This window comes from Hylobates moloch, unplaced genomic scaffold, assembly GCF_009828535.3.
Source record: "Hylobates moloch isolate HMO894 unplaced genomic scaffold, HMol_V3 SCAFFOLD_12, whole genome shotgun sequence".
NCBI classification, from domain to species: domain Eukaryota; kingdom Metazoa; phylum Chordata; class Mammalia; order Primates; family Hylobatidae; genus Hylobates; species Hylobates moloch.
This window is the reverse complement of record NW_026652287.1, coordinates 97,185,559-97,257,647: the sequence shown is the minus strand read 5'-3', so window position 1 is coordinate 97,257,647 and position 72,089 is coordinate 97,185,559. Positions and strand designations below refer to the sequence as shown.

General features: G+C 40.3%; 1 long non-coding RNA gene across 1 annotated transcript; it reads left to right on the top strand.

The window, feature by feature from the left end:
* The first annotated feature begins 22,043 nt into the window (after positions 1–22,043).
* Positions 22,044–53,085, top strand: LOC131380698 (uncharacterized). The gene is made up of 5 exons (XR_009208794.1): positions 22,044–22,091; positions 23,222–23,284; positions 42,172–42,229; positions 49,308–49,464; positions 52,998–53,085. It is a non-coding gene; the product is annotated as an uncharacterized LOC131380698 (long non-coding RNA).
* Positions 53,086–72,089: the final 19,004 nt, after the last annotated feature.

The following is a 72,089-nucleotide window of genomic DNA, read 5'->3' as shown; positions in this document are numbered from 1 at the left end:
TCAAACTAGAGATCATGGAAATGGTGAGCTGTGTGCAGAGCCTTTGCATACAGCAGTGACAAAAGCAAAATCTCTTCACTGATTTCAGGAAATGGAGTCTAGTGCAGCTGCAGCCACAGCTGGCTGAATGACCTTGGCTGAGTCATCCCTAATAAGGCCTTTGTCCTTTTCTCCACAAAATGAACCGGACAACATCAAAGGGTTTTTGTTTGGTTTGGTTTGGTTTGGTTTGGTTTGGTTTGAGGTTGTAATTCTATTATCTATGGCTTATAAGGAATGGACTCAATGGAGAGCCTCAGGAGCTAAGGGCCAATTAAAGCAACAGAAGGAGAAATTTCATCCAAAGCACAAAGTTCTTTCTACCCCTTGATACATTATCACAGAATCAGACCTGCTCAATAGACACCAGCAAAAGGCCAGGGAACCCGTCCTCCTCTTTCCCTTTTATCCTGCCATTAGGTCTACCACTAATCTCTTTCTCTTTTGTTCCTTTACCCCTTTCTCTCTTTCCCACTCTTTCTCTCTCTCTTTCCTACCATCCTTCCTTCCTTCATATACCCAGGAAGACCTGGCTATAGGTGGAGGGGGAGAAAGCTAAGCATACAGAGGAATTATTGAAAAGAAAACAGCCTTCATCGTTTCATGAGCCTCTGGTTTTCTTTCTGCCAGGTGTACACAGACACCACTGTCACTGTCAATTCTACTTTTCTGTAGAGAAGAGGAAGAGAGGGACAAGAAGAAGGATGGTAAGGATGCTGACATGCTCTGTTAGGAAAATTTTAAAATTCATCTGGAACAGAATCTGTTGGAATAGGGACATCCTCTATAAAGGAATCACATTCTCAGATACTTTCCAAACTGTGACTTTTATAAAAAAATCAAGCCATGTAAGAGGTTTTCCCATTTTATAGCCATTTACAATTGATTTATACTAAGCATTATCTCTTTTTTGGAGTGAGGTGTCAAACTGAAAAACATTATGTATTTGAGACTTCAAGCAGCCATGGAATTACCAGCAGAGATTTAACACTTGATTCCAAATCCTTCCTTCACAAAGGCAAACTAAGCTTTGGTGTTTTAAGTCAGCCAAGTCCTTTTAATTAAGAGGAAAAAAAAAGTCTGTGCTTTATCCATTCCCAATCCTGCATTTCTCTGTACAATTTATTCGTTTATTTACAAACATTATTAGTGACCATGTGTTCTGTTCTGCTTGGGAGGGCTGCATGGATGTCATCTGCTTACTGTCTCTCTAGAATTCACTGTTTTGATAAAACAGGATATTCTGCATTTATGAGCATCAAAAGGGACTTCAGCAAGGACTTAAAATTAGACTTGCCAGCTGTGTGCTCCAGGCAATAGGAACTTATAGGCCTGTCTCACTGTCCCCTGACTCTGACTGTCCTTGCCTAAGCCAGACAAATAATTTCAATATCTCAATCTCTTGCTTTTTAAACATTTGGAAAGCAGCCCTTGTGGTCATCCAGATCAGCCAAGGTTTCTAAGTGGAATCTACAATTAAGCCAAGAAAGGAAGAATATTTGCAATTAAGAACACGCTAACGGACTATTTCTAAAGGGAATACTAGGTTGTAGATCAGAAAAATGTACCACATCATCACCCTGACTACCATTTCCACTACTGTGTGCCAGACACTAGGCCTGCCAGGGATTTCATACACGTTAACTCATTTGATCTAAATCTCAGAACCAGGTACATACACCCATTTTACAGATGAGGAAAATTGGTTTCATAGAAATGAATGACTTTGCCCAAGGTCATATAGCTACTAAGAAGCTGAGTCAGAATTAGAAGCTAGATGTGAGACCAAAACTTGCCTATGCTAAGGCTTTGTGCAAATTAGACAAATGTGGCCGAGTGTACGTGGCTTGGTGCATAGACTATGCCTATGGACTAATTTAAACAAAGTGTCCCTTTCCTGCAAGTAGATGTTGCCCTAGTCCAAAGTGCATGGCTGGGTACATGGCACACTGACTATTGTACAGTGCCCACCCACTCCTCAGCATAGTGCCTTTGTGAAGAGTACAGCCTGAACAATTCTTCATGGCAGGCCAGATGTGTCTAACATCAGTGCAATGATTAATGCTATGTGTCAACTTAGCTGGGTCGCTATCTTAGTTAGCCTGGGCCACCATAACAAAATACCATACACTGAGAGGCTTAAACAACAGAAATTTATTTCTCGCAGTTCTACAGGTTGGGAAGTCCAAGATCAGAGTCCTCCCATGCTTCCCTCTGGTGAGGGCTCTCATCCTGGCTTGCAGATAGCTGCATTCTCATTGTGTCCTCATACAGTGAGGTGAGGAAGGACAGCTTTTGTCACTTCAATCTTCTTATATGGACACTAATTCCATCATAGGGCCTTATCTCATGACCGTATCTAAACCTGATTATTTCCCAAAGGCCCTACCTCCAAATACCATTAGCTTGGGGGTTAGAATTTTAACATATGAATTTTGAGGTGGACACATACATTCAGTCCATAGCAGCCATGGTGCCCAGATATTCTACCAAACACTCTTCTGGATGTTTATGGGGTTTCTTTGGGGCGGAGGTATGTGTTAAACATATAAATCAGTGGACTTTCAGTAAAGCAGATTATCCTGCATAATGGGGGAGGTGGTTAGTTGGGGGGCTCAGTCATCCAGTGAGTTGAAAGCCTGAATAGAATAAAGACTGACCTCCCCCAAGCAAGAAGGAATTCTGCCAGTAGGTGGCCTTTGCACTCAACCTGCAACTCTTTCCTGCATCTCAAGCCTGCCCATCTACCCCAGATTTTGGACTTACCAAGCCTACGCAATCACATAAACCAATAAAAATAAAACAAAACAAAACTCTCTCTCTCTCTCTCTCTCTCTCTCTCTACACACAAACACATACAAAACACCTGTTGCTTCTGTTTCTCTGGAGAACCCTGACTAATACATCTAGAATCTAGGCTCTTCTTATAACTTCAGAGTATTTCTTGACAGCCACGTGAGAAGATGACCAGAGTGCAAATAAGAAAATTTTTAGCTGGTTGAAACCTTTTACTGAAAGAGGACCAATTAGTGAAACGAGGTCAATGCAGAAGGAAGTCTTCATGACATGTTTCAGGGCTCCATACCTGGTTCTGTCCTATTCAACACTTCTGTCAGTGGCTTATAATGTAGGATCATGCAAATGCAATTTGGGGATGAAATGAAGCCAGGAGGGATAACTAAAATGACAGAGGACAGGATCAAGATTTTGACAGGTTAGGTTACTGTGCTAAAACTAATAAGAAGGATAATGGTAAAACCCTACATTTTAGATTTTAAAAAATCAATAGGTATAGCACGGCTATAGGTATATTTTAAAGGGTGTAGCTGAATTTTGTTTTCTCTCAAGTTCAAAATGAGTTAAGAATGTCACATTGCTCCTTTAATATGTTCATAGTATTGAAAACAAAAGATGAAAATATTACTGCATCCCAGGTGTCAGTCCTTCTGTAATGTGCATAGGTCTAAAAAAACATCAGAAATATCACTACCAATTCTAAGAGGGACGTGGTACAATAAAGCACTGAAGGTAATATGGTTTGGCTGTGTCCCCACCCAAATCTCATCTTGAATTGTAGCTCCCATAATTCCCACATGTTGTGGGAGGGACCCAGTGGGAGGTAATTGAATCATGGGGGTGGGTCTATCCCATGCTGTTCTCATTATAGTGAGTAAGTCTCACCAGATCTGATGGTTTTATAAATGGAAATTCCCCTGCACAGGCTCTCTCTTTGCCTACCACCATGTAAGATATCCCACCCTTTGTTCTTCCTTCGTCTTTCACCATGATTGTGAGGCCTCCCAAGCCATGTGGAACTGTAAGTCAATTAAACCTTTTTCCTTTATAAATTACCCAGTCTGGGGTATGCCTTTATTAGCAGCATGAGAACAGACTAATACAGAAGGGAAGACATTAGACATGTTTAGAAATCATTTTAAATGAACAGCAATGTGAGGAACTAAGGATTGAGATAACAGAGGAGAAAATATCTGAAGGAAGACGAAGAGGAAACTTAATCTTCAACTACTAAAGGAAAGAACCTTTTTTTGTGTACTTCCAAACCAACCTTTTTTTGTGCACTTCCAAACAGTAGAACTAAAACACCAGTATAGAAATTTCAGGTCCGGATAAGGAAAGGCTTTCTAAACATTGGATGTAGCTGATAAGAAACCTGGGATACTCTGTAAAAGGGGGAGATTCTCCTGGCTCAAAAGTATCCAAGTCAGGCTATACGATCTCTTTATCCTGTGCCTTTCTAAAACCAACAGACCATGTCAACAGCGTCCCCCTATTCCCTCTGTTTTATAAAACTAACAAAAGGGATAGAAAGTGAATTTGGCATGACCTGTTCTTGGTGAGCCCTTACTGATCTCAGGAATCACCTACTTCTTTTCTAAGTGATTGCAGTTTGGTTAAGAATTTTCCTAGGGCATTGAGGTCAATTTTACCAATTATTATTTTGTAATTAAATATTTGTGTTTTTAAAGTATTATTTCCCAATCATCAAAAGCATGAATAAGTACCACTATTATTTTCACCATCATTTTTATTACTACGCTAGTCATTTTGATGGTTTAAATACTTAATCTCATTTAAACCTTGCAACAACCATCTGACACCCAGAGACCTTGGGTTGTCTCTAATCACCAGGATGCTGGTTTGCAAAAAAGCAAAGCTAAGAGTTAAACCCAAATCCATCTGATTTCAAAGTCCCTGCTCTGAACTGCTATATTCTGCCTAACCCCACAAATGCCAAATTTATCCTTATTCTCCACTGTGCTTTCTTAACATTGTTACCTGTGGGGCCTTTCTGCCTTTGCTCTGTGCACCCTATAAAATCCAGCTCTGAAATAAAGTCTGCTCACCTTAATTAGCTTAGCCTACAATGACCTTTTCTTTCTGTATTAGATATTTTTAGTTTCTGTTACAAGCAACGGAAACTTGAATTGAGCTAGTTTATGCAAAAAGAGAATGTATTAGCACAGAAGAACAAATAGCAGAAAAGAAAGGGGTAAATCCACTCTTGGAATACAAAAGGAACCAGAGACCAGAGCCCACAAACTTGCCCTCATCTTTACCTCTGTGTATCTCAGCTTCCTTCTCTCAGCCTGGCCTTCCCCACGAGGCTGGCTGCCCCAGGCAGTTTGTATCCTTAGTTTCAATTCCAGAGCACAAGGTTTTGTTTTGTTTTTAAAGTAACTATATTGAGATATAGGGCGCTTAACATGCACCCATTATAAGTGTACATTTCAGTCAGCATTGACAAATTTATACATCCATGCATAACCACTATTGCAACCTTTTTTTTTTTTTTTTTTTTGCAACCTTAATATAGAATGTTTCCATCACCCCAGCTCAAGTTTCAAAAAAAAAAAAAAAAAAAAAAAAAAAAAAAAACCAGACAGCTCTGGGCTGATGCTTTCTCTATGAACAAATCCCGAGGAGGTTGGGAACCACAGTGAATGGCCCCCACTAAAATCAAGTGGTTAGATTGAAGGAAAGGGAAAGGAGTGCAGTCTGTAGCTCAGCCATGGCCTCTGGGGAAATCACTATGAATCTGGGGGGTTTTGGGGGACACCACATGAGTCTTGGTCCAATCAGGAGACCAAAGTTATACAGTAATTTTAACAGGAAAATATTAACAAAAAGAAGTATTAACCATAGCAGGGGATTGTAGTAAGAAGTGATTGGCTAATAAGAAGTAGAGAACTCAAGGCCAGGTGCAGTGGCTCATGAGCTTACAATCCCTGCATTTTGGGAGGCTGAGGTGGGCGGATCACCTGAGGTCAGGAGTTCAAGACCAGCCTGACCAACATGGTGAAACCCCGTCTCTATTAAATACAAAAAATTAGTCAGGCATGCATGCCTGTAATCCCAGCTACTTGGGAGGCTGAGGAAGTAGAATCAGTTGAACCTGGGAGGTGGAGGTTGCAGTGAACTGAGATTGCACCATTGCACTCCAGCCTGGGCAATAGAGTGGGACTCCATCAAAAAGAAAGAAAGAGAGGGAGGAAGGAAGGAAGGAAGGAAGGAAGGAAGGAAGGAAGGAAGGAAGGAAGGAAAAGAAAGAAAGAAAGAAAGAAAGAAAGAAAGAAAGAAAGAAAGAAAGAACTCTAAAGAATGTCAAAGTAGCTATAGACCTTTCAGAGTGTGACTATTAATGGGGTGAGGTTACTTAATTACTTATCACACATGCAGATGTGTAAAGAAAATGTAGCCCCATTGTTTATTTATTTAATTTTATTTTTTTCGATATATCATCCTTTCCTCTGAGCTCCCTCTTGCTAGGTGGAAACTTTAATCAGACAGGTAAAGCTAATCTAATAGAATAATTTAAGCCGTCCCTTTCACTAAACACTGGGTTTTGGTATTTCAGCTTTTCAGCATTGTCATGCTCCTTCCAAGGGGTGACTGGATGTGGAGAACTGAGAGAGGGAGTATTTTACATGAACTGTCCTGGATACACACTGTGTCCCCCAGGATGGATGCTTCTTGATCTGTTGCAGAGTGGCTGGACAAGGCTGCACTCTGCTCCCTGGACCATCGACAGCATTTGACATGATTGATGACCCTCTCGTCCTTTGAGAACTTCCCTTATGTGGCATCTAGCCATCCTTTGCAGTTCTCCTCACTTGCCTACCCTCCTCAGTCTCTTTGCCCGGCTGCTGCTAATCTCACATGCTCCCTAGCTGGTCTTACCAACTTCTACATGCAATCACTCTCAAACTTATATCTACAGACCAGACCTCTCCTTTGAATTCCAGACACATTTGTTCAATATCCTACTAGACAATTTTAATTAGATGACTAAGTCTCATCTCAGACTCAACATGTCCAATCCTAAATTATTGATCGTCCACCCAAATTCCTATATCCTTGCCATAGCATTTATCTTTCATTCTGGGAGCCCAGGCCATAAACCTTGACATCATTCTCAATCCCTTTCTTTCTCTCTGATCCCACCTCTACTGGTAAGTAAATCCTATTGGCTCTGCCTTCAAATGTACTGAGAACCCCACTAATTCCTATCTGCTCTTCCACCTGGTCCAAACCCCCATTCTTCCTTATCTGGATTAACCAAAGGCTCATACTTGGCCTTCCTGCCTTGACTCTTGCCCTTCAGTCTATTTACAATTTTTTAAAATTGCAAATAACGTTATTTCTGATGTTCATGCCTCTGCTCAAATGCTCCAATGGCTTTCCATCTTACTCAAAGTAAAAGTCTTTAAGTCCTTATCATCTCTGGTCCCCTACAATCTCTCTGATCTCCTATTACTTTCTTTATGTTGATTCAGGTCAAACTAATCTCCTAACTCTTCTACAAAAATGACAAGCAAAATTCTGTCCCAAGGACTTTGCACTTGCTGCTTTAGCCCTAAAGTAAGATAGCTCCTTAACACAGCTATAAGAAATACTCCTTTATATTTTTCAGGTCTTTGCTTAAGTATCACCTCATGTGTGAGTTCTTCCCAGACCACTCTGCATATAATACTAATTCTTCTATTCTGATACTCCCTTTTACCTTTCCTTGCTTTATTTTCTCTATAGTATCTATCATCATCTGACATATTTCCTATGTACTTATTTATTTGTTTGTCATTTCTTCTCTCCCTCATCAGGACTTTTTGTGGGTTTTTTTTTCTTTTTCTTTTTTCTTTTTTTTTTTTTTTTTTTTTTGAGACAGAGTTTTGCTCTTGTCACCCAGGCTGGAGTGCAGCAGCCTGATCTCGGCTCACTGCAACCTCCGCCTCCCAGGTTTAAGCAATTCTCCTCCGTCAGCCTCCCCAGTAGCTGGGATTACAGGTGTGCACCATCAAGCCTGGCTAATTTTTGTATGTTTAGTAGAGACGGGGTTTCACCGTGTTGGCCAGGCTGGTCTCAAACTCCTGACTTCAGTTGATCTGCCCACCTCGGCCTCCCAAAGTGCTGGGATTATAGGTGTGAGCCACCATGCCCAGGCAAGACTTTTTGAATATCTATTTTGTTGACTACTGTATCCTTAGAACCTAGAGCACTGTTTAGCACATAGTAGCTGCTCAAGAAATAGTTATTGAATGAATGAGTGAATGGACAAGTGATCCCTGAGAACTGCTTGATCCTTAGCTCTTGAACATCATGCTAACACCCACTGCTGGGGCCTTTCATTCTAAGCCTTAGCCTTTTGCTCCCAGTTTCATTGACACTCCTGATGGCCTCTTCAGCCTGACCCCAGATCTCTGTCACTCACAGGCAACTTCAGCACCTCCTTGTCTCCATCCTGGGGCACTGAAAAATTCTGTATAACAAGCACATCACACTCAAAGCATGATGCTCCAGGAGCACTGCCTTACAGCACTCTATCTACCCATTTCCTGGGGCTAGGAACACCCACAACTTATATCATGCTGAAACCACTGTGCAAGTCTCTTGTCCTAATGACCCGCAGCCTTCCCCCGGTAACAGGGGAAAGCATGCTCTTAGAATGAGTGCTCTGTAGCACCCCATACCTAACTGAGCATTTAAAAAAGATGTTCTCTTATGAAAATTTTAAATACGTATCAAAGTTGGAAGAATTTTACATTGAATATCTATATACCCACCAGTCAGTTACTGCCATCGACATTTAAGAATACTTTCATTTTATCATATAATCTATCCTATTCAACTCATTGTCTATCCATCAATCTCTTATTTTGATGTATTTCAAAAAGTAAATTGCAGATACCTGTATACCACTTCCTGAATGCTTCAGCATACTTTTCATTAACTAGCTATATTTGTTTACATTTTTATGTAAGAAATTATATGCAATTAAATATTCAAATCTAAAGCATACATTTATGGTTGCTGACAAATGCTCACATGTACATACCTTTCTGTTACCCAAATTTCTATCAATCAAGATACCAGAACATTATGACCACCCCAGGAAGTTCCCTCACGTCCCCTCCTACTCAATCCCCAGCTCCAGCTCCCCAGAGGCAACCAATGTTTTCATTTTTATCCAACCTAGATTAGTTGTGCCTTCTCTAGAACTTCATTTGAAATAATACTCTATGTGTTCTTTTTTTTGAGATGAAGATTCGCTCTTGTTGCCCAGGCTGGAGTGCAATGGCGCGATCTTGGCTCACTGCAACCTCCGCCTCCTGGGTTCAAGTGATTCTCCTGCCTCAGCCTCCCGAGTAGCTGGGATTACAGGCACACGTCACCATGCCCAGCTAATTTTTGTATTTTTAGTAGAGACGGGGTTTCTCCATGTTAGTCAGGATGGTCTCGAACTCCCGACCTCAGGTGATCGGCCCGCCTTGGCCTCCCAAAGTGCTGGGATTACAATTACAGGCGTGAGCCACCGTGCCTGGCTCTATGTGTTCTTTTTCATAAGCTTTCTTTCACATAATGAAGAATAAATCGGACTAATCATGAGTATGCCAAACTATTCAGGGGGAAGTATACTTAAATCTGTAATTTACTTTGAAATACATCAAAAACAAGATGAGAGAACGGAGGGGGGATGGGTAGATGTGTGTGAGATTTCTCCATGTTGTTGCATGTATTAAGAATCTATCCCCTTTTATTACTAAAGAGCGTTTAAGTGTATGAACATCCCACCTTTTGTTAATATTCCTACTGATGGCCACCTGGGCTATTTCTCGGTTAGGCTGATTATGAAAAAGCTCCTCCAAACGTTCCTAGACAAACCTTTTTGTGGACATGTTTTCATTTCTCTCTGGGTGAATTCCTGGGTCATAGAATATTCGTATTTGTAGTTTCATTAAAAAAAAAAAAAAAAAAATGCCAGACTTTTGTCCAGGAGTTTTTGCCATGACACACTCGACGATATTGTATGAGAGTTCCAATTATTCATATTGACCAAGCAGATTGATGGCCCAAACCTGTCCCCCGGTTTTTGCCCTGGGAGAAAGGAGAAAAGAAATGATCACCTCCCTTTACCTCCATTTCCCTTCTTCCTCCCTTGCCTTTCTATGTATCTGATTTACCCACTTGTTCACCAGGAGGAGGGAAGGCAGTCTCCAGCTTGTCCGTTTTCTCTCTTTAAAAAAAAAAATTATTTTTAATTTGTGTGGGTACATAGTAGGTGTATATGTTTATAGGGTACCTCAGTTATTTTGGTACATACATGCATGCAAGGCTTAATAATTACATCATGAAAAATTGGGTATCTAACCATCCCCTCAAGCATTTATCCTTTATGTTACAAACAATCCAATTATACTCTTCCAGTCATTTTTAAATGTACAATTATTATTACTATAGTCCTCCCAGTGTGCTATCAAATACTGGTCGTATTCATTTTTTCTAACTATTTTTTTGGTACCCATTAACCATCCCCACCTCCCCACCATCGCTTCCGCCTTACTACCCTTCTGAGCCTCTGGTAACCATCCTTCTATTTTCTATCTGCATGACTTCAATTGTTTCAATTTTTAGATCCCAGAAATAAATGAGAACATGTGATGTTTGTCTTTCTGTGTCAAGGCCTAAATTTATAATCACTCATGTAATTTTAAAAATCCAAGAGTACTTCTTGGCTTTGGCTATAGTTTGAGGCAGGGGATGAAATGATGTCACAAGAACCCTGTTTTTTTCCCTGGGTTTAAGAGCACTGCTTCTTCTGGGTTGGTTCCATTCTCAGACAGGCTTTCTCCCATCATGGCAAGGAGGTTGCACTCATTAGCCTCACAACCCTAGATCCGACCACAAGAGATTCTTTTTTTTTTTTTTAACAGTTTTCATAAAGGACCTGAGATTCACTAAGAATCACTAAGAGGATATGCATTTCACCTTCTCCTCCTGTGTCTTGCTAGAATGTGGATATGATGGCTGATGTCTAAGCAGCAATTTTAAGGTAAAAGCCACTTGTAGAACACAGCAGAGCAACCATATAGACAGAGCCTAGCAACACAGAGCTGCCCTATTAGTCCTGGAGGGATCAACTTTATACTTCTTTTTATATGAAAGGGAAAAAATTTTCATCTTGTTTAAACCAGTTATTTTTGTTTGTTCTGTAACTCACAGCCTCATCGAATCATTTTTAAAAAATTATTTCCATAGATTATTGGAGGAACAGGTAGTGTTTGGTTACATGAGTAATTTCTTTAGCGGTGATTTGTGAGACCTTGCTGTACCCATCACCCGAGCAGTATACACTGCACCCCATTTGTGGTCATTTATCTCTCACCCATTTCCCATCCTTTCCCCCTGAGTCCCCAGAATCCATTGTGTCATTCTTACTGTTTTCTCTATATCATGTCCGTAGCAATCTGGTTCAATCAGGAGATGGAAACCACACAGTAGGTTAAGCAGGAAATTAAATGTAAGAATTCGTATCTATGATTAAATAACTATAAAAGAAAACTCTGTATGATACCCTAGTGCTGAGGGAGACTACCCAAGGAATGACAAACTTGGAAGGGGTTCAGATTTCATTGGAGAACGTGTGCTTCTGTGCCTGCCTAGCAGAGAAGCTTGCTGGCTTAGCCAGGCCAGAGCTGGTCTGGAGCCGCTGGGCAAACACCAGGCAATGCTGTAGAAAGCGGAGCAGACGATCAGCAACCAGAAACATGGATGCGCAGTGGGAGTCCGGGTGCTGGAGGGACAGGGGCAGAGGCTTTCAGGGTGTATTGGCTGCACAGGGTGGTGACAGGAGTGGTTGCTTGCAGAAGGAATAACAGCTCAGTCTGTGACTCTCCAGGCCCCCTATGCAGTTTTTTGCGGATTGTGTTAAGTTTCTGGTTTCCATATAAAGAGGGCTGAGGAAAAATTATTACCAGGCCAAGAAGGCAAAGTAACAGAGCAAGTGTGTTCTAGACCTGTGGTTAGTACAGGATCTATGGAGTGTCCTTATACACACACTGCTGACCTCCGGGCTCGGTAGAAATTGCAGGAAGCCTCTGTCCCATGCAGCGTCCCTCCAGTGCCCTCTGCTGAGAAAGCTTACCATCCTGCTCACTTTCAGAAGAAATGCTTAAAGGAATTTCACTGGTTATCACAGAACATATATACAGAAGAGTGCATTTACAGGCGAGAGGCAACAAGTTGATAGTTCACACAATGTCCTTCTCTACTCCAGGCCTAGGCTCAGCCTTAATGATCAATGGAGCATGCTGAAGAAAAGATTGTTTCCCAATCTTCCCAATTATGGCAGATTGTTTGCAAAACTAGCCACAATAATTCTTCTCCTCTCTCCATTCATGTCCCTTTGTAATGTGACTTTGCAATGCTTGCCATCAAGAGGGACAATGTCTTTCTCCATTCCTTGAATCTGGGTTGGCCATGTGCCTTACTTTGGCCAAGAGGACATTGGCAAATATGATATAAGCAGAGACTTGGAAAGTGCTTGCTTATTGGAGTTTGCTCTCTCTTGCTACCCAGAACCTTCCTGCCACCATGTGAAGGAGCCTGGATTAGCCTTCTGGAGGATGACAGAGCATGCAGACATAGGGTCCACTACTTTCAGAATTCCCAGTGAGACCATCCTAGACCATCCAGCCCCAGCCAAACCAGCGCAGACCAAAAGAACCTCCCAGCCAATCCATGGAATAGAGAGAAATAATAAGTGTTTGTTATTTTAAGTCACCACGCTTGGGTTTTGTGATAGAACAAAAGTAACACACACACACACAAAATAAAGTTATTTCAAAAAAAGTGTACTAATATAGTAACATTATATTATACTAATATAAACAACTGAATTAGCAGGAAACAAAGCTTTGTTTGCCCCGAAGAACAGATATGTTTGTTCCTCGTAGATCATTTGTCTTAAAGAACTAATCTTGCTTCCCTTTTTCATTGGGACACCAAGACAGGTAGGGCCAATTTGTGGCTTATCTTTGGCCACTGTGTACCCTTCTTTATGTTCAAACTCTTGCCTAAGTTTTAAATTTCTATTTCTATGGTTCCCTGTTTCTGAAAAAATTACTCATTTGTCATTTGCCTGTTTTGGTTTATTATTCATATAAGCTGTCTTAGTGATTTTTTTGGAATGAGGTTAGAGATAAGCATATGAAACAAATGTCACTATTTATGAATATAATTCTCAAGCCATAAAATACACAGCATTTGCTTTTGTAATAAAGCTACTATGCTCCATTGTATGAAGCTGGCTTTTTGCAAAAGATCAAAATAAAATTTGTGAGCTCTGTATTAGACAATAATTATCTTAAACTAAAAAGCAAACAAAAAATTTCCATCTTTATAAAACTTCAAATTTTTATACAATTGAGAAAAATGTCTCTTTTTATGTAATTGGCATAAGTTAACTTATTAGTTCAAAACAAAACAAAAAGTAGTTTTATTGTCTTTAGGCACAAAGTAAGACAACCCTGTAGTTTCCAAATATTGCCAGTGTTCCTCATAACTGTGAATTTAAACTTTAAAGAACTTATTTGCTTCTGTTTTTCTTTTAAATAGATAATTTTTAACTAGACCTTTGGATAATGTTAGACCATTTTGCTGTGTTGATCCATTCCTCTACCAATCAAATGGCTCTTGAAAGAACTGTGATAAAGTTAATAGACCAAAACAAGTTACAGATCTCGAATTAACCAGAAATGATGTTTTTAAAATGACAAGATTGCCCCTTTTTTGGAGACAGAGTCTCACTGTTACGCAGGCTGGATTGCAGTGGCACAATCTCTGCTCACTGCAACCTCCGCCTCCCGGATTTAAGTGATTCTCCTGCCTCAGCCTTCTCAGTAGCTCGGATTACAGGCGCACGCCACCATGCCCAGCTAATTTTTGTATTTTTGGTAGAGACAGGGTTTCACCGTGTTGGCCAGGCTGGTCTTGAACTCCTGACTTCAAGCAGTCAGTCCACCTCGGCCTCCCAAAGTGCTGGGATTACAGACGGGAGCCACTGCATCTGGCCAAGATTGCCCTTTTATGACAACAAATGTGGATCTACTATTTGAAAGTGGGCCAGAATCCCAGATAGGGAGGGGGAGGCCACTCAACTGTGAAATAGGTTGTCAAAAATATATGTCTAAAATATGATTCAACCTTCTTTTTAAAATCCCAGTTGTGTTGAAAAATCTAGGATGTTCATTAACTTAACAGAAAAAAATTAACTGAGCTTCCATTCCCTGCAGAGGATGTTGGAATTCCATAAATAAATAAAAAAATGTTTTCTGCAGTGACAAATCTCCCTGTAATACTTCAAAATATTAAACATATAATCCAAGAGTAATTGGAAGGCAGTCCACATTTCCATAATTAGTCCATCACTTTTATTTACCTCATGTATAATACATGACAGCCCATATCGTAAAATGAATTAACAGCTAAATGTCAAATCTCCCCTCTTATTTAGGCCATCTGCTTAGGTGTTCAGATTGACACCCACTGCCATGGGAAATTATAGAGACCAGGGAAATCTGACTATCAGAGGAGAGCTATTGCCAAATGGATCAAACATCAGAACTTGTTCTTGCTGGCTTCTTCCTCCACTACCACCACATCACGACCACCAAAACCAGCAAATTCCAGTCTCAAAGTTGCAAGTCTTGACCGCATTTCAGGGCACAGGAAACGGAATCAGATATTTTCCTACAATAATTTGATCCTCAAACTACCTTCAATTATGTCACTGAAAAGAGAATGCCTGGGGGTTCAGAGCCCATCCCTGCCTGAGTTCCATCCATGGACTCTTTGGGAAGGAGAATTCTGGAGAATCCTGACCAAGCTCCTTTTCTTCATTATAACCAGATTTTCTAGTATTCTCCCCTTTCTAAAATCAGTTCTGGAGACTCTGATTGGCATCCCCAAGATCCAGGGAAGTTGTGCAATCTCTATTAGCTCTAGGGAAGCTAGGACAAGAGCAAATTTCAAGGCCAGTACTTTTGGGTTCTGTGCTTCCTGCCCTCCCTCTCCATTCTAGGGTCCCTAATGGTAAAACTCATGAAAGCCAAGCCAAGGGATTTTTACCCCTTCTACTTTCCCATCTTCCCAAGCAAGGGTGATATTTTCATTTTACCAATTAGAAACACTCTTAGATTTCAAAAGCAAATTATAATCCAACCATATTTGCCCTCTCGAGGGGTAGAGCCTCCTTCTCCCTCATAAATTTGGAGACTTCTCTGAAATATTTTCAAACTTCTCATCAGGTTCATCCCAATAAGTGCCATCATTCCAAAAGGAAAGAAGAAAGGGGCTCAAGTGCCAGTAATGTTGCTCCCTGTGCAGAGGAGAAAGGAAAGCCAGCCGGTTAGTTCCCCTCCCATAATACCATCTTTGTGAGCAAGCTGATCGAACCCATAAGGGGGCCTGTGATACGACTAACTTCATCAGGCTAGGCTTGAATTTCAACTCTGATATAAATGCCTTTTGTGATTTGGGACAAATTACATAACCATCTCTTCCTCCTCCAAAGAATAATAAAAAATAATTTATTGTACTTGTAACACAACTTTCATCGCCATAGCTCAAATGCTTAGATTAGCTTCCTACCTACCTATCATGCTGTGATGTGAAAATTAATTAGCTAATGTCTGTAAAGTGCTTTCAAGATGAAAAGTGCCATATGAGTGCTAAGTGCCACCTATGAGTACCAATAAAGACAGTCTCATAGAGAACATAATAGATCAGCAGGGGAATGAGTGAATAGCCAACTTGAAAAAACAAGGTGACAAAAAAACAAATAAATACAATAACCATACAGAATAGACTTTCCAAGTTCCAGACTTTCTTGTCCAAGAAAAGAAACTGGCACACAAGTTTGGAAGTGCACTTTAGCAGCAGGACTAGAGCCAGTGCCATACTAACTGGAGTGTCATCAAATCCACAGTGCACTTTTGAGGGATGTGAGTATAATCTAACATTCTCAAAAGAGGCGTAATTCAATGGGATTTGGCGGACTATTTACCTGAAGACCACTGACTCCGCTTAGCACAAGTGATAAATGAATGACTATTTTGTCGTCACCTTATAATTTTCAAAGTCCTTTCCCCATAGACCATCTCTCTTTACCTGCATAATAATTCTTTGAAGTAGATAGAGTGAATAGTATTAGTCCCATTTTACAGGTGAGGCTAGAGATGGTCAGGAAAATTGATTTGATCAAAATTCTATAATCAAAGAGCAGCTTCAGCCCATCTTTCCACCACAAAACGACGGTCTTTCCACAACGCCATATTAGTTAATGGGCATTATACAATTGGAAGGCATCACCAATATATTTCAAAAGATTTCAATATGTATGCTTACTCCGCCCTAACAGTTTCACACCTAGAAGCTTATCCTAAGTAACTAAGAATATGCTAAAAAATCTAGCTACATAGATGTTCCCTGAAGCATTTTTTACAACAGTGAGAAATGGAAACAACCTAAGTGTTCAGCAAAAATAATTGAAGAAATACCAGTATATTCATAAGATCAAATATTAGAAGCCAGCCATGTAAAAATAATGTCATGGAAATATCTTTATCAAGTAAGGCTTTTTAAAATGCTTAGGCAAACTGAAACATCATCAAAATGTAAGTAAATCTGTGTAATAGGGTGAGAATATACATGCTTTTTTCTTTCTTTTCCTATGTTTAAAATGTTTGTTTTACTGTATTACTGTTATAATAAACTGTTTGTAACTTTTAAAAAAGAAATATCTCCATCAACATGAGAAGTTTTCACAATAAATTGTCAGTGTTGCACAATATCATTTTAAAACTTAATTTGTGCACATGCCATGGAATGATATCTAGAAAGATACACAAGCCAATATTAATGGTGTTTTCCCCTGGATTATGAGATTGAGGTCATTTTTATTTTCATCTACTGATTTTCGGATTTTATTTCATTTATTTTTGGATTTTATTTCATTTATTTATATAATAAAAATCATCATAAAAAGTATTTTCAGACCCATCTAAGTCACTTGAAATCCCCACAAAGGGGTTGGACTCAGGAAAGGCCAATCTCATTTAAAATGGCTCCTTACAAATGCCCTCAACAGAAGAAAGGCTGATACTAAGCATGAAGGCAGGATTGCACCATCCCTGTGCCTTTCATCTGTGGCCCACTGTTAAGTGCATGAGAAGATGTCATTGCCCCTTCTTAGACAGCAGTTCATCTAAGCATCTACCAGTTTAAACCACTGCTCGCCATCCTGCCAGGTCAGCCTCTTTTGTCTATGTCACTGAGAAAGCACTGGTTCTCTGCCACGATGAGCAACAGGCTCTAGAAATGTCCCACTGTCTCCTGGCACTAAGGAGTGCACTAAGGTAAAACTTGACTTCGGAAAATTTCAAAAGATCAGAAGAATACAGGCAGGACTGACAGCAGTGAGTTTAAATCGCAGCAAGAAAAACTAACATTCGTTACCAGGAAAGGATTGCCAGATGGAAGAGAGAGAAGCAAAGAACTTTATAGAAAAGCATTCTCTGCAGGCCTGGAAATGTAGAATGCAAGATTTTTAGAGTTAATGTGGTAGGCAAAATTCCAGAATTGTTCCCTAAGATATTCCTAATTCCTTCAGCAGCGACTGTGATGAGACATCATGCCCCTGATTGTGTTACATGACGTGGCAGAAGGCATTTCACAGATGTCATTAAGGTTACTAATCAATTGACTTTTATTTAATCAGGAAGGAAATTATCTGGGTGAGCCCAGCCTAATTACATGAGTCCTTTTAAAACACTGTGTTTTCTTGGGCTACTAACAGGATAAAAAGCTAGAGAGGTTAGAAGCATGAGAAGGATTTCACCTGCTGTGGCTGGCTTGAAGATGGAGAAGACCACAAGATAAAGGGTGTCAGTGGCCTCTAGAAGCTAAGAGTGTCCCCTAACTCGCAGCCAGCAAGATGTTAGCAACCTCAGGCCTACAACAATGAGGAACCTAATCCTTAATGGAAACAAATTATTCTCCAGAGTCTTCAGGTAAGAGGCCAACCCAGCCAACACCTTGATTTTGGTCTTAAAGGACCCTATGCAGGGAACCCAACTGGAGCCTCATGGGAATTGTTTCAAGCCATTAATCTGTGGTAATTTATAATACATAAATTATATGGAGCAGTAGAAAATGGACAGAGTTAGAAAGTGCCATGAAACTATGTTTTCCAGTTCCCTCATTTTATCAATAAAGAAACTGAGACCTAGGGACCTTGAAGGATTTGGGGGAAAGCTGTGGCAAAGCTGGGATGAGAGCACAGGTCATAGGGTCCATAATCAGTGGTCTTTCCACCATCCCACCTTCCTGCTCACAGCAAGCTTCCCAGGACTTTTTTTTTTTTTTCTGAGACGGGGTCTTGCTCTGCTGTCCAGGCTGGAGTACAGTGGCACAATCACAGCTCACAGCAGCCTTGACCTTCCAGGCTCAAGTCTCAAGCAATCTTCCCACTTCAGCCTCCCCAAGTCACTGAGACTACAGGCACATGCCACCACACCTAGCTAATTTTTGTATTTTTTGTAGATACGGGGTTTCACCATGTTGCCCAGGCTGGTCTTGAACTTTTGAGCTCAAGCAATCTACCCACCTCAGCCTCCTAAAATGCTGGGATTACAGGCAAGAGACACTGCACCCAGCCTCCAGGATCATTTTTATCTAGCATGACTTAGAGTCTAAGAGGAAAGATAAGATTGTCATTTGAGGTCCCTGTCAGCATTATGATTCTAATATATTTCTTGATTTCTAAAAATTGAGCTAGAATTGATATTGAATGTGCAGACACTTCTCTAATTTAAAAACAATCAATAATATTTATAACGTTCACCCAAGATTTAATATGCTGACAATACCATACAATCTACTGCATTCTCCAATAAGTGACAATTTCAGTTTTCAATTTAGTGAAATTCAGCAAAGTTTACTATATTTAAATTCCCTGGGAGGTTACACATGAAGGAATCTTTCAAGGCAAGAATGCCACAATGTTCCCTAACTGAAGTGACTTAAATTGTTTGAAAAAATAAGAAATTAAGAAACTTTTAGGGAGGAAAACTATCTTTAAAAGCCACCTATATTTTCACACTGGTTCCGTGACAGAATGTCAACATACTATCACACGTATTGAATTCTTGTGACTTATTCTGAAGGCAATGCCATTAGTTGCATCTTTAGCCATTGTGAAGACTCAGACGCCACCTCTTGCCACTCTTGAGATTAATTGAGTATCATTAATAAATGTGACAAATTCATGATGATGATGATATGATGGATAACTAGGAACTTACTCATAAGAAGGAGTAACCAGGAATGAGTTTGCTCACCTTCTAAGCATGATTAAATTCGGAAGCATTAAAGAAACCCCCAAATCACATTGTGTTTGAAAAGGACAGTTTTTAAAGATAAAACATATAGTTCCAGATTCATTCTGCCACAAACTACTTTTCTCTTGGATGATCCCCTGTTTTTGTTTTTGTTTTTCCTTCCATTTCAGCTTCCTGGGACCCATGGCTTTCTCTGCGAGATGCTGAGAGCAATGCTGAATGGTAATGGATAAAGCTCCCAGTTAGCCTGCCCATTTCTACCAACCATGGGATTCACTCAAGAGAAGCCAAGGACTTTAAAATGCATTTACAGGGCTCAATTTGTTCTTCTTCAATTCCTTGCTAATTGTTTTCCACCAACAGCTCTGGTACTTACTTGATTGCATAGTTGCTTTTTTTTTCCTACATTTTGCAGACCTCAGGTTCCAAATTCTAGGTTCTTTGCAAGGTTTACCCTAGAGCGGCACTGCCCAGTACAACTCTTTCTCATAGAAATGTTCTCCGTGTGTCCAACCTGGTAGCCACTACCCACATGTGGCTACTGAGCACTTGGAATGTGGCTCATGCAACTGAGAAAATGAATTTTTAATTTTATTAAATTTTCATTAAATGTAAATACCGTATGTGGCTAGTAGCTACTGCACTGGATAGTATAGTCCTGGAGATTTGGGTCAGGCTTAACAAAAGCTATTTAAGAGCCAAGCCAGGGAAGCTCTGGAAGGAGTCCACTGGTGCCATATGTGTGGGATTCTCTGGGGACACTCATTTACTCTGGTGGTCTTGTTCTGGCCCGTATTTGCCAGATAAATGTGCATATTATAACTATATTCATTTTTGCCTATAATAATAATAACAGTAATAACAACAATAACTCCTATTTATGGAGTGCCTGTTGTGGGCTGGGTATTGTGCCAGACACAATTGTATGGGATCTTCTAAGGAAGGGGTTCTGAATACAATGCTTTATTCATTTAACAAGTATTAGAATTGAAGCTAAATAAATGAATCCATTTAGCTCTGTTATTTGCAGCATTTGACATTTCCCTTCTATCCATAAATTTTACCTCACAATATACCCTAGCAATCAAAGTACAGGTAAATTACTAGCATTACATTCCCTTGCACAAAGGTAGAACATATTAGGTGTAAGATTTCATCATACAAATATCCCCCACAGCCTTTCTGCCAATACTTGCCTCTACTACTCTGTCCATTTTTCCTAGTTTCTTCAGAGCAAGGAACCAAATACAATTGGTAGTAAGAGAAAAAAAAATTATTTTAATCTGAAAGAAGGTCAGTAGTAAGTAAATTCATTCCCCTAGACATTTTGGACCAACATGCCTCCAGAAACAAATGTCTTAGTAGCTGTGAGAAAGGGCAAGTTTCTTGGCAGAAAGATGCAGGGCAGAGTGTTTGACAATCTGATGATACAGTGGCCAGGTCTAGAAAATCAGGATTACAGCATGGGGAAGACACCCAAGTCTTACATGCAAAGTCTCCTGCTAACCCCAGGGCTGTATTTTGAGAAGACCCAGAACTGAGAATTCCAAGTTCAACATCATTTTCCCTGTAGTGATGAAGAGCAACACCAGCAATCCACCAATCCTTACTACAGAGCTGTTTTCCTATTTTGTTCTGAACCTTTTATACCCAGTAAAACATTAAGGTGTTTATGATCAAGTGTAATTCAAACAAGTTAGTCAAGTACTATCTTAAAGCTGAAGACTTAATAACAATTCGGTTCAGAGACTGGCTGTCACCGGCAGGAGGAGAGCGATAGTACACAAAAACACCAGTTTGTGCGATAAAAGCTTGACAGTCTTGCCTACACACAAACCAAAGAAAATAAGATGCCTGTGACAGCTACAACAGCAGCAATTTTAAACTTCTCACTGATGAAATGCACTTTGCAGTCATAACGCTTGCATAAATCTGGATGTCACTTTTTTCATGTTATAATTTTGCGATCCAATGGATCATTGTGTAGCCCCTAAACCTGCAAATGAGCTCTATAATGCAGAATGTGCACAAATCATTGCGCTATCAGTGACATCAGGGGTTTGGCTGCTGGGGTTATTAACAGATATTTCTTCACCTACAAGTACAGACTAAAATCAATCATTCTGATAACTAGGCATGCGTGAGCTGTCTGCACTTTCATTTCAATCTGATTAATCACATATACACAGACCTTTACCTTAAAGGAGCAATTGTTCACATTTAATCACAAAGAAACATTCAAGCATACCATCAGACATTAGGAAATTTAACCACAATTTATGCTTCCTGTTTTAGCAAATATATTTATGGTAATATGACTTTCTGCATATAAACACATTGTTTCATTCATTTTACCAGCATTAAAATCGAAGCTAAGTACAATAATCTACCTTTATATCATTTATCATCTATTTGTCGCTTTTGAAGTTTCCATTATACCCATATATTTTATTGCGCAATTTATCCTGATAATCAAAATACAGCTAAATTATGAGCATTGTGTTTTCTTTAGTAAAGTAGAACATGCTAGATATCAGATTTCATCATGTTCCATGTCCTGCTTCTTGTCAAGATTTGGTTCTACCACTCTGTCAATTTCTCCTGGCTTCTGTAAGGCAGGAAAACAAATACAGTTGTGGGTGCAGAATTTTTTTTTTTTTTTTAATTTGAAATAGAACTGGGATCAAGTAAATCTCTCTTTTGATCCTCCCAACAGTGTTCCCAGGAAACATAACATTCCAGAAGGCACATCTGCCGTTACCATAACAACAGAAAGGCAGTGTCTACAGAGAATTATCTGCACTAGAGGGAAGACTGCAAACCAGCAGGATTCCTGGGTTCCTCTTCAAGGAGACAAGGGTAAATTTTGGTGAAAAGAAGCAAAGCCTGAACAGGGTTTTGGTGTATGGATAGGGCATAGAGTGCTCAGAATCTGAGGAAGGTGAAGGGCAGCCCAAGGTTTATAAACTGATTCTAGACCAAAGGTACAAAACTGCTGTCAAGGAAATCAGCTAGCAAGGCTATAGGAAAACATCTTATTGTTGGGGTATAGGCACAGAGTTAAGAACTGGTTGGGGTACTACTAGACAGACGAAAGAATCACCTTCCAGCTGTTTGACCCAAAGACAAATCACATCGCCTCCCAAGGGAGGTGAAGTCACTTGCCCAGAGGAACAACCTCCACTACGATCGCCCTGAGAGATACTGAGAATAGTCTTGGGCATGGCTATCCAGGCAAGTGCTGAGATGCTCGCTAAAGAGTTGGACATAGACATGAGTCTCCGTCAGTCTGTCTGAGATTTTGCCGCTTTCCTTGCCTTCACTTTTACTTTACTAGCTTCTTCTCAGGTTCTGGATCTCTTTGGTCTTCTTTTCCAACCTTGCTACTAAACTGATCTATATCTGGGAGTCCACCTCAGCCTGTCTGCCATTCCAAACAAAAAAACCCTGTTCATGTCACTAATCCCACTCTGCATTCCTAGTCTCTCAGTTTCAATTTCTCCTTACCTAACCTCTGGCTTTGCTTCAACATAGAGTTTTCAGACCATCCTGGATTAAACTTTGCCCCTTTTATGGTCGAAATGGCTTAATTAGCCAATTAAGTCACCATTCAGAGGAAGAGATTAATGCTAGCATAAAATAAATAAGCAGACACATAAATTAATTTCTATAAATGGTTTGAAGGAAATAAGCTAAAGTGTAGGAAAAACAGAGTGAGCTTCCTTTTGTAGGTGGTCAAGAAAGATATCTCTAAGGGAGGTGATATTTAAGTTGAGACCTAAGAAGAGAAGAAGTAGCTGGCTGCATGAAAAGCATGTGCAAAGCCCTGCAGCATGAAAGAGGTTGTGGTTGTAGAACAGAAAGACTGCTGGGATGAGGCATCTCAGTAGCAAGCTGAGGATAAGACGGTCTTGAGATGAGGGTGGGTACAGACCAGATCATGGAGAGATTTACAAGTCACGGTTAAAGAGTTTGGATTTCATTCCAAGTTTCTTAAATGGCATATTGTCACAAGACCAGAAGAGACCTTTGGGACTCATTCCATCTGTCAGGTAGGAGGTAATTCTTTTGCTTTTTATCCGTGCACCAACTTTTGTAAGTAAACTTGACTAATGTTTGTTTATAATCAGTGAGTAAGCTGCTACATTAATACCGCTACCCTGGAAGAGGCCCTTCAAGGCATGTTAAATTAACTGATGTGAATAAAAACAATGAATAAAAATACCTCTCTCCTTTAATGAGAACAGCAACTTCTGTTTCCCTGGGTTTTTTCAGTCCCATAAGACCTTTTAAAACAGAGTGAGCGTGTTCAGGTTCAAATGCTAAAAACATAATCTTGTCTCTCTCTTCTTGGATTATGTTTTGAGAAGCCATTTTAGATCAATCTTTTTGAGCACACAAGCTTCAGAAACTGTGACTAAAACATACCCAGCACTGCTGCTAGGTTGGTCATTTTTCCCTGAGGCTGTTCTCACACAGAACCAAAGGGATGTGCCCCTTCATCTGATACATGGACCCTCCAGCTCAGGGACTGCTGAAAAAGAAGCCCCAAAGTTTGTGTTCTATAAGGGCCTGCTTATCCACTCTAATCGCAGTGTAAAATGTTGGGTAAGAGTCTATGTGCTTCTCTAATTTGCCATTCCTACAGGAGTTACAAAAAGTTTACAGAGGCACTTTTGGAATCTATTCATATGTCCTGCATATACCATCTCGTAGGGATTAGATTCCATGTTTATCACGCACTCTACAAAGAGACAATGTTGTGTAATGAAAATTAGATTTTATTCCAATTGTGTAATTAATTTGTTTTATGGCCAAGTAAAAGTTATTTTCTCTCCAAGCATTTTTGTTTGTTTGTTTGTTTGTTTGTTTGCAAGATGACCCCTAGGGCTCCTTCCAGTTCTATGACTGTGAATCTCTATCAACATGGACTCAAGAACAATGCTGGTATTAGCTATGGTAAGCTAAACTGCTCTTACAAGTAGACTTCAAAGTGCAAAGGCCCAAACAAAATAGAAATCTTTTTTTTTCCGCCCAATGGCTCAGGACAGGTGTTCTAGATCAGCTGACGGCTCTGCTCCACAATTCAATTCATAGAACTCGTCTAAAGATACTTGGCCTTCAAAGTCACTCTAATAATAGCCCTTCCAGTCAGTCCATCAGAAGGAAGGCAAGCTGAAGTCCTGGATAAGAGATATCTCACAAGGTGAATGAAAGTAAATTACTCCTCTGGCAAGAGCCTAAACACAAGGTCACATCTAGCTGCAAGAGAGGCCACAAAATATAGTCCCAGTCTGGATCCAGACAGAACTCCATTACTAGGGAAGAAGATGAGAGAGAATTGGGGTGGACATAGAGCAGCCTCTGCTACGTGCCTAATTCCTATATTAGGTTTCAGACTATTAAACTTTTCAATTACTGAATTATCATCACAGTTCTAAGAGACAATTACTAGAATGTTCATTCTACAGATGTGAAAACTATGTCCCAGAGAGCTGAAGTAAAACACATGAAGTCTCACAGTTAAGAGCTGAGCTAAGCTTCAGTTTCAGGTCTGCTGGTCAGTGCTTTCTCTACCATAAGTACTAAATTGAAATAGTTGCATAGCAAATAATCATTAGCATAAATCTGCATGAATTAAAAAGAACAAGGAGGCATTATTGTGAAAGGTAAGGGGAACAGCTAAAGCATGCAGCAGATCTAGGACTGGCTCCAAGTGTTAAGAGGTCTCCAAACTGTATAGAATGTAAGAAGTGAAATTTTTCTTAAAAAAGGAAGCCGATGAACAGTTTGCGATCAAGACATTTACTCATTTTGCTCTCACTCTCTATTGGTTTACAAAGCACATGTAAAGACAGAAGGATTGCAAGAAACACTCTCATTGGAGACAAAAGTGAATTAATAAAGGGGGCCAAAATCTAAAAATACTAAAAAATATAGATATATGCAGTCATCCCGCACAGAGAGAAGTGGTTTTGCACAGGCAGACGGATCTGCAAATTGCTAGAGAGAACAATATATCCCTCCCCACTCTCACCCATCACACACACTCACACATTTGCAGTGCCGACTATTTTATACTTGCTAAGAAAATCCAAACATAAACTGCCAATAAACCAATCTTGTGCCCTTTGAAGAATAGCCAAGCAACCTCTAAACACAACTTGGAAAATCCTATCTGGGATCTTAATGTAAGCAAAATTTCTATGAAAATAAAGAATCCCTAAAGAATGTGTTAGGTATAATTATTCCTAGTTTTGTCTTCAAACAGTATTGAGATAGTAATATTTCAGCATGGTTTCCCTTCCAACCTTCTCCCTAATCACATTAATACGATTTCGCAAAAGTAAAGATTCCCTTTATTACAAATCTGTTCAAAATTGGTCATTTTTTAAAGGAATGGTAGTTTTATGGGTTACCAACTTCATATAAGAAAGGTTGTGAGGAGTCTCAGAGCTCAACCATCATTCATAAAGCATTCACGTTGAGCTCTCAGGGAAGGGACGTTGCTAAAACCCACCAACGCAGTTATAATGTGCCAGATGGGACAAGGTAATTTATTATTTCACACAGCAAGTTAATACAGTCCTACCTGTGCCCTTTTTGAGGAGGGTATGATAGCTTATCAATGGATGATTCCTCATGGAGAATTTTCAGAATTATTCCACCCTGCATCCTGCCAGAACAAAGCTCTCTGCTAGGTCTCCTGGCCCCTTTCTCCTAATTCATTTTTATATTAGACACTCAGAGGCATAACAGAGACAGCACTGGCTACCTTTCATCATCATTTAAAGAAAGCTGGGGATTCTACCAAAGTATACCACCATGGCCTTTAAAAAATCTAACTATAACCAACTTACTTGAGCAATTTTAAGTACCATTTTGCTTTTATATCCAAGTCTGTCATCACCAGAGTATATTTATGGAGCACTTTTGTGTTTACAGCATTGAATTCAGCAGATAACAGAGCCAAAAAAAGGCAGAAGTGGAGGATTTTTACAATTTAGAGAATAGGATCTAAATCTACTTCAAAAGCTAATCGCGTTTTATAAATGCTGTTCGTCCTAATGCTAATTTCTCTGGTCTTTTGTTTACACAAGAAAGCTCCAGGCTGGTTTATGGTGTCACATTTATCACCGGGTAGAATATAAGCAAATCTCATTACACCCAAATTAAACCACCCAAATGAACCAAAATGTGGATTATGGTATCACTTTATGCTACAATTTCTACTTAAAAACAGAAACGTTATTCTAATGCTCAGCAAATACAAAAGAAAAGCAACCTGGTTTTTTCATGATTCCTATTTTGATTTTCTCATCACTGTCTGAGCCCTAAGGCTCATCAGTAACTACACAGAAAGAGAAAAAACAAACAAACAAAAAACCCTTAAATCGTCATTAAGCAACCCAAAGGGATTTGAGCTGTAATCCCGAAAGACACAATCCCAAATTCTGTAATCCCAAATGTTGAAATCCTGAAAGATCAAAGTTCCTAAAGTCTAAAAATTCCAAAAATAACAATCCCAAAAGACCCAAATCCCAACTATATAATTCTGGAAAAAAATAACAACAATAATTACTTAAAAGGATTTGCTGACATTTCTAAAGAGGAGTTTATTTGAGAAATGTATAAAAACATGACTGAGGCTGGGCACGGTGGCTCATGCCTGTAATCCCAGCACTTTGGGAAGCCAAGGTGGGTGGATCACCTGAGGTCAGGAGTTCGAGACCAGCCTGACTAACATGGTAAAACACCACCTCTGCTAAATACAAAAAATTAGCTGGGCATGGTGGCACCTGCCTGTAATCCCAGCTACTCGAGAGGCTGAGGCAGGATAATCGCTTGAACCCAGGAGGCGGAGGTTGCAGTGTACCGAGATCACACCACTGCACTCCAGCCTGGGCAACAAGAGCGAAACTCCATCTCGAAAACAAACGAACAAACAAAAAAACCATGACTGAACACTTTATAGGCCACTTTACACAATAAAATAGGCAATAATAACACACACATTTTGGGAAGCACAAACACACAAACACTAAAGTATACGAACAACAGTTGCACAGTTATAACGGTTATGGGCAAGTGAGCCATACTCGAAGTAAATAGGTCAAAAAGCAAAAGTATAAACCATATCGCTATGGCCCATGATTGTGTGCATAACTTCAGTTGTCTGAAATACGGTGATGAACAACCTAGGTCTTGATGAGATAGAGCAAAAGCCATTGTGGGTCACCACCACATATGCATTTGCCCAAAGAGCTGAGATCTTGGGAACTTTTATCTTTCACAGATGCCAGTGTAGAAAAAAGACAGCTCTTCACTTACTGAAGAAGTTTCAGTGTTTTAACGTACATGCACGGTGCTCACACACATTGCCACCAAGTCAACATTGTAATAATGCACCTTTGTGGAATCGAACTTACAAAAAAATGTATAAAACAAATGAGAACTCTCTAACAGTTTTTACACAATTTGTATCTCCAGTATTGGAAATAATGTGAAAATGAAGTACACAGCACAGTGAATTGGTGCTAATGTGTGAAGTGACAGAAGTCATTCACAATTAAATAATTTTACAGGGGAGAGTTCTTATATCTTTTGCCTGCATTTCCAGTTCTATGATCTTTGAAACACTCGCTGCACTTGTATTTGGAGAGCTGTTATGGTCTACAAATTTTGTAAGTATATGCTGCTCATTTGAAAGTCTAGTTATTGCCTGGCTCTTGCAATTAAGCAATTTTCTGCTTTCGAAGCACCAATAATAATTAGCCTTTAAACTTTTATCTTTCACCATTAAGTACACTTGTACACTTAACTTATCACAGTCTTTTTGCAAGGGAACAATTTCACAGATCTCTTCCACTGTATTGTAAGAAATACAGTAAAAATGAATGATATTTGCCTTCCCCAATAGCAAATAGTATAGTCAGGATTCTCTAGAGATACAAAACCTATAGGATATGTATATAGATACATGAGAGGGGAATTGGCTCATGGGATTATGGTGGCTGAGAAGTCCCACAACAGGCTGTCTGCAAGCTGGAGACCCTGAGATGCTGATAGAGTGGCTCAGGACAAGCCTGAGGGCCCCAGAACCAGGGAAGCCAATGGTGTAGCCCTCAGTTTGAAGTGGAAAGCCTTAGAACCCAGGGGAGTGGACTCTTAGTCCTGGAATCCAAAGGCCCATGAGCCTGGAGTTCTGATGTTCAAGGTAATGAAAGAAAAATCTGTGTCCGCTCTCAGAGAGAAACTAATTGGCTCCCTGTATTTGTTCTCTCCGTGCCCCTGCTGATCAGAGGGTGCCTGCCAACATTTAGGGCAGATCTTCCTCAACTAGTCTACTCAGACTCACACACTAATCTCTGGAAACACTCTCACAGACACACCCAAAACAATACTTTACTAGGTTTCTAGGTATTCCTTGATCCAGTCAAGTTGACAACTAAAGTCCACAAATCCATCCCTTGTCAACTTAGCACTCAAATGCATCTCCTTAAGCCATACTTAATTTCCAAATAAAAATAATAAGATAATAGTTCCTCCTAACATGATGCAACTCACATGAAATAACTCACATGAAGCAACTATCCTGCACACAGCAAAAATTCACTCATCACTTTCTCAGAGTTCAGCTTTAGACAATTTCAAGGTTCTGTATTTTAATCTTTCAGGAATGTGATTTGGGGGATTTTAGACGTTAGGAATATTTGACTAGGGATTTTGATCTTTTGGGATGTCAACATTGAAGATTATGGCATTTGAAATTGTGTCTTTTGGGATGATGATTGGCACCAGACTCAAAAGTGAAAAAGCCCAGGGATGGTGTTAAGGTAACACATGGATATGGTTATCTCTGACTGTCTTTACAGCAACACCCTTCCTCAGACATTCAGACCTTTCAGCACTCTCTCAAAACTCTGCAGTTTCACAAATGTTCTCATTGTTATCTAGCTTAGAAAATGCCTCTTACTAATCGTAACATCCACTGTTTTTCACAATATGCAGGTTCTTGCTCCCTCTCTCCCTCCCAGGGATATAACTAAGGTACAAGCAAAGCCTCATCTCTGGTTTTAGGACAGACTGAGTTCTGAAGTGATGGTGTCAGGCAGAAACAGTGACCACTTTTATTATTCTCATTTTTGTTGTTGTTGTTTTTTGAGACGCAGTCTCACTCTGTCGCCCAGGTTGGAATGCAGTGGCACAATCTCGGCTCATTGCAAACTCTGCCTCCTGGGTTCAAGCAATTCTCTGCCTCAGACTCCCAAGCAGCTGGGATTACAGGTGCCTGCCACCACACTCAGCTAAGTTTTTTTTGTTTTTTGCATTTTTAGTAGAGACAGGGTTTCACCATCTTGGCCAGGCTGGTCTTGAACTCCTGACCTCGTGATCCACCTGCCTCGGCCTCCCAAAGTGCTGGGATTACAGGTGTGAGCCACCACGCTGGCCTATTATTCTCATTTTAAGAGCACTGGTCTGACAGAATGAAGCTTTCAAAGACATCGAAGACCAAGGATGTGATTTTTCCGCCTAGGAGAATCTAGGCAGTTATGTAAAAAAATATATTCACAGCAATTTCAATCAGATCTATCCTTTCAAACTTAAATGCCACCAAGTGACTATACTGGTGAATATAAAGCCTCACCCTTTATAATAAAAAAAAAATCTGGCTCTATACTACTATGCCTTTGGTGTCTTTTTCTTAATGTGTCTATCAGTTTGAGCTTTGCCTATTTGTATCTAAAATATATTACCCTTTTTGGCCGGGCACGGTGGCTCATGCTTGTAATCCCAGCACTTTGGGAGGCCGAGGCGGGCGGATCACGAGGTCAGGAGATCGAGACCAGCCTGTAGTCCCAGCTACTCGGAGAGGCTGAGGCAGGAGAATGGCGTGAACCCGGGAGGCGGAGCTTGCAGTGAGCCGAGATTGTGCCACTGCACTCCAGCCTGGGCGACAGAGCGAGACTCCGTCTCAAAAAAATAAAAAAAATAAAAATAAAAAAAATAAAATAAAATATATTACCCTTTTTATCAAATGAATGAGTTCCAAAAGTTATCAAGGTCAATCATAAGAGCACGAACCCACTTTAACATTGTCACCCAGCTACCCATTCATTCACGATTCATTACGTGAATAACAGATTAGATAGATAGATAGATAGATAGATAGATAGATAGATAGATAGATAGATAGATAGATATACAATCTTGGGGTTTGAGAGTTCTCAATCCATAGCACTTCCCATCCTTACCAAAATTCTGACCCAATTGAGAAATAAGACAAAAGTAATAATAGGCTGGGCACGGTGGCTCACACCTGTAATCCCAGCACTTTGGGAGGCCGAGGCAGGCAGATCACTTGAGGTCAAGAGTTCGAGACCAGCCTGGCCAATACAGTGAAACCCCTTCTCTATTAAAAATATAAAAATTAGCCAGGCGAGGTGGCAGGCACCTGTAATCCCAGCTACTTGGGAAGTTAAGGCAGGAGAATCACTTGAATCCAGGAGGCAGAGGTTGCAGTGAACTGAGATTGTGCCATTTGCACTCCAGCCTGGGCCTGGGTGACGGAGCGAGACACTACCTCAAAAAAAAAAAAAAAAAAAAAATAAGAGAGAGAGACACAAAGTAATAATAAATAAAGATCAAGTTATTATTTTTTTCTGTTAAAGCTGATAAAGAAAACTATGTTCTATATGTGCAAACAAGAGGACTTCTTAAAGCATAACACAAAACATAAGGAGTGCTATCATCCAGCCACAGGGGGCTCTAAACCACTATGGCCCTCTCCTGTGAGTTGCAAGGCTCACCATATGGCCAAAGACAATCAAGAACATAAACTCACAGACCAGATTCTAAGAGACAGTAAGGAAAAAGGGGCAGAACTATGCACACACACCCAGTTTCTTATGCCCAAGTCCAAAATCGAACAAATCACTCCTTTCCCCAAAGTGAGTGAGGATCTGGAACGAGGTCGCCAGTATCACACTCAGCAGCGCCTCTTCACGTGGATGGAAATATTTGGGGGGGTCGGTGTGCCGAGCATAAGTGCCTCTTTCCCTCACAACATCTCCCAGGGGTTTATTCTCTTAACCCAGTTGGCTTCACTGCTAACTGGGGATGTTAGCAGTGAAGGAAGTGATCATCACTGCCAGGACATGGGACCCTGCATGCATGGAGACCCTCCCTGTACCCAGCACACACTGCTCCTTTGCAGATACTCCTAGGACCACTTACCCCAGAAGGTTCCAAAATGGGGCACAGCCACGTAGCAGTTGAGCCCACACTTGTTGTTGCCTCAGATTTTGACATGGCTCAACCCCCTCCTCTGCTTCAGGTGTTTGCTCAAATATCACCTTTTCAGTGATGCTTTTCCTGACCACACTGTTTAAGCTGCAAAGCCCCCATCCACCTCAGCACCCCTTATTCTCTTTCCCTGCTTTATTCTTTACAAAGCACAGATTTCCACTTGACATGTCATTTGGCAATTTTAAAAAAGATAAACATACTTCTGTATTGACTGTCTCCCCAGCCGCAATATAAGTTGTAGGAGGGCCGGGCTTTTTCGTTGCTCCGTTCACTACTACATCTCCAGTGCCTGAAACAGCATTTAATAACTAGCAGACAATCACTAAATATTGGCATGGTGAAAGAACAAATAGAAGCAGTCCTGGGTGCAAAGTACCATAGGCTGCTGGGATCCTCCTCACCAAGGCCTCAATCTGTCTGTCTCAGCCACTCCACATACATATATTCTTCCCCCAAACTTAATCTTTTTGGTTTTTCCTTCAATATTATCTGCCTTTGCAACATATGTTGATTAATTCTCTGAACTTTAAAACTTTTGTCTAAAGGAGGAAGGCAGTGGCCAGGCGCGGTGGCTCACACCTGTAATTACAGCACTGTGGGAGGCCGAAGCAAGTGGATTACTGGAGCTCAGGAGTTTGAGACCAGCCTGGGCAACATGGCAAAACCCCATCTCTACAAAAAATCCAAAAACAGAAAAAAAATAGCTGGTCATGGTAGCATGTGCCTGTAGTCCCAGCTACTTGGGAGGCTGAGGTGGGAGAATCGCTTAAGCCTGGGAGGCAGAGGTTGCAGTGAGCTGAGATCATGCCACTGTACCCCAGGCCTGGGTGACAGAGCGAGTCCCTGCCTCAAAATAAATAAATAATGATATAAATAAAGGAGGAGCGCAGAATACACGGTATTTGGGGACAGGCCTTCTCAAAGAGAGAGGAGAGAGGAAGGCGTATGGCTGCACATGCTGAGTTTCTCATCCCAAATTCTCTCTGCTAAGCCATTCATTTCCCCAGCCCCCGCTTTATCCCAAGGGGTAGAGATTTCAGAATTATTACACTGACGGATTTCTCTCCACATGGAAGGAAACATTACACAGTGGAATCAGTTTCCCCACCAAAAACATTATTTATAATCTAGAAAATTTATGGTCTAGAAAAACAAAGACATAAAATATTAATAGAAAAATGTTATATAACAATATTGATATAAGGGGTTATAGGAACATAAATGATGAAGTAAGCAATTCTATTTAGTTTGTATGTATAAGTCAATGTATTATAAACCTGGGCTGGTTTTTTAACATTAAATATGTAACCACTAAAATATCTATTTGTCCTAGAATAATTCCTTAATTTTATAACATGCCTTATCCATTTGCAATATAACTTTTCACAACAATGTAACTTCTGATTAGGTATCTTTTCATTCCATCTGTGCTGCTTAACCTTGCCTCTGAAACATGGGCACAGCCACATACACATGCCTGGGCACAAATGCATATACACGCATGCACACACCACATACTCTCAGACACCAGAAGTGTCTCCCAGAGATCATTCTCCTTGCTTCAGTCAGAGCTATCACCACATGTATCTGGGTACATGGCTGCCCAGAATAAAGACTATATTTCTAGATCTTGCTTTCATCTAGAAGTGATCCCAGAATATAAGTGATATAAGTAAATACCATATGGATTAGGAAGAGTGACTTCCTTCCTTTGCTCCTTCCTACTTATGGGAATGTGGCTTTTGTGGCTGGGGTTAAAGCTGCTATCTTGGACTTTAAGGGAACTTTGAGAATGAGGCCACACGTGGCACAACAAAATGAAAGAAACACGTGCTCCTTATACCGTGAAGTGCCAAAGTAGCCCTGGGCCCAACGTTTACATGAGAAAGAAAAGAACCTCCATCTTGTTAGGCCTCTGCTATTCTGGGTCTTCCGTCCTCTCTCTCACTTTCTCTCTTTCTTTCTCCTATGTCATTGTCATCATAGAACTCTTGTGCTTCCCTTTATTTCTTGCTGATGTACTGAAGATGCCTTTCTCCTACTTACTTCTAATCTCTCTTATCTCAGCTTTAAACACTCATCTCAAATGTTACCCATCCCAAGAGTTTTCTTATTCCCATCCCTGGCCACCTTCTCTGTACTCTCAGAGCAACTTTTGCAACTTCAATAACCCTCAATAAAATTCTGGGTTGACTTACCTTCTTCTTAACAGACACATGATTCTAAACTAGTTTGCTAGATATCCTCAGGTCTAGCAAAGTGCTTGGTGCACAAACAGCCTTCAGCACATATTGATTGAGGTAGACAGGGTAAGTATTATTATTTCCATTTTAAAGATAGAAAAACTGAGCTTAGTAATTTATGTAATACCATGTAAATTAGTATTCATTCAACCTGTGTTTTTCTACTTTACCAGGATGCACTCAGCTTATAAAATAACTATGATTTCAGTCACTTGGATACATCCTTCTGTTTCAGGATGTTTCTTGTTCACAAGTAGACCTAGGTCTGAGAGAAGATACATGAAAGTCTTGTATATTCATTTCCTTCACTACTTAATTTAGAGACCAAACATATACTCCACACTCCTATAGAGTAGCTAAGGTATCCAGTAAGTTAGGGGGAAGCAATCTCAGGTTTTGTTTTGTTTTATTTTGTTTTGTTTTGAGATGGAGTCTTGCTCTGTTGCCCAGGCTGGAGTGCAGTGGCGCGATCTCTGCTCACTGCAACCTCTGCCTCCTGGGTTCAAGCAATTCTCCTGCCTCAGCCTCCAGAGTAGCTGGGATTACAGACATGTACCACCAATCCTGGCTAATTTTTGTATTTTCAGTACAGACAGCGTTTCATCATGTTGGCCAGGCTGGTCTCGAACTCCTGACCTCAAATGATCCACCCACCTTGGCCTCCCAAAGTGCTGGGATTACAGCCATGATTTACCATGCCTGGCCTGCAATCTCAGTCTTTTTAATGTTAAACTGCATTCACATTTCTTCCATCACGTTCATTTCTCTGCCTCCTAATTAAGCAATTTTGACAATTGTTTTAGGAGGTGAGTGGTAAGTGGTAAAAACTTTTATGCAAGTATAGTATTTAACTAAACAGATTTTTAACTTTTTCTACATTAGAGCCCAGCAGTCTTACCTGAAAATTGATTTAAATGTTATGCAAATGAGTTGATTACCAGAAAGTTGATTTAAATGTCATACAAATGAGGCCGGGCATGGTGGCTCACACCTGTAATCCCAGCACTTTGGGAGGTGGAGGTGGGTGGATCACCTGAGGTCAAGAGTTCGAGATGAGCTGACCAACATGGTGAAACCCCATCTCTACTAAATACAAAAAATTAGCTGGGCATGGTGGCACATGCCTGTACAACTACAGTTGGCTTTCCGTATCCAAGGGTTCTGCACTTATGGATTCAACCATTCAATCACCAATCAAAAAAATTTTTTTTAAATGAACAGTTGTATCTATACTGAATTTGTACAGACTTCTTGTTCTTGTCATTATTCCTTAGACAATACAGTATGACAACTGTTTACACAGAATTTACACTGTGTCAGGTATTATAAGTAATCTAGAGATGATTTCAGGTATGTAGAGGATGCGCATAGGTTATATGCAAATACGACACCATTTTATGACAATGAATTAAGCATCCTTGGATTTTGACATTTTCAGAGGTCCTAGAACAAATCTCCCAAGGAGGGACAATTGTATATAGTATATGTACATAATCTTCTCTAATCCTGAGAAGTAATCTTGGTCTAACATAAAGAACATATTTTTATATACCTTCAATGTGAAACCAGCTCATGATGGCCTGGTTTCAAAGGCCTATTGCTGAGCAGCTTAGGTACTGAAGTGCTTGGAAGTGGTTTGTAGCCCAAGAAGGATTTATAAAATGGTAGAAGAAAATAATAACATAAAGAATATCAAACTGAAATAAATTCCTTAATATAAAAACCCAAACATATGAACCTGCTCTACGCCAGAACTGAAGAATTTCTTTCTGTTTTGATCTCCCAAAACTCACTGGGCAGACAGATCTTAAGGCTGTGATGACAGCGTCTCCCATCAGATATATATTCTATGGAGCAGGTAATAGGGCTGTGAAGTACGTTCTTAGACTATCAAGAGGGAAAGGCTTCTCAAGTCAGGGAAAGAAAGAAAAACCAGAAGTACAACTTAATGCATCAACAGCAAATATTCCAAGAACCCAACAAGAAAAAATGGGTTTGAATTAAAGCAAGAGGAATTTCAGTTTGTTGTAAGAAAGGATTTCTGGATAATTGCTAAGTACCTGTTAACTTGCCAGTTACTGAGAGTAGGAGGTGGCTTGCTCAAGCCAGGCTCTCAATTTCATCATGGCCAGGAGAAGTCTTCCTGAAACATGAAACCTTATCATGTTAGACTTCTGCTTAAAACACTACAATGACATCTACTAACTTTTAGAATCAAATATATGAAATGCAAGATTGTTTTTTAAACATAAGCCCACTGCTTTCATCTCCAGTTTTGTTTACTCCCACTCCTTCTTCGACACATTAAACTATTTGCAGTGCCTGCGTGTGTGCGCGCGCACACACACACACACACACACAGCTACACACAGACACACACCATGGTTCTCCAGGTGTCTTTGCCTTTGCATATTCTGTTTGCTTTGCCCAGTCCATTTGACCAACTCCTCCTCTTCATGGAAACATTGCATGGATTTTGTCTCTCCATGAAGTTTCCTGTGAGCCTGAACTGGCAAGATAAGTCACATCCATATTAGTAAGTCTTCTGAATTTCTAAAATTTCATAAATTTTCCTGTATGTTTACAATTCTATTCTACTACTGCATTCGTTTTACTCCTACAGAGTATGAGCTTCTTAGGGGAAGGGACTATATTGCTTTTTGGAGGTCCCTAGCATATACTATAAATCAGCATAAGGAGGTGAGGTACTCAATAATTTTTTTGTTCAACTGCAGAGAAAGAGCTGAAATTTATTTTTTCCATTCACCTTCATTCATTCTGTTTGTGACATTGGGTGAGCCCCAGGATCACACAAGAGCAGGCACTTCTCACTCAAGCCCATTAGCTTATTTGTAATTCTACTTGGATACAAATATAGCCACATCAGTTGTTACTTGATTCTAAATCCTAATTGGGTCTATCTTACTTTTATCATATTATTTCCCCAAAAGCTTGCTCAGCAAGACTACCATAGATGGTGGTGGATTTAAAAAGGCCACAGATTCTTTGCCACCCCTTCCATTAAGAGTGGGAGTCTCATTCTTTGCCTTCATATTCTGGACTGGTCTTAGTGACTTTTTTTAATCACTAGAATACAGAGGAAGTGACATTCTGGGACTCTGAGGCTAGACCATACCTTGCAGCTTCTTTCTGCTCTCGTTGGAGCACTCCAAGAATCCTGAACTGTCATGTCAGAAGTCCAATGGCACTGGGACCCTATATGCTAGAAAGCTCACATAGAGGTGTTCTGATTGACAGCCCCATTTGAGCCTCACCCTTCTAACCATTCTGCCAAGGGGCCAACATGTGAATGTATCCTTCTTCAACCCACCAGAGCACTTTGTCTGCCAGATAAATGCTACCTAGTGGCCTTTGTTGATGCCATATGGAACAGAAGAATCACCCAGCTGAGACCTGCCTAAATCCCTGACCTACAAATATGAGCAAATAATAAAATGGTTATTGATAACTGCAACACAGACTCTTCTCCTCCACTTCCACTTCATTGCTCAGCACCCTTATCAGCTGACTCTATATAAATATAGAAGTATTCCTACTTTGAGTCCTTAAATTATGGAATTAATTTACTCCAGCAGATCCTTTCTCTCTATCTCTGGTGAGGTGTATTTTCTGTTCCTTTCTCAGATAATGAACTCTGTCTGACTTATTCCTTAAAATGTTCAGCTTTTTCTAATCTTATCATTTATTTTTTTTCCTTCTATTTCATTATATCCCCACTCCCACTCCTGCTATGTCATTGTTACAGACATCAGTAATCCCTGAATCTTCTTTCCTTTCTTTTCAAGAGAGCTGTATAGAATTATCCAGCAACCGAAGTGTTAAGTATTTGAACAGGTAATGAGGATATGCTGGAGACTCGACATTCCTGGAGTCTTTAAAACAGGATAAGCAATAGATAATCACCTATCAGATTGGGTGGTTTAAATATTCCTCATCATAGGATCAGAGGGCCCGGATTGAACAATCCCCAGTGATTCCTTTTATGCAAGAAGATTCTATGTTAGATTCAGATGCATAGAACCAGTCAAAGTCTTGAAACATATGAGCACTCAAATTCTTAATAACATAGTTCGATTACAAATAAATAACTGCTTGAATCATGTGTTTGACATATATTTGAATAATTTCGTTTTTTGAGACATGTTTGATTGTTTAAAACAACTCTTCTGACTATAATCAATGTTTATCACTATATTAATTTCCTTTCGGGTATTTTGTAATTTTTTTCCTCCAAGAATACTACCAAACTTTGCTATATTCTACTTCTGGTGTATTCAATTGTTGTTCAAATGTGGCTTTTTAAAATCCACCTTGTGTATAAAATAAAAAGAGAGAAAAAGCTACTTGACATTTTTGCTTTGGTGTCTAACCCATGCACTTCAGAAATGAGTGAACTTCATTTTTGTAATTGATGACAAGATGATCATCTTGGAATGTGGGAAAGATGTAAAATTCTTTCTGTTTCTTCACTGGGGGTTTTCCCCTCAAGCCAACTGAGGAGAAGCAGCACTGCCAAGTAAAAAAGTTTCACAGTTTGTTATGTTAATCTTTAAAATGTACCCAGAAAACATTTTTTGGCCAAAGCAGTCAAGATTGACAGCTGTTCTGTGTCCCCCACTGAAAACAAATGGAGTAAAGAATTCTGTGCATGTGATGTGTTGAACAGTCAAATGACAACTGTGGTTTGATCCACACTCTAAAGCAGCAGAATTAGAAGGAGGGCATGGGATGGCAGTAGAGGGAGGCATGCTGTAGAAAGCATTATACTTGCATCACCTGCCAATTCTTGTCAATATGGCAAAATGTAGTTGCTGTAACTGAGAGACCCCACAGCTATAAAGTTCTTACTTTCGAGTCTCATTCAAAGTGAGATTAGAATCATGTTGGAACAGACTCACAGAGAGACTTCTCTCCTTCGCAATGTTATCAGGGAGGAAAGGCAATGTCACATAGAGTCCAAGAGCCAAAAGCAATCACATAAGGAGAGCAGCCATGCAGCAATGCGCTGCAGAGCTCAGAACAGCAGAAAAGTCCGAAGGATTGGAGATTCCTGAAAGGGAAGGCGAAACAAAGACTGCCTTAAGAGGGGAGTATGCCCCCGGATGAGGAAGCCTAGTTAGACAGAGATACCACAAAACACATCAGCTTAAGAAAGAGAAGAGTAGAGCCAGACAGTGGTGCTACTCCTGTCGCTGTACTTAAAAAACTACAAGTTATTAATCCCTCCATAACTCGGTTTCCTCCTCTGTAAAAAGATAATAGGTCCTAAGAATATTGTAGTATATTAAATGCATTTATTTTATAGTTCTGAGAATACAAAGTACTCAGTGTTAATTTTTATATTTATTATTAAAGATTTCCTGAGTCCCCCTTGCTATTTATATTGTTTTGTTTTCTGTACTTGTTTTATAATCAGTTATTTAGTTGATAATATTGCTTTATCAGCCAAGATAACTCTAAAATTAAAAGTTAAAATTAATCAAATTTTATTATATTAACTGGGACAGAAACCATCCAACAACTTTGTTGTTTCTGCCTACGTAATAGCCTGATAGGTGAAACCATAAAGGAGAAACAGAAACAACAGAAAGCTGAAATAAACTTTCTAAAGGGTAAGATTCTGCTCTTTCCATCTTCTACACAGTAGAGCAAATAAAACTCTAGATATATAGTTTTCCTAAAGTTAATAGGTAGCAGTTAGACTAGAGGCACAATGTTTTTTCCTCAGAATACTTAAAAAAATAGTAGCTGCTTCTTTCCAGCTAAACTGTCAAAATCATGAAAGCAGGAATAGGGTCTCTCTTACTCCACACATGCAAGGCAACAGACAGAATAGATATTTGTTGGTTGACATTATTTTTTCTCAGTTAATATTTATTGAGGGTCTATTATATGCTAGACAGAGAGCTCAGCAGTTAATAAAACTTAAAACTTATAAATACAGGCTTTCTGCACGAAGCCTATATTTCAATGGAGAAGATAGATGATGAGAAAGTAACAGAGATATAGATAGATAGATAGATAGATAGATAGATAGATAGATAGATAGATAGATAGAAGATATGATAGATTAGATAGATAGAAGGTAGATAGAAGACAGAAACAGATGGATAGATAGAAGATAGATGATAGATAGATGTTTAATGTAATGTCAGATGATGATGATTGCTGTGAATTAAAATAAAGCAGGGCCAGTAGAGACAGAGTGATGGGGGCTGCTGTCTTAGATTAGTGGTTACAGATGACCTCTCAAGGGACATGATTGTTGATAAATGACCTATGTAAATTGAGGTAGAGAGACATGACATATCTGAGTATATATAAAGATTTGGGTGAAATAACTGAAAGAGAGGCATGTGGAATTTTCTTAATTAAAAAAAAAAACATCTCCATGAAAAGATCAAGAGTAAGCCTGTATTCAGATATCTGATAACTTGTGAAACATTAAAATATCTCATGAAAATGTTCTTAATTCTAATTTTCTTTCATCACCTTAAAAATGGCTATAGTTATTCTCCAGCTTAGCTACTGTAATAGAAATAAGGTCAATACACTCGGTGTGTACAGACTGAAATTAATCATGTGTAATGCACAGTCCATTTTGAGAGATGAGAGAGCAGCAGCCAGTTGACTATTCTGCCTAATTCAGTAGGTTACCTGAGCCACAGTGAGAACACATGGGTGTTTGATGAACTGGAATAGATTTATCATGCTGGACACTTTCCTGTTTGAAACATTCTCGTAGCTGATCCCTTTAAGACACCCTTTGTTATACAAACAAAATTGCATTTACCTTCAAGAACAACAGAGGATGCTTGATAGAAAATTAATGTTATGTTTAATTAGGAGCTGTTCACATTATCTGACTCATATCTGGTACTGTCAGTACACCATGGTACTGCATTCTACAGAAATAGGAATTTTTACCTGGATGATTGCTTTTTAGCAAAGATATATTTTACTTACGGCCAATTGTGCTATGCATGTATATCATATTTCCTGAATCTCATATCCTTATATTTCATTCAAAAGAGCCCAGAGAGAACTAAAATAATATTTTGACATTTAAGCTAAAAAGTAAAAAATAAAAGGAATTTCAACCATTAGAACAGTAGATATCAATTTCTGGCTAAACATTAGAATCACCTAGAGAGTTTTTTTAAAAATACCAGTGCACATGTCATACTCGTCGGGTTTGTGCAGCCAGGCTTAAAAACTACAGCACCAGAAAATTCTTTAGAGATATATGAGTTATAAAGAGAGAAGTTTGAATAATAGTATTTGAAAAGTATTTTCTTCATGGCTTATTTTATTTGAAGGTCTTAAATAACATATATCATACTATATAAAATATTACCAAAGAAAGCAACTTACACTGAAATTAATTTTAACAACCAGCAAGAGCTCATTGTAAACAAGACACTCTGCTAGATACTATAAGTTTCTGTGAAATGAAGAAAAGCTTACCTCAAGCACAGTAGGATTTACCAGAAAGCTACTGAGTCCAACTCCAGGGCCTTTATTTGCACAGCCCCGTTCCAAGGCCCTGAGAGGGACCCTAGCAATGTGTTGATATTTTCATAGCTTTTATAAAATTTGCAAAAATCTAGCTGGGCACAGTGACAGGTGCCTGTAATCCCAGCTACTCGGGAGGCTGAGGCAGGAGAATAGCTGGAACCCAGGAGGCAGAGGTTACAGTGAGCCGAGATTGCACCATTGCACTCCAGCCTGGGTGACAAGAGTAAAACTCTGCCTCCAAAAAAAAAAAAAAAAAAAAAAAAATTGCAAAAATCATATAGTTTATCCACTGCTGTCTCTTTTCCCTGCTAGCTTTCCAATCACACGTTTCCCTAGTGCCTGATGGCATCAAGTAATCAGGGATATTTGGGGGCTCCAGAAAAGGAGGCGTTGAATGAAGATACATTCGGTTTTGGTTTATAGAATATATTCATGTGATTTCCTGTCATTTCTGTGCATACCTAAGTGATTGCTAGTTGTCCTGGGCTAGGAATGGCTTGCAGAAATATTACTCACTGCCCTAACTCAGGCTAGTGACATGAATTTTCAGGACTGACTAAAAACTCATAATAATAAGTTGGTGAAAAACTGGTTAACAAATGTTGTCAATTCAAAGAGGATTTGTGATTAGTTACTGCACATGAAAACTTGCAATGAACTGAGGTCTTACAACTCATCTGTAAAAGACACTTGTAGAAGCTTTCCCAAATTCAACAATAATTTCAATAATATATATGACATGACCAATAGCAAACTTTTAAGACATGGGAGATTTTTCAAAGCTTTCAGTAATGAATAAATCAGCTGTACCAGAGGAAAGATGAGATTATCTTTTTCTTTCTATACAGAAAATAATTTTCCAAGTTTGTTGTCAGATGAAGAGTTAAAGAATGCACCAAAAAAAGTGTAAGTAAAAATATTATATGTGTCAGAAAGTTATTTTTAAAAATATTTCTTTTCCTGAATCTTATATTTATAGACTTTGACAGATTTTTTAAAATTTGTTGTGATTTCTTTCCTCATTCTAAACATTCACTTTTATATCTATTTTTGTACTCGTAATTCTGTATTTTTTTAAAGACACCCTCAAAACTGTACAAGCTTCAACTCCCACCTGAATCCACCCCTGCCTCAAGAAACTCATAAGCGTTGGCTCATAATGACTTACCCTACAAACCAGTCATATGCTTAAAATTCCACCTTCCTCCAAAATTCAAGTGGAAACAATACAAAGACAGGGACTTATTGATCTGAAAGAATGAGGAGCTACACTATTTGAGTAATGTTTGTTAAATTGTGTATACATAGTGGTGTAAAGTTTCCAAAAAATTGTATTATAGTTGCAACATGGATGTCTTGAATCCATAGTAGAGTCAATTATATCAGCCAGGCAAAACTAATTACAAAGAGTGAAATCAGCAATTTGCATAGTGCAGGTGCTTCTGCCCTCCATTCTAGTCCACGAGCATCCACCTGAGTGTGACGTGGCACACCCAGACCTGCTGCTCTTTGGTTCTTAGTTCTCCACGGGCCCCTTCTAGCGTTGGCATCGTCCTAGGCTAAGTATGAGTCTAGTGTTTAAAAACACATATTTTTTATACAACATGAAGCCTAAGTAGAAACCAATTTTTTCATCTGGCAATGCTAGAGGGAATTTTGTTCATATTCCTGTTTTTCCTTTTGTGCTGACTTTTGAATGTGAGATTGTTCAAGTATATAAAGAAGAACAGGACAATGAAAATCCATTTATCAAGTATGTAGAGCAAGTGTTCACATGTTGCCATATTTGCTTCATCTCTCTATTCTCATATCCATTTTTTTATTAAGCTGTTACAAAGTTACAGACATCATATCACTTCACCCTTAATGCTTCAAAAGGTAGCTCCAAAAAAAAAAAAAAAAAAAAGACAGACTCCTACATAACCGTGACAGCATTATCATGCCTTTCGAAAGTAACAGCAACTCCCTAATATGGTCCACATAATCCACATTCAAATTTCTTCAATTTTCTTGAGCATAACTTTGAGAGCTAATTTTTTCCAAACCAAGATCTGGTCCTGTTTTGTGTATTACATTTAGTGAATGTCTTTTTACTCCATTTCAGCTCCATGATATTGACTGTTTCCAGGACCAGGCTTGATATCTTGATATCTTACAGGATAGTCCACATTCTGAATTTATCTGATTCTTTCTTTTCTTTCTTTCTTTCCTTCTTTCTTTCTCTCTCTCTCTCCCTTTCTTCCTCTCTCTCTCTTTTTATTTTTTCTTTTTTTTGAGACTGAATCTAGTTCTGTCATCCAGGCTGGAGGGCAGTGGCACGATCACAGCTCTCTGCAGCCTTGACTTCCTGAGCTCAGTAGATCCTCCCACCTCAGCCTCCGAAGTAGCTAGGACTACAGGCATGCACCACCTACCCAGCTAATTTTTGTATTTTTTTGTAAAGATGGAGTTTCATCATGTCACCCAGGCTGGTCTCAAACTCCTGGGCTCAAGTGATCCTCCTGCCTTAGCCTCCCAAAGTGCTGGAATTATAGGCATGAGCCATCACATCCAGCCAATCTAAGTGTTTCTTAACACGAATTTGTTGCATTGCCCACTGACTTTCCTGTAATCAAGAGATTAAATCTATTGCTTGATCAGATGAATACTTCATAAGCAATTCCAAGTATTGATTTTGGAATATGACCTCCTTATAAGATGCAACTTTATTATAAGACCTCAATTAAACCTCAATAGAGCCCTGAAATTTCTATCCAGGAATTTTTATCTTTACAGATAAAGACACTAAGGCTGGAGTGTCTAAATGACTTGCTTAAGGTCACACAAAAATGAAACAATTTAAGATCACAAAGAGTTGGCATGATCTTGTGATCTTGAATTGTCTAAGTCTGGGTGAAACAAGCCAGTTTTGCCCAATTCAAATGGGTACTTTCCTGAAGCCTTACTTTCCAGTATGAGAGAACATACTGGAAGATACAGAGATGAATATTTCTTTATTAAAGATATAATAATTCAGATGGTAAATGTGATTGAACCCGGAAACAGATTCATAAGCAATAGATTTATAAGTCAAGAATACCACATTATGACTCTATATAGTCAACTATATCAGCTATACAAAACAAGTTACAAAGAGGGAAATCAGCAATTTGCATAGTGCAGGTGCTTCTGCCCTCCATTCTAGTCCACCAGCATATACCCCAGCGTGATGTGGCACACCCAGACCTGCTGCTCTTTGGTTTTCAGCTCCCCCAAGGACCACTTCTAGTGTCAGCATCTTCCTAGGCTAAGTATGAGTCTAGTGTTTAAAGACCATGTATTTTTAAATACAACATGAAGCCTAAGTAGAAATCAACTTTCTCATCTGGCAATGCTGGAGGGAATTTCGAGACAGTGTTCTCTCAAGATACTATCTAGTTCAAGATCAGTTGAACTCAGTAGAGCCAGAATCCTGAGAGTCATCCATGACAGCTCCCTCTCCTCTCTGTTATCCCCACATCCAAGCCTGGTTGACTCTACCTCCAAAAATAGATCTGAAGTCAGTGCTCTGTTCTGCCTCATCCCTGCCATGTCCCTCATCCAAACTTCTATTTTCTCCCACTTGGACAACTGCAGAGCCTCTAGCTGGTCTCCCTACTTCTCCTTCCACTCTTGCACAAAGCTACCAAATTTTTTTTTTTTTTTTTTTTTTTTTTTGAGACAGAGTCTCGCTCTGTCGTCCAGGCTGGAGTGCAGTGGCACGATCTCCACTCACTGCAAGATCCGCCTCCTGGGTTCGCGCCATTCTCCTGCCTCAGCCTCCCAAGTAGCTGGGACTACAGGTACCCGCCACCACGCCCGGCTATTTTTTTGTATTTTTAGTAGAGACGGGGTTTCACTGTGTTAGCCAGGATGGTCTTGATCTCCTGACCTCGTGATCCGCCCGCCTCGGCCTCCCAAAGTGCTGGGATTACAGGCAAGAGCCACCACGCCCGGCCAATTTTCTTTTTCTTTTTTTTTTAAAGCGAATGTGTTGAAATCTGCCTATTGACTATTTTTTAAAAAGCAAAAAAACAAACAAGCAAACAAACAAAAAAGCAAATCGTACCTCTCATAAAGTCCACAGGGTTAATACGGCTGACAACGCTAGGCATGATCTGGCCTATGTCTCCCTCTCTCAATTAACTTCACCCTCTTTTCCCTCTCCATCTTTTGCTCGAAGGCTTAGGCTCAATTGAAAAAAAGCACCATGCTCTGTGTTTTCTTTGGACAACTTTTCAACATGTTCCCCCTGTCTGAGATGCCTCCCTACAGCCCCACCACACAGCCTACCCACCCACCCTCTGCCTAGTTACTTTCTAATTCTCTAGTCAAATCTCTCTTCCTCAAGGAAACCTTTTCTGACTTTGCAGACCACTAGAGACCCGCATCTTCATACCCTGTGCTTTACCTTCACAAGTCTTACCATTTTTTGTAATTTATAGCTTTGTTATTACCCTCACCAGAACAGAAGCGCAGGGAGGATTGAGACTGTGTAATTTCCACAACCAACTTAACCAAGAAACAGGGCTCACAAAGTTGCTGCTGAATGAATGTTGTTCTTGAAAAAACAGTGGAGCTTACGTCCCTAAATGCTTACAGATGGCTGCAAAAACAAAATAACATAAAACAAACAAACAGAAAACAGGTAAAGGATGCAGAAGCCACAGGTTAGAGGCATGAGCCATAGCTTCAATAGGATGCAACCATTATGGAGGCCTCCAAAAACCTGCAGGACAAATACAATATGAGCAACGGGCCTAGAGCTAAGATAACACCTTAAAAACCTGAAAAAGCTTAAAAATCTTTAAAAAACCTTCAATGACTATTCTACAATTTCACCACACTTGATGAGTAAAGATAAAATGAATGATTAGTGATGAGTCCATTGCCCCACCACCCCTTTTCATCTCAAATCTCTCCACCTGCACACCTACCCTTGCCACCATTCCTCCAATCCCACAGGGTGAGGCATCCTCCTCTTGTTTAAGGCCAACCCTTCCTCTCTTTCTCCTAATCTGATTCTTTCCCTTTTCCTTCCATTTCTCCCCAAATTACTCTCCTTTTCTAATATCTTCAACCTCTTCCTCTCTCTTAGTTCTCTTCCCAGCAGGCTTTGAACATGTTCAAGCCTCTGCCTTCAGAATATAAAATCTGCCCTTGACCCTGTCTCCCTCTCAAGTTGTGACCCTCTTTATTGAAAGAGCAATGGTACTCACTGCCTCCACCTCCTCACCTTCCCTTCTCCCCTCAGCAATCTGGCTCCTGACCCTGCTGTGTCATTGGAAAGGCTTCCATCAGGTTCACCAATGAGCTCCACATTTAAAACATTTGAAGGGGTAGTTTTTACTGTCTTTCCAGGCTACTCTGCTATACCTGGCAGTGTTGATGACTCTGTGCTCCTTGAAATTCTCTCCTCCTTTGTTACCTGTGCCCACAATCTCTCTTGGTTCTCCTGTATCATTTGTCTCAGTCTCCCAGAGCACCTCATTTTTAGATTGGCCCTATTAAAAATGGCGCTCCTTAGGGTTCAAGGAGCTACTTTTACTCTTTTCAGTTACTACCACCTGTTAACTAGTTACCACCTGTTAACTAGTTACCACCTGTTACCAGTTGTTAACAACTTCCAAACTGTTATCTCTCCAGAAGTTTGGATCGCTACCTCTCCTCTTGAAAGACTCAAAGGCATTTCAGTATTGACACGTCCCAAATTAAAATCACTGCCTGCCCACACCTCCTAATTCTCCTTCAATTTTCCTCATTTCAGGTCCTTGTGACCACACCCTATAGCATCACATCTGAGAGAGGAAGACATAAACATGGCCTCACACTTTTGAGAGAATTGAGAGAGGAGAAGGGGAGGAACATAAAAAGTTTCCATTTTAAGAATTCCATCCAGGACCTTCTACCTTTTCTAAATTAGTATTAACAATTGCTAATGTGAAAATTATCAAGCTGAGTGGCAAGGGTCAAAGGAAAACTACGCTGTGTGCTGACTTCACGAGCCCTTGCACCTTGAGAGGGAATTTTGTCTCATTTATGTGCCCTTGGGTTTATTACTTATTCAGTAATAAACCTGAACAAGGTTTATTAAATAGGTATGAAATACAAAATACCTATTTAACACCAATGTCCACTCTGAAAGACCTGGGGGAGGAGAGTAATCGAGGGTACAAAGTAGAATATGAATATGGAAAAGCTAGTATCTGTTGAGTGTTCCTTGTATACCAGGCACTGTGTAAGTAATGTTCATGGATGACCTCATTTTACCCTCACAGCTCTATGAAGGTGCAATAGCTCTCATTTTACATGTGAGGAAGCAAGTGCTCAGAGAAGTTAAGGGACAGGCCAAAGTTACTCATGCATGTGGAGGTGCAGAATTTAAATCCAGCCCTGTCTTCCTTTTTTTTTTTTGAGACAGAGTCTCGCTCTGTCACCCAGGCTGGAGTGCAGTGGCGCCATCTTGGCTCACTGCAGCTCCACCTCCCAGGTTCATGCCATTCTCCTGCCTCAGCCTCCTGAGTAGCTGGGACTACAGGCGACCGCCACCACGTCTGGCTAATTTTTTGTATTTTTAGTAGAGATGGGGTTTCACCATGTTAGCCAGGATGGTCTTGATCTCCTGACCTCGTGATCCACCCGTCTCGGCCTTCCAAAGTGCAGCCCTGTCTTCCTTAAATGCCCGGAAACAATCCTTGCTATTCTATGGTCCCCTAATTACAAACTGAAACCTCATGTCTCACTTTCTGCATGGTGCCTGTTGTCCTCCCCTTCACCGTGCCTCTCATATAGTTTCAAGGCACTCATCTCTTTGTCAGTTTGAAAGAGGTGCAGCCATTTCACCTTATTTGGTTTCAAAGATCAGCATGCAATCTGTAAAACGGAATGTTCCTCTCAAAAGGTAAAGATTAGAAAGTTTCCTGACCTGCCCAGGTAGCAGAAGGGAAGGTTGCAGTGTTCTGAATCACATCAACAAACAGGGCTAATGCATGTTGTGTGCTAGTTTTTTTCCAGGCATCTGCAAGGTCATTCTGTAAATTGGGGTTAGCTAGTGAGAGAGCAAGACATAAATATGGTCCCACAATTTTGAGAAAATTGAGGAGAAAAAGAATACACGAAGTTTCCACTTTAAGAATTCCATCCAGGGCCTTCTACCTTTTCTAAATTGGTATTAACAGTTACTAATGTGAAAATCATCAAGCTGAGTGGCAAGGGTCAACGCAAAGCTAAACTGTATGTTCACTTCAAGAGCCCTTGTGCCTCAAGAGAGGATTTTGTTTTGTTTATGTGCCCTTAGGTTTATTACTTGTTCAGTGCAATCCAAGTCCACACACCCACACTTTGTAATGACTTCCCTGTTTTCACTTTTCAACATGAATTAAAAACTTTCTTATATGAGATATGTCTTAGCATCACCCTAGTTTCCAAATCAGAATGTTTCAAGGAAAAATTTCCAAAAGATTCAGGCCATTCCTCCACTTTAAGTTCAATAATTCAATGATAAAAGTAAAATGAAGAAATAAAAACTCATAACAGTGCCCTACTTGTATTACTCGAGGGATTATTTGCCTACTTAGAAGGAGACATCAGTCACGGCAAATGTCTAAAATATGTCTTGTCTAAATCCACCCTGGAGGAAGAAAGGATTTCTCACTTTACTAATTAGAAATGGGTCAGATGGAGCCATGAATTAAGCTCACATCACAACACTACTATGTAGTATGCAAACGTCCGCAAAGGCCAATGCCCTTCAGGTACTTGTAGAAAAGAATGGGCTAGCATTTTCCTTAAAAGAGCAGTGCTCAAAGTGTGTGCTTCACAAAGAGATAATGAAAAAGCAAACGAGAGATATTAACCATGCCCCTGGGATCCACTTTGGTTATATTCTACGTAGGCAGAAATATTCTGATCTCCAAATTCCCCTTGGAATACTGCATTATAGAGTTTGATTCTACTCTCTCCTTAGTGTCTTCCTACGGGTATTTTATCACTCATTCATCCAGAAGCTTCCAGCAAGTATTTGTTGAATGACTGCTGTGTTCCAACTACTGTGCTAAGCACTTGAAATAAAATGTAAAAGAAGGGAGGCACGATTCTTATTCTCCAGAATCGTCACTCTAGAGGTAAGACATAAAATTTACAAGTAAGATCCAAGTGCTGAGAAAGACCCAGCCACACCCAGAGCCAGAAGAGGCACATCCTAAACAGAAAACTAAAGCCAGAGGCAGAAGGAGAAGTTAGTATTCCTGGAACCCACCAGTGAGGCAGGGAGAGGAGAAGAAAAAAATAAGGCCTTGGGATATAATTGAGCACCTATGGCTACACAAGCCACTCTCCAAGGAGCCATGGATTTTCTGTTCTTCTACACTTTCCACAGTATTTTTCAAACAGTAGTATATCAAGGTATCTATTTACGAATTGTGACCAACATTGTGTAATGACAGAATTAGCCAGAATAGAAAATATTGACTGGGTGCAGTGGCTCACACCTGAAATCCCAGCACTCTGGGAGGCTGAGGTGGGTGTTCGAGAGGTCAGGAGTTTGAAACCAGCCTGGCCAACATAGTGAAACCCCATCTCTGCTAAAAATACAAAAATTAGCTGTGCGTGGTGGTGCATGTCTGTAATCCCAGCTACGCTGCAGGCTGAAGCAGGAGAATCGCTTGAACCTGGGAGGTGGAGGTTGCAGTGAGCTGAGATTGCTCCACTGCATTCCAGCCTGGGTGACAGAGCAAGACTCTGTCAAAAAAAAAAAGACATTGCATGGAGTAAGGGTTATTATTTCTGAAATCTGCGATTTACTTATGTGTGCACACATGTGTTTATGAGTTCAGAGCTTCTCAATCTCAGCTGCATTATGCTCTCGGCATACATCTTTGTCGTGGGGGGCTGTCCTGTCATCATTGTTTGTTAGCAGCATTCCTGGCCTCCACCAGATGCCCACAACATCTCCCCGCAACTTCAGCTGGCACAACTACAAATGTCTCCAGACACTGCCAAATATCAAGCACTGTGCTAACTATGAAATGCTTCTGACAATAGATCATGGCCTCGAAATTTTGAAAGCCACCAGATTACGGGATGAGATTTTATATTCTCTCATGCTTCTCCTCTACCCCTATTTTCACTCTGAACCCCTTGAAGAAGTGGCATCCTCCACTTCCCACCCTCATTTTCCTGTCTCATCTGCCATCTCTTCCCCTTTTCACATTATTTTCTCTCTCATCCTTTCTCTCTTACCCCCACCCTCTCTACAAAATAAAGAGCAAACTAGCTCCCTAAATAGCATTTTGGAAACCTGGGATAGTTCTCTTTGTAGACAGGGCCTGCAGGAGAAAGCAGCAGTGCCTGCCTCAGGCAGCACGCACCTCCCGGCACACTGCGCTCACTTAATGGCTATCACACAGGTGTGTGTTTCTGGGTTCAGGATTCTCTCTCTCTTTTTTTCCTCCTGGTCTTTTTTTAGGTATTCTGCATGTATATTCAGCAAACTAGATGTTGTGGAAAGAAACATCATCCTCTGGCCAAACATTTGGAAGAGAAAAGAGTGGGTACAATAATCCAGGAGACATTTAAAAATACATGCTAGGCAAAAGAACTCAGAGGCATTAGGAGTAGTGGGGAGCCCAGGAATGACCCAACAGGTCTTTTTCTTCCCTAATTTATTTGCTTCCTCTGATCTGTGATGCCCCTCTGCTCCCCGCTGCGAGCATCTGCTGCCTGCCTCCCACTCACACCTCCCTCCCCGTGCAGAGGACGGTTCTCGGTTCTTGGTTACGGACTCTCGCTCTCCCCCAGGAGGCTATGACGTGCCCCCTGCTATGTGCATCCACCATGCCTTTCTCTCTCCTCTCCTGCTGTTCATGTGTCCACCGTCGCTTTCTCTTTCAAGAAGTCCTCATCCTGACTTCTTTCCTAAAAGCTGGAGCTTTTTCATTTTTCTCAGTCTCCGTGCACACTCTCAGCTTCCCTCTGCTCTTTCTTGCCGGTCCGCAGTCTGTGATCAGGTTTTCTCCTTCTTCTCCCTCTGGAATGAATGAAGTGTTTTCCTTATTTTCCTGTTTACTCCTCATAAACACACACAAACACATGCATACAAATACTTCTCTACTCGAAATATTCTATGATCATGCCAATAGAAAGCGGATGAAAAGAAATAGTCTCCTTCTGAAGAGCTTTAAAAAAAAAATGCAACTCTGTTCAAACTTGCTTGTTCTCTATTTGCTTGCTGGTTTATCACTCGCAGACTATGAATTTCTACAGAGAATGCAGGTCACACCTCTTCCGTTCTGAGAGTTCATTGTGGCCAATAAATATTTTTTTAAAAGGAAAAATCATAAGCAACGCAGGTAGCACAGAATCTAAGGATCCCCAGCTAAACCCCTGAACATGCTGAGCTTCCCTTCTCTTTGTCCCACTGCCTTGACAAAAGTACCATTAAGCAGACTTCATTGTGTTTCTCTCGCTCATTTGCCTGTCAGAGGATGGGAAGCCTTTCAAATGGGTCATATTAGTAGCTGTTGTGGTTCTACCTTTCTCCACCTGGGCCCACCAGATAATGATAATGAGGCCACGGTGTATTTGCATAGACATTTCAGAACATTTGCACCCGTTACTCCCTTAGCAGCTTATAATAAACCCAGGAGGAAGGAAAAGAAAGCAAAAGAAAAGCACACATTCACACACACAACTTTAAATGATTAACTACTGCAAGCTAGGGCCCCTTAGGGGCTTCTAAATACGGGATCTCATTTAATGCTCACAAAGTTGCTAAGCTGATCCACGCTCAGAAGGACGAAGAATTTGGGACTTATCCAACTGGCGCATGGTGGAGTCAGGTTTATTCACTCACCCATTTGACAGGGCTCAAGGCAGGCTACACTAAGACATGGCACCGCTCAAGCCTGTAATCCCAGCACTTTGGGAGGCCGAGGCGGGCGGATCACGAGGTCAGGAGATCGAGACCATCCTGGCTAACACGGTGAAGCCCCGTCTCTACTAAAAATACAAAAAATTAGCCGGGCGAGGTGGCGGGCGCCTGTAGTCCCAGCTACGCGGGAGGCTGAGGCAGGAGAATGGCGTGAATCTCGGGGGGCGGAGCTTGCAGTGAGCCGAGATCGCGCCACCGCACTCCAGCCTGGGCGACAGAGCGAGACTCCGTCTCAAAAAAAAAAAAAAAAAAAAAAGACATGGCACCTTGGCATACTGAGTATTTTAAGATGAAGGAATTTGAGAGAACTGCAGAAGCAGGAAGGTCTCTCTGGCTTACTCTCTCCTTTCTCCTCTGAAACAGGTTGTAAAATCTCAAAAGAATTTCTGGTCTTCTACTCAAAGCAGATCATAAAACCTCATGAGAGAAATGCCCTCCCTATACCCAGAAGAAAGGAATGTCTGCCTCTCTGAAGACACAGGAAACAGAGAGAAGCAGCAGAACCAACAGGCCTTGCTAAGTTCTCCCCATTTTATTACCATTAAATCATCCTTATTTTTTCTTCAGTGATATTTCCCCATTACAGTTTACCTCTTCATCAAAACTAAGCATAAAAATACATAAGTTTACCTGTTTCTTTGAGTCATTTCCTTATGAAGGCCCTCATGTCATATAAAGCTTATTAAATATGTGTATGTCTTTCTCCTGTTCCTCTGTCTTTGTCAGTTTTATTTCCAGATCCAGCCATGGACCCCAAAATAGTTGAGGAAAATCCTTCCTCCCCTACAGTTTCTGGCAACCATGAAGAGACAGCTAAGACTACACTCATTTCAGAGCATGCAGGTAAATCCTAAAATAACTGACAAAAAGCCAACAAAAGGTAAGAATTCTTTCCAAGTCAGATCTCCTGGATCTCTGTCTGCAGTGTTTGGTGAAGAGAGGAAGGTAAAGATTTCTCTTTGTCCCTTCCTTTCCAAATTTAGATTAGCAAGAGAAAGACATTTGTTTGGGTTGTGATTCCGAAGGCTTCTGTGTCAGGTAAAACCTAAGTAAATGTATGTGCTTTTCTCTTCTTAATACGTTTTTTGTTATAGGAGCCTTAGCCATGAACCTAGTGATGAGCGAGGAAAATATACTTCTTTTCCCCATCTACACATTCAGGAGCTATTTATTTTTGAGGCTTGCCTGTCAGCCTGGCACTGTTCTAGGTCCTGAATTTCATGCGGCCTTTGTGGTAAGAGTGCAGAAATTATACCATTTAGAGCAAAAGATTGCTCACAGATACACACAGCTCACATTACCAGCAATGAACAGAGGGAAGAAAAAAAAAAGCTAGGATCACCCTCATTAGTTTCCAGAGAACTTAGCCATACATGCCATGAAGAAAACAACGAAATCTGTACCATGGTTATCAAGGATTCTGTCAGAAATCCCTGTTTTGAATTTTCTGCCTCCGGTGCCAGGGAAAGCCTCCTTTATGAAAGAACAACTTTCTAAGTCCCTGTTTAATAAGTCTCAGAGAAGAAAAGCCTGCCAGTAATGACTCAAACTCAGAGTATAAACGCGAAACCGATTGCCTGACCTGCTCTGCTGGGCCACACGGCCCTGCCACCCCCACGCACCTGGAAAGCCATCCTGGGTTGCATTTCCCTCCCACCCAAGGGCTACATGTTGTCTGTAATAACCTTTCCTGTTAGGACACACACAGCTGTCTCGGTGCCTTCCACTTTCCAGTGTTTATGCCTTTCTCTTCCGGCCTAGGCAAAGCAAACGACTGAGATAGTTGCCTTATTATTATGAGGAAGGAAATGTTCCTCAAGCTGGGAAGAGAGGTGAGCAGAATGTTCCACGTTAACTACTTTGGAAGCCCAGAGAAGCTGTGCTCCTGCGCGTCCTCCCACTGGGTCCCCACAAGCCGAAGAACTGCCAAAGGGAGTCAACACCATTTGGATCCTATAAAGAAGCTACTTACAACTGTGAATGTGGAGGAAGATAATGAAGGGAGGCCAGGAAGCACTCAGCAAAGTGATAATAGGGAAATTATGACATCTGTGGCCCCGTTTGGTCTCTAGTCAATAAAGCACGCAGCCCAAATAACTCTCCCATTTCCCCAGAACTGTTGGAAACAGGGCTGATCCCACTAATGGAAAAGCCTTGGAAAAAAGATCTAGAAAAATCCATGTTCCAGCTCACACTAAAGTCAGCCTGCCATCGTCTCCCTCACCCTAAACAACGTAAGCTGCGACACAATCGCAGGCCACCATTTCACAGCCCTCACGCCGTGCATATTCACCTGCTTCTGTGGCCCTTTTTCAGTTATATCTGTATGCAGTGCAGGATATATTTTTTTTCCTCTAAGATCTAACTTAAAAGGAGAGGGCTGCTCTCTTTAAAATCACATTACAAACATTCATCTGAGCTTTTCTAGTATCTAATGTTTATACCTCTCCTTTCTGACCTAGCCCAAGAACATGGCACTTTTCCTCTACTGGGAGAGGAGAGGAGCCTTTTAGCTGAGGATGAGTGAGTTAAACACAGATGATGACAGTAATATCGTCTTTGGAAAGCACTAGGGGAAAGCCTTACACACTGCAGGCAACGCTTTTTTTTTTTTTTTTTTTGGTTCACAAAACTGAAAGGAAAGCCTTAAAAAAGAGAAAAGAGGCTGGGCACGGTGACTGCACCTGTAATCCCAGCACTTTGGGAGGCCGAGGTGGGTGGATCAACTGAGGTAAGGAGTTCGAGAGCAGCCTGGCCAACATGGTGAAACCCTGTCTCTACTAAAAATATAAAAATAAGCTGGGTGTGGTGGCGAGTGCCTATAATACCAGCTACTCAGGAGGCTGAGGCGAGAGAATTGCTTGAACCCAAGAGGCAGAGGTTGCAGTGAGCCGAGATTGTGCCACTGCACTCCAGCCTGGGTGACAGAGCGAGACTCTGTCACAAAAAAAAAAAGAGAGAGAGAAAAGAGCAAAACTCAAATACAAAAACTTGGGTTTGGGGAAGTAAATAAACCAATCTTTTAGCATGAACATGTGAAACCAACTCTTGATTAATAAAGATCAAAATATGAGTAACAGAGAGTGAGTTGTCTTCCACCATCATGGTATCTCTGGAAATGCATCCTGGGAACAGGTCTGCCACATTAATGAGAATCAGGACTGTTGTCATATAATTTCTAATTTGAGCCATGTCTCAATATGTAAGTAACCAGCTAACACAACCTTAATATTTCTTCAGCTACAATCTGAATTTTATTTTAGTCAGTCACCAAAGAAGAGAGAATATTGTCATACCATGTTGAGGTAATGTGCCTTTAAAAAGAAATTCAAATATTTAATGGTTTGTCCTACAAATCAACAGGAGGCACTACTTGAAGAGTGGCATGAGCTTTGGAACACAAGTACACTCACTCTCAAATTCAATATAAAATGTAATTTTCCACAGAAACACTGCCCAGAAAGCCAATAAGGGGACATCTAAAACTGAGACTTTACTTTATTCTGTACATTCACACACACACACACACACACACACACAAACACACACATCACCTTTACTTAGAAACTATTCTGTCAGAGATGCTGGGATATTTTTTACAAAACCAAACAAAGACTATATGGAGAAAGGGTTTTTTATTTTTAGCAGAACATAGAAAAATGATGTAATGTTAAACTAGGACAAGGGACACGAGTCTATGCAACTCATACACACCTAATGAGGGCTTGATAGCCAAGAGAACAGGAGAGAAAGCATAAGGAAGAAAAGATACAGGAAGATACAGTACGAAATGTATAAATCGTCTGAATTGTCTGAATGACAACAGCCATTTTATCTAAAGTGGTTATCAAGAACAATTTCATAACTGATGCACATTTTACTGGTGCCCTATCACCATGCAAAAAGATTCCTGGGTTTGTTAAGAGGAGCATTCCAATGATGATAACCCTATTCATCCATGTACTTTTCATCTCAGTTGTAAATTATACGGTGATGATATCTATGGCTCCTAAATGCTCAGCCTCAGAGGTGGATGGGAAGATGAAACGCAGGGAGCTGGATTTGGAGGACAAGTCCTGCATTAGAGTGGGAATTAGGGATTCAATAACTGGAGATGGTCTCAGATTAGGAAACAAAGAGGGAAAGCCCAGTACAATGGAAGTAGAAGAATAAAAGGGGTGATTAGGAAATAGCTAGAAACTGATCATTTCCCAAGAGAAAGAAAGAATGGCAAACTGTTAGTCTAACTAGAGTCTAACCACATCTATAGACAGTTTGGGGAGAATATGCAAGGGTAGACCACAGATACAAATGGGTAGCCTGAAAGATGGGTTCAGTTTGCTGACATGTTTTGTTTGGCTTGAACAATTTATTTAGCTTAAAATTCTTCTGATTGGCAATTTGGGCTGGGCTTAGCTGGGTGGTTTTTCCAGCCTTGGCTGGGCTTCTTTCCATGTCAGCTGCAGGTTGGGTAGGTGGCTTTGATGATCTTGGCTGGGCACCGTCCCATCTCTAGACTAAAACTGAGCTCATTCAACTCTGGCCTGTATGGTCTTTCATCCTCCAGTAGGGCCGGCCTGGGCTTATTGAGATGGCAGTTGGTCGGGGTGCCAAGAGAGTAAGAGGAAGCATACATGAACTTCACACAGTGAATCTTGTCACTTCCACATCATTATATTTTCAAAGTAATTCACAAGGCCAGTCTGGGTTTAAAAGATAGAGAAGCAGATTTCACCCCTTGATGAGAGGAGCTACGAAGTCCCATTGCAAAAGGGAGTAGATATTGGGAGGTATGAGCAATTGCAGCCATTTTTGTAAGCTAACTCCCACATCTGGTAACTAAGCCTGAATTTCTGAGTGGCAATAATCATCTACGTCCAAGTTACAGCCACTTCGCCTAAATGACTAGGCCCACTGAGATTCCTGGCACTCCTTATTATCTCCCTCTTGTTATAACCAGCCAAATGGACATATTTATACTTCCTGCTTGTCCCCCATTATGTTCTCATTTTTAAGGCAATAGATGGGGAAAGAAGTGAGCAAATAAATCCTTCCCAGAATGTTAAGGGATCTATCTTTTTGATGTGCTTCTCCTTCTTTACATTCATAACAGAAAATCTCTCATAATCATTTCTTTTGAGCCCACTTGCACTAATACTGTTTATAAATGCTGACATCTAATAACAATAAACACCATTTCTGGGGGACAAAATCACCCACAAAGATTCCTTTTAAGGGCATCATGGCCTAGGTATGGCACATAAGGACCTCAAAGCCAAAAAGGTGTAGCTGATTGGCCCTTCAGTAGCACAGATCTGTCCACTGATAAGGAGCAGAAGGGATAAGTACATTTCAAAACACTGCTCAAAAATCTCTGGACTAGAAAAAGAAATTATTCACATCATCAATTTCCTAACCATCCTCCCCTTCTTCTATGACTAGCTGTTTCACCAGTGATTCCAGGCCAGGGAAATTACCCCTGCTATATCCATGGTCTGGCCATGCAATTTCTTCCTTAATACAAGTCCTTTCTCTTCTGCTTCTCTCACCTCCAAGTATAGAAATCTTATTCACCTTTCAGATTCAGCCCTAAGGCCATTTGGGCCTTCCTTGATTTCTCCCTCTCCATACCTTGTGCCTCACACCTTCAGAAGACATTGTACCAGTCTGCCTAATTTCATAGTTTTTATGTACCTACCCCCACCCTCTTTACCATGCAGTAAATTGCAATTGGAATAGTGCCCTTCTAATGTCTAGTATGATGTTTACACTGTAGATATTGAAAGACTTGTCACAGGAATAAGTGAATACATGATTTTAATCTTGGTTGAACAGCAAGGAGTATTTCCAACCCTACATTAATTTACACAGTGCTTTTTTTTCTGCTTCAAAAACCCTTGCACATGTAATCTCATTTTATTCCCCCCAGCAACCATGAAACTTCACTAAAAGAAATAGGACTCCACTTTTGGATTAAAGAATGCAAACCCAAAATAGCCAAATGATTTGTCTGCCAACGAGATAATGACCGACTGGGCTAGGATAAGATTACAGATCTCCTGGCTTTTAGTTCAATGTTGTTCTTTCCCCATAAACTCAGTGACAGCACTCTAATTTTAAAATTAAATATAAACCAAATGGCATTATGGAGCCAGCTTCCAAGATGTCAAAGGTTATTTGGATCCCATGATGCCTCAAATATGGAAAATTCCTTGGGTTGGATTCTGTAGGTGTCCGCAGCAACTAACGATGAACATGCTCAAAGGTCCTCCCTCCTAGTGATTCCCATCAATAGTTAATTTTTAATGAAGTAGAAATGGAAAGTAAAAATAGAATACAAAACAGCTCTGCAAACAAGTCTTTGCAGATGGCCCTTTACTATACTTTCATTTGAATGGTGTCTCAATACAACCCTGAGGGGTAGCTTCTTGTCACTCCCATTTTACAGATGAAAAAGTTGTAGGGGAAAAGAAATATCTTCTTTTCCATCTCTAGGTTCCTGGCTGAGCTCCTGTGGCAAAAACAAAAACCACAAAACAACAACAACAGCAGATTAACAAGAGAGGAGCATCCAAATTTATTTAATGAGCTTGACATGACATGGGAGCCTTCAAAAATGAAGACCCAAAAAAATCAGGAAAACCTGCGTATTTTTATGCAGGTTGATGAGATGTAGAGATGAAGAAATGGACAGCTGTGGAGAAATATGGTTGAACAAAAGGGGTACGAGAATGGTGATAAACTGGGAGAACTCAACACGTCCTGTTTGTTCAGATTCTTCTCTGTGTCCTTGTGTTTTCACAGATAAAGATGGTTTTTGGGGGGATTTTGGTGTTTTCTTCCAGGCATATGGAGGATACTCTTCGAAAAAGAGTCTTATGACCTGCTTCAGGAAGAAGGGCAGGAGAAGTTCAGGGAGTGACCTTCCGACTTCTGCTGTTTTCTCAAGTGCCAATGTGCCATATCTTGAGGTCGCATGTCCTGAATCCCATCAAAGTCAAGGCTCAAGAGGTTAAATAACTTGGCTCAAAGCCACATATTTAGAGATAGTAGGATAAGGACTTGAGCCCAAATGTCCCTGCAAATCCTGTGCCACCTACCCACTGGTAGTGAAACACTTTTTAATATTCTACTTCATGAAAATTCCAAAGCAATTCAAAGAGCTCACTCTTTCTGCCCTTTCTCCCCTCCCTATCTTTCTGCAGTCACTGGTGGCTTGATGCCAACAACTTAAATGGGCAAACAATGTAATAGTATTTACCTGCAGACAGTTAGTTGAGTGAAGCAATTAAGAATACTGTCTTGGAAGGCAGGCATGTGAATCTAAACTGTGACCTGGCCTTCCCTGGCTGTGTGATTGGGGTCAAGTTAGTTACTCTACTCTTCTTTATCTGTATGGTGGGCCTGAGAAGCATAAGTGCTTCCTGGGGTTGTTGTGGGGATTAAATGAGATAATTTTCATAAAGGGCTTGGCATAGTGCTTGGCATATAGTAATGACGGGGTGCAGGGAACACTATTTCAAAGTATGACACCTTGGCATTCTGGCATTTAAGCCTAAGGAAACTGAGAAAAACCACAAAAGCAGAAGGGTCATTCTCTGACTTGCTCACCTTTCTCTCCTGAAAGACAGCCATAGAGAAATTCTCTATTCCCTGAAGTTAGGTTTTTAGACCCTTATGTGGCCGATGTCCTGCCAAACAGCTAGAGGAAAGAAATGAAGGTGCAAAGATGCCAAGAAGTATCTGCGCAAACAGACCTTGCAGAATTCTCCCCAGTTTATTACCATTAGATCACGTCCTTTTGTTCTCCAGTCACTCCCCTACATGACTTTTCATTAAAACACACAGTTTTCCCTGGGTCTTTGGTTCTTCATTTCTGGAGTTTCCCATGTCATGTAAAAATTTGGTTAGGTAAATTTGTTGTGCTTTCATCTTGTTAATCTGTCTTTTGCTATAAGGGTGGCGGCCATGAGCCACCCTCTTTCCTATAGTAAGTTCTCAATAGCATTGATAATGATAATGATGATATTGTTGATGCATTAATAAGAAACTACTAACTTATGATATTTAATACTGATGGGTCCGTAAGACAAGCATTTTGTGAAAAATAGCTCCAATCAGTTATCTCATTTGTCTGAAAAGCAGTGATCATAGAATGAATGTGTAAACCATGAAATGATTGTTTTAGGAGACTGGGGGATTATGATATGTATGTTAGATATGAGTTCTAAATTTCTCTTCAAAGCATCAATATGTCAGTATGTTCAATTCTTTGCCTTCTACTTTTAAACTTAACTTCCTCGTAAAGCAACCTTTTTCGATTACCTACTCCACCCTGGTTCATTCCAATTACCTGCTCCACCCTGATTCATTCCGATTACCTGCTCATTCTCTACCCTGATTCATTCCGATTTCCTACTCTGCCATAGCCATTTTTCCCCTCAAACCACTCACCCTGACACTCTCTTTAAATTAGCCAATCAGAGTTAGTTTAGCCTGTGTGGTCTAACCCTAGCCAATAGGGGAATGACACAGCAGCAGGGGCCACATGCCTCAGGGATAAGAACGCCTTCCCCTCCCTTGTCCAAGTGTGCACTCACCATTGCTCCATCTGTAAGGGCACACCCTTCTATAGAAGTACATTGCCTTGCTGAGAATTAAAAAGAAAAACTTATATTCGAGTCCTATTTCTTTTGTGGCACCGAAACTTTACTTATAACATGTAAATGTTTGTCACTGATTCATTTATTCACCAGAGATAGATAGATGATAGATAGATAGATAGACAGACAGACAGACAGACAGATAGATAGATAGATTGCTGTATTAGGAATTGGTAGTGTGAACAAAGTAAGACATAGTTTTTCAAAAAGCACACAATTTCAAACAAAATATTTGACACAGGGAAATAATTAGCATTTATTAAATAGCATTACATGTTAAGAACTTCACATACACTTTACACATATTAAATCATGTAATACATAGTAATCCTCTGAGTTAGATCCATTTTACAGAGGACGAAACAGACAAATTAAGCAACTTGCTTAAGATCATACAAGTAATAAGAGGCAAAACTGAGACCCAAACTCAGGGAGTCTGACTGCAAAGCCAGAACCCTCTAGTATTCTATCTCTCTACGGGGACTCAATAAACATATCTTGAAATAAATGAAGATTTGCAATAAGAGAAATAAAGCCTTGATCAGAGTGTTCTCAAGGTGTGAAGATGTTGTAAAGTCAGTAGGGATGGTCTCTACTGGGTAGGGGTAGGTGAACACCCTGACACAAAGCAGAGAAGGCTCACAGAGAGGCCTTAGGAATATTCCAGATAATTAAGGTGGGAAAGGGCATTTCAGGGGGAAGTTACATCTGCAAAGCTTCAAAGTTGCCACAGAAAAATACATCCAGGATCCCAACTTGGGAGGCTCGCAACATTTCTCTTTACATAAAATTGGATCAAGGATCCTCTTATCACAATCAAGTCAGAGAGGGCCATCAAAGGTGGGGTGAGGAATAAAAACAAAATCTTAGGCATCCCAATCAGCTAATCAGTTCTCATAGCCAAGGGGACTCTGGAGAAATCTTAAAAACTGAGTTCCCAGCCATGAAGAGATGGGAGATTAGATATACCTTATTTGTTGTACCCACTTACTTGCTAACTGACATTGAACTTTCTTTCCTAAGAGTTAGACAGCAACCAGCCCAGCCAGCCTCCCCTCCCTTTTTGTGGTTTCAAAACAACTGACCAGCATTCCTTTTTGATAAGAGACCATCCGCCATGGACTCATTCTGGACTCATTACTAGGCAGGACATAGGATGCCTCTATGTCCTCTGCTTCACTTTATATCTATTCTAATTTTAATGCATTTAAATGTGAAGTTTATACCACAAAGGGAATGTGGGACATATATAACATACATGTTTTCTTACTATACATGTAAGTGTGCATCTTTTGTGAATATTAATAGCTCCTCCTATAACCTGTTGGATGTGTTTCCTTTGTCAATCCATTCAGCATAAATTCCTGTCTCACTCTTCCCTCCCTTGAAATGCCTCCTTCTGGTTTCTGCCTGAGGCTACACTTCCCAGCCTGCAGGATGGTCATCTTGCAATCTCCAACCCTTTATAAGAAATAAGCCTTATAAACCACATCATAAACCATAAACCACATTTATGAACCTCGTGATTCTTCAGTTGACAGGGGCAGGAGGTCCCTCCATCTGTCCCACTTACCACAGCTATGAGGACCTCAGGGGGCCCACTTTCTTACACAGTGCTCTGTATTAATAGGCTCTGGATAAAGAATAATGCCTCCTCTTCCAGCTGGACAAGGACTAGAAACAAAGTGGGAACAGAACCTCTGATGTTAAATTGTACAGCAAAGGTAGACACTTATGGAGATAAGGGTTAGGAAGGAGTGATGGGGGAAAAGGTTGAAACACTAGTAGCCAGGATTCTTTTTATTCAAAATGTTACTAGAACCTGTTCTTCCCCCAAGAATTCTCCTGGCCCCAGGGTAAGGCATTTTGCTTTACTTTCCCCATTCTATTCCACTTACTTCTAATGATTTTTTTTTTTTTTTAATCTTTTACATTGGAGGACTGGGAAAGTGAAAAGAAAAACTCTGCATCCACTAAATCACACTCTACCCCCGCCTAAGCCATTTGCACCAGCCCCAGGTGAAGCCTTCACTTTTAAATGCAGAAAAGGAAAAGGAAGCCACTCAGAGATGCTGATCTTAGGTCTCTGAGCTCTCAAAGGACTGCCAGAAGATACATCTACATTTCAAAGGAAAACCAAACTCAGACTCCCTGAGTCTTTGTAGGAAGACCTGAGTTAAGAACTCTAGGATAGAGTCTGGATTATTGGGAGAAAAAGGATTCAGCTGGCAGAAAAGAATGGGAGATTGACACCTGGTAAGGAAACCTCGCGAAATATTGAAAGTCGCTCACCGGCCTCTGAGATGTTTGTAGACCCCTAGTGGTTAAGGAGACCCAAAATGAAAACCAACTTTCTAGTAGGTTTTCATCAACTCAGCAGATGCCAGTCCTGGCAGATAATGGCACCAATCAAAAGTCCAGCCACCTCCTCCCACTAATGCTTTGGGTCTCTGTAGGCTCCTTGGACCTTAGTGAGTACACCCAGAACAAACACACAACCAGTTGTAGCTACATGAGTAGCCTAAGAAAGCCCTAGGATCTCTCTTATTGTCAGAGACTAGGTTTCTGCATCCTGGCAGACAGACAACTTCAAATAAAAAATACGTTTAGTTACAGAAAAAAAAAAATGAAAGTTTCTTGCACACTGGACATTTTGATCCAAGATTCGTACCTCGTATTCGTCCTCTGTATTCAAACAGCTGGAGTCTGTTTGACTCTAGGATTCATTCTTCTTCAAACCTAATATCCCGTCTGTCACCAAGTATCCTCACTTTCGAAATGTTAGTTTGGGGGGCACCTTAGCCTCTCTATTCTCTGCCATGTTATCATGCCTCTAAACTATTATAACCCACGTCACCCGGGATATTTATTTAAAATGCATGTTCCTGAGCCCATAGGAATCAGCCTCATCAAGTCCAAGTGCATGCAGTGTTCTTCCCTAATAACTTTCTGCAGCCCTGATCTCTCTGTTCTCTGAACTCTGCCTTCAGAGTGGGCCCTTCTTAGCCCAGTCTATAAACATTCGCCCATTACCTCTTAGGTGTGTAGGGAAGAAAAGACTTATTTTCTCACCATTAAATTAAGTTTGTCCTAAAGCTGCTTCCACACATATTTTAAGTTCAGACTGAAGGTTTATCTGTACATAGTGAACTGTGACCTACCATGATACATAAACAGCCTGTAAACTATTCTTGTAACACTGAGTCTCAGCCAATCACAGCAGCCAAACTTCAGTCAACCACTGGCAACCACCTATTCAAGCCAGGTTCAAATAAAGCATACACCTAGCTGTAACCCACCCAGCTGTTTCTGCACCTCACTTCTGTGTTCTGTACATCACTTTCCTTTTTCTGTCCATAAATGTGATCTGACCATGTGGCAGCCCTGGAGTCACTCTGAACCTATTCCGGTCTGGGGCTGCCCAATTCTCAAATTTTTCTTTGCTCACTTAAAACTCCGTTAAATCTAATTCCTAAAGTTTTTATGTTAACATCACCCAACGTTATGTTCATGGCCGAGACACCAATAACAGAAGACAGATTAACAGCAGAAAAAAGCATACAAATGTATTTAATGTAAGTTTACATAATATGGGAGCATTCAGAAATAAAGACCCCCCCAAAACAGGGAAACCTGTATATTTCTATGCTAGGTTTGATGAAGAGTGAACAGTCTTAGGGAAGTATGATTGGACAAAGCAGATATGACATGGCAATAAACTGGGGGAGACTTAGCAAGGACTTTTTATTCCAATTCTTTCTTTTCTTTTTTTTTTTTTTTTTTTTTTTTTTGAGACAGAGTCTCATTCTGTCGTCCAGGCTGGAGTGCAGTGGTGCAATCTCGCCTCACTGTAGCCTCCGCCTCCCATGTTCAAGCGATTCTCCTGCCTCACACCCAGCTAATCTTTGTACTTTTGTAGAGACAGGGTTTCACCGTGTTGGGTAGGCTCATCTCGAACTCCTGAACTCAAGTGATCTGCCTGCTTTGGCCTCCCAAAGTATTGGGATTACAGGCGTGAGCAACCGCACCCAGCCTTTTTATTCAGATTCTGTGAAGCATATCTGTGTCTTTGAGGATAAGGATATTCTTTTCCTCTGTGGTAGAAAGAGTACCTCTTGAATAAGGGTCTTATGACCTTCTTCAGAGGGGAAAGAGCAGGGGAACAGGAGAGTGACCTTCCTACTTCTATCATTTTCTCAAATGCCAGTTGCCATATTTTGGGGTAGGATGATCTGAACCCCATCAGGTTATCATTGTGTTTTCCTAGCTAGAGCTTTACTTCTTCATGGGCAAGAACCATGTGTAAACATCTTTAACTTAGGAAATAGCAAAATAAATAAACATATTCTGTGCCAGCCACTGAGCTAAGAGGTTTCCCAGATATGTTCTCATTCACTTTGGACAAAAATTCTTGAAGGTAGTACGTCAAAGCATAATTTTCAAAATGTTCAAAACATTCTTCTTCTTTACAAATATATGGTGAGCGTGTATTGAATTTTATATAACTCATTATTTAGAAAACTAGCAGGATGACAAACTCAGTTCAAAAGAATTAGGAAAAACAAGAACGATAGGGCACCAGGTAGGGGAGAGGGAAAAAAAGAATGCTGAGCAATTATTGCTAAATTAGTAACAAAATTAGTTAATGTCCTACAAGGCAATAAACCCATAATTTGGGGGAAATCAAAAGACAATAATTAAAACAAATTTACCTTGAAGATCTGAATTGGCTTTTATTTACAATTCTAGAGTCAGGCAACATCTCATTCTATAAAGTAAAATAAGCATTCCAGTGATCCCAGCAGAGAAGGCTAGTTTTATAGACAGAAAAGGGCTGAGGAAAGCAGAAAATAGGAAAAAACAATCAGATAGGTCATTTTAAAGTTATTTTTCCTGTAAAGGTTAAAGTAGAGGAGATTTCCTTATCGTGTTGGCTAAAACTGGCTTCTTGGGAGATCTGGCTATTATCTATCTTGAGCGTGCGCACTCTCTCTTTTTTCTCTCTGTCTCTCGCTCCTGATTTCTGGGAAGGTCAGATAAGGGTCTTAGTTTCGGCATGTCAGCAGGGAACTCCAGCATGAGTGACACCATTTTGGTTTGATTTGTTGGGCCTAGTACAGAGCTCAGCCCAAACCAATGAATGGCCTTTTATAAATTTTATTTAACAGGAGCTATTTTCTCCACTGGACAGAAATACGTATTATCACATCTCAGCAGTTTTACAGAATTGTAAAATATATGGAACCTATTCAATTATGTAAGTTTACATTTCCCTAAATAGTCAGATGACTTTGAAGTGGGCTTTGTCGAAAATTTCATTAGCACAGCATTAAAAGATAACTTTATCTTCTTTCTGCCTTATTTCCTGTTTTGGAAGTTTTCTGTAACAGTAGGTATTATTTATTCCATTTTACAGGTGTGGAAGCTGAGGTTCAGAGTAGTTAAGTTCCTTGCCTGTGACTGCAAATAAGTAAAAGAGCCATGTATCAATGCTAAGGTTTGCTTGATTCCAAAGCTCATCTTTGTCCTATCATACTATACAGTTAGGTACCTTAAAGGTATTCAATAAATATTTCTAAATTTATTAGCATAGCAGTAACATCACATGGCTTAGTTTATAAAATATTAGCCAAGGAACATATAATAGTTAATACTTGTCCCTAAAGTTCTTAACTCACTGGCAAAGCTTACACATCAAGAAAAAAGCAAATACCATTATTTGAATGACAGTCCTTTAATTCCCGTTCAGATCCTGCATTTTAGAGAAGCAATCAAGATTGTCTTAGATGCTACCATATAGCATCTTAACTTTGTAATACTTAGATATTCATTGAACAAATATTGATCACCTACTGGATATCAAGAATCTTTGTTCCCCCTATAACACCATTCATGGTAAGATACTTAAAGGTAGATAAAATAACTTTTTATTTTATTTTAAGAATTATAAGGTATTAATTTCAGATGATCAGAGACAAACTAGTGATAGGTAATAATGTCACATGTTAAAGACTGAGAATTATCCTGGTAGCCAGAATATCATGCTGACTTCCTAATTCTAAAAAATTCTCTATCCTATTGAGGAGTGCCATCAAAGGTGACATTTGGTAATTTTACAATGGAGGAAAAACAATATAATTTTTCTCAAGACAGATCAGGCATCACTGCCATGAATTTTTCTTTGCATAGAGCCAAATAATGTTTCAGTAAGCCATGCCATTTTTCTTTCTATATAACTTCAATAAGTCCATTCCTTCTTGCAAGGCAGGACAATATCAAATTCCCATACTTATTTGTATGGTTGTAGTACTGCTTCTGGACAGCAGAGGTCACTAATAACAGGTACACTAGTCTACCAAATTTTAATAAATGCAAAATAACTAAAGGAGGAAGCAGCGTTACCTAAATTTTGTGCTCTGTGGTAATTGTACAAAATAACCAATAATGTCATGCATTCTTTGAGACATTACACACTTGCTCTTCACATACACATACTGGGTAAAAAAAAATCAGAAAATCAGTGTTTATTGGTATTCCACTTGCATACACACACAGAGAAGGAAATTGGCCAGGCATGGTGGCTCCTGGCTGTAATCCTAGCATTTTGGGAGGCCATCATTTGAGGCCAGGAGTTTGAGAACAGCCTGGGCAATATAGTGAGACCTTGTCTCTACAAACTTTTTTTAAAAATTAGCCAGGCGCGGTGGCTCACGCTTGTAATCCCAGCACTTTGGGAGGCCGAAGCGGGCGGATCACAAGGTCAGGGGATCGAGACCACGGTGAAACCCCGTCTCTACTAAAAATACAAAAAAATTAGCCGGGCGTGGTGGCGGGCGCCTGTAGTCCCAGCTACTCGGAGAGGCTGAGGCAGGAGAATGGCGTGAACCCGGGAGGCGGAGCTTGCAGTGAGCCGAGACTGCACCACTGCACTCCAGCCTGGGTGACAGAGCAAGACTCCGTCTCAAAAAAAAAAAATTAGCCACGTATGGTGGTGTGCGCCTGTAGTCCCCGCTACTCAGGAGGCTGAGGCGGGAGGATCATTTGATCCTGGGAGGTTGAGGCTGCAGTGAACCATGATGGTGCCACTGCACTCCAGCCTGGGTGACAAAGCGAGACAAAAGGAAACTGGTATCCTAAGGAAGAGGCTACTCGTTGTCTAGTTAACAATACTTGAGTAACCAACAGATAATTCCCTTAGAAAACTAGGGGAAAAAAATTGTCATCTTCTTCTAGTGATAATATGGCCATCAAAATCACAATCATATCAGGTAATAGCCATCTGGCTGTTGATCTAGAAGTCAGTCACCCATCTGCCTGATAGTACAACCAAAAGAACACTGGTATTTGAGGTTCTCCACCTTTGGTTTGACCAATTGCTGGTAACAAAACATTTAAATCATAAATAAGAATTCAAGTCAAGGGCACTAAATTCTAAGTAGCTCTTAACATCTTAAGATTGAAATGTTGGTGTCTAGGCCCTAGGCCAGTGGTTCTCAAGCTTTTTGGAAGCAATCGTTCTGTATCAAATTCGCTTGGAAGACTTGTTAAAACACATATTGCAGGTTCCACCCCGAGTTTCTGATTCAGGAAACTTGAAGTGGGGTCTAATAATTCGTAGTTCTAACTGGTTCTCAGGGGATGTTGCTGTCAGTGGTCTAGGGATCACACTTTGAGAACCACTACTGTCCACCAAAGCCTGAATTCCAGAAGCCCAGCAACACTGCACCATGGTCAGATACAGAGGACCAAAGCCTCATCTGAGAGCTCAAAAAGCCACATTCCAATTGGCTAGAACGCAAACTAATAATGTTGTTATTCTGTTCATATTTTAATCACGTCCTGTGTCATCCCATTATGTTTTGTCTGCCCTTATCTCAGTGTGTTTCTTTGTTTGCTTGTTTGTTTTGAGATGCAGTCTCACTCTGTTGCCAGGCTGGAGTGCAATGGCACAATCTCAGCTCACTGCAACCTCTGCCTCCCGGGTTCAAGCAGTTCTCCTGCTTCAGCCTCTTGAGTAGCTGGCATTACAGGCATATGCCACCAAGCCCAGCTAATTTTTGTATTTTTAGTAGAGTGAGGGTTTCACCATGTTGGCCAGGCTGGTCTTGAACTCCTGACTTCAGGTGATCCACCCGCCTCAGCCTCCCAAAGTGCTGAGATTACAGGCATGAGCCACTGTGCCTGGCCATCTGAGTGTTATTAAATGTTTTCCTGGTTATGTTACCACTTTCTATCCATCCATCCAGCACCTCACTGTTTGCTGTGCGTTCTTCTTCTCAGGTTCAACAGCCTTATAACCAAGTTAAATTTTCTGAAACATGGAATTAATAGCAATGGACAAAAATCCTAAAGAGATAAAGAGAGTAACTGAAGCAATGATCATATAAGAAGAGTTTTGTTATGAATGGCCAGAAAAGCCCCCACCCACTTCGGCCTGGCCTTTCTAAGTTCTCCTTTCTTTAGCCTGTTGTTTTGTCCAATCACTAGCAGGCAGACCAGATCCTGAGTGAGCATTCGATGAGATGCTGTGTTGTGCTACAAATTTCCATGCTAATAGAGAGAACTATCAGCAGGAAAAAAAAAAAGAGAGAGAGAGTGAATAAAATGCAAAAGCCATGACAAAATATCATTGACTCATGAATTTGTCTCCCAATTTTTCAGAAATATATATTAGCGCCTTTCTGGTTATGCTCCATGGGTCAGATAAAGACAGGTGAATAGCCACGGTACAACAAAAGGGTTCTTTAATGCCCTCATGAACGAATTCACCTCATTTCCCAAAGCTGAGAGTGAATGAAAATAAGAAATTACAATGGAAATCACACTGCAGTCTTCACTCTGGGCTAGCTTACAATGAAGACTACAATAATACATAATAAATATGCAGCAACCCATGGCTGTTAAAGGAGATGCTTCTTCTGCAGGCACATGGTACACATCCATCACTGCATGTACAATAGGCCAACTGCTCCACGTTGCAGGAGCAATGTTATTAGCTAGTAATTACAGGCGTGAGGACTTCCTGCACACAGAAAAGGAAGTGAAAATGCCTTTAACAATACAGGCCTCATACACTTGCTTTGTATGCAAAAATGTCCTGTTACAACACTGTCACCCTTGCCTTTTGAGATGAATATTTATAAAGAAGTTTCTGGAACAACAACTTCATTTCAGACTTGGGCTGCAGTCAAATAGGTTAGGTTTAAAGGGCCCAGATTTTAGAATGAGGTTAGAATCTCCAGGCCATGATGGCAGAGAGGAAAGAAGGATTCTAACTATGACTTCAACACAGTGTTTTTTAAATCGTGTTTTATTAATTCAGTCCACATGCAGACTTCTTCAGGCAGGAAGAATTTGCATTTCAACTAATTCACTTTCTGATAAATATCAGAAATGAAGGAGTGTGCCCCCATTAGTGATTAAAAAGCCTGGAGAGATTCCTGTCCACTGGATTTTGGGGTGGTGCCGCATCTCAGGTCTGTAATTGTATGCTGTCAGCAGCCTGCCACAATGCACAGAGCATATGGCATCCTCCAAGGATTCGCTACAATTTTTTTTTTTTTTTACCTTGTGAATCAGTCGGTTACTCTAACTCCTCTGTGAGATAATTCAAACAGCTGATCCCAACCAACTTGAAGGTGGGAAAAGCTCTTTGTCTCACTTTCTATCCCACTGGCTGGGGTAGGGTTGCAGCATTTCATCCGTGGTTTACTTAATAGTACATAGCTAATTGGCATTACCACTCCTGAAATAAAGAATGGAACAATGTGTTCTGTCCACAGGGCATTCCAAAACCAAATAGGTAGAGTTATATTTTTATGTAACCAAAAATTGCCTCTTATTAGATGGGATCTTAAATGAAAATAAATTGCAAATTTGTTTTTATTTCACTAATGCTGAGAAACATTGGAAATGTAATCAATTCAAGATTAGCTCTGCTTAGAGAAAGATAGAAAAATCTGAGTCTCTTAAATAGTTTTAGACTTAGTCAAAATCTTGTAATCCAATTTACAGAATTGCATTTCCTTCAGTCTATTTTTTTGTTTTGTTTTGATCAGAACAGGATGATGTCTACTGTAATTTTACTAACTACGACATTCTGGACACTTAGCATAGAGCAAAGTCATGAATATCAGACCTCTTTGAGTTCTTGTCTTTCACGGTTCACAGATCTCATCTCTTCTTTGATCATCAGGGTAGCTCCCAAATTGAATCTGTTTTTCTCTCCTTTTTCCCTCTACAGCCAACTATTTCATTCTGGACCAAAAGATTAATGAAATCATGGCTAGAGTGAAAAAGAACCTAGTGAACCAAAGAATGATAAATGAGTAAATAAATTTCAAAGAAAAAATATAATGAGACAAAAATATGCCTAAGAAGAAAGGTGAACAGAAGTATAGATCTGGTGATCAAATTTCAGCATCAAATACACTTATAAATAATGAAAAAAAAAAAAAAGGAAAAAAAACCCTCCAGAGAGATAGTTTAATCCCAAAGGGAATCTTTCAAACAGAAAGGATGTTTTTACAGCGTTTTATTGACATCATTTTCAACTTTCATATTTAATTGCAATTAAAATGCTAAAACAGATTCTAAGTTAGACTCAGCTCAAGTCTGAGCTGAAGTATCGCAAAGACAATTGGATTCAGAAATGAATGACACCCCTCTATTTCTGAATAATGGCTACAGTTTCATTCAAATGTCTTAATCAAATAAAAAATAAATGATGTGAAATAGGATGGCACCAAAGAGAAAACCATGACATTCCTCATAATTATCCAGCTGCTTCAAAAAGGCACACATTGGCCAAGTGGTTTCCTGATTCCAGCAGCACTCTCAGATCTCCTACTGCTGACTCTCAGGAGACCCAGTTTACCAATGTAGTTTCTCATGATTTTATATGACATGCGCAAATATCTAGCCACCCTGGTTCAATTAAAGGGAAAACAAACAAACAAACAAACAAACAAAGACTGGGGTCTCTGTCCTGATTTTCTGTCCTGGCTTATCCTGTGCTTCTAGCAGCTGTGCCCCAACCTTATGTCTCATGAGCCATCTCCCAGCCCTTCCCAGAAAAGCAAGGCAGGCATCTCCTGCAGCTGAGAAGTAAAGGGAAATTTTTAGGAAAAAGAATGGCAAGACAGCAGAAAGAAAT